General features: G+C 35.3%; 4 protein-coding genes, 1 long non-coding RNA gene, 1 other non-coding gene and 1 pseudogene across 35 annotated transcripts; 4 read left to right on the top strand and 3 right to left on the bottom strand.

The window, feature by feature from the left end:
- Window positions 1-7,847: 7,847 nt before the first annotated feature.
- On the bottom strand, window positions 7,848-14,567 carry LOC136206143 (phosphopantetheine adenylyltransferase). Of its 3 annotated transcripts, XM_065997078.1 has the most exons (8): window positions 14,278-14,566; window positions 13,680-13,929; window positions 11,186-11,336; window positions 10,974-11,045; window positions 10,381-10,440; window positions 9,852-9,946; window positions 8,282-8,351; window positions 7,848-8,189 (listed from the first exon to the last, which is right to left on the bottom strand). In XM_065997078.1, the coding sequence occupies exons 3-8, from the start codon at window positions 11,303-11,305 to the stop codon at window positions 8,055-8,057; spliced, it is 552 nt and encodes a 183-aa protein (XP_065853150.1). In that variant the 5' UTR covers window positions 11,306-11,336; window positions 13,680-13,929; window positions 14,278-14,566; the 3' UTR covers window positions 7,848-8,054. The 3 variants fall into 3 exon arrangements, with proteins under 3 accessions (XP_065853150.1, XP_065853149.1, XP_065853151.1); XM_065997077.1 differs by lacking the exon at window positions 13,680-13,929 and having other exon boundaries at window positions 14,278-14,563; XM_065997079.1 differs by lacking the exons at window positions 10,381-10,440; window positions 13,680-13,929 and having other exon boundaries at window positions 14,278-14,567.
- Window positions 14,568-22,941: 8,374 nt separating this feature from the next.
- On the bottom strand, window positions 22,942-23,048 carry LOC136207691 (small nucleolar RNA R71). The gene has a single exon (XR_010676820.1). It is a non-coding gene; the product is annotated as a small nucleolar RNA R71 (small nucleolar RNA).
- A 12,260-nt stretch (window positions 23,049-35,308) lies between these two features.
- LOC136207001 (uncharacterized) lies at window positions 35,309-38,541 on the bottom strand. 25 transcript variants are annotated; one of them, XR_010676509.1, is made up of 5 exons: window positions 37,360-38,541; window positions 37,159-37,249; window positions 36,703-36,828; window positions 36,082-36,176; window positions 35,309-35,496 (listed from the first exon to the last, which is right to left on the bottom strand). It is a non-coding gene; the product is annotated as an uncharacterized lncRNA (long non-coding RNA). The 25 variants fall into 25 exon arrangements; XR_010676517.1 differs by having other exon boundaries at window positions 37,364-38,541; XR_010676525.1 differs by having other exon boundaries at window positions 36,703-38,060; window positions 38,182-38,231; window positions 38,332-38,541.
- Window positions 38,542-45,078: 6,537 nt separating this feature from the next.
- LOC136206528 (probable histone H2AXb) lies at window positions 45,079-46,207 on the top strand. The gene is made up of 2 exons (XM_065997613.1): window positions 45,079-45,370; window positions 45,769-46,207. The coding sequence occupies exons 1-2, from the start codon at window positions 45,170-45,172 to the stop codon at window positions 45,988-45,990; spliced, it is 423 nt and encodes a 140-aa protein (XP_065853685.1). The 5' UTR covers window positions 45,079-45,169; the 3' UTR covers window positions 45,991-46,207.
- Window positions 46,208-46,700: 493 nt separating this feature from the next.
- LOC136206527 (uncharacterized) lies at window positions 46,701-49,155 on the top strand. The gene is made up of 6 exons (XM_065997612.1): window positions 46,701-47,388; window positions 47,474-47,560; window positions 48,149-48,295; window positions 48,502-48,528; window positions 48,620-48,715; window positions 48,812-49,155. The coding sequence occupies exons 1-6, from the start codon at window positions 46,939-46,941 to the stop codon at window positions 49,010-49,012; spliced, it is 1,008 nt and encodes a 335-aa protein (XP_065853684.1). The 5' UTR covers window positions 46,701-46,938; the 3' UTR covers window positions 49,013-49,155.
- Window positions 49,156-54,663: 5,508 nt separating this feature from the next.
- On the top strand, window positions 54,664-57,650 carry LOC136205103 (uncharacterized). Of its 4 annotated transcripts, none has more exons than XM_065995584.1 (7): window positions 54,664-54,788; window positions 55,125-55,551; window positions 55,637-55,723; window positions 56,368-56,514; window positions 56,718-56,744; window positions 56,836-56,931; window positions 57,043-57,650. In XM_065995584.1, the coding sequence occupies exons 1-7, from the start codon at window positions 54,679-54,681 to the stop codon at window positions 57,241-57,243; spliced, it is 1,095 nt and encodes a 364-aa protein (XP_065851656.1). In that variant the 5' UTR covers window positions 54,664-54,678; the 3' UTR covers window positions 57,244-57,650. The 4 variants fall into 4 exon arrangements, with proteins under 4 accessions (XP_065851656.1, XP_065851659.1, XP_065851658.1 ...); XM_065995587.1 differs by having other exon boundaries at window positions 56,847-56,931; window positions 57,043-57,179; XM_065995586.1 differs by lacking the exon at window positions 54,664-54,788 and adding an exon at window positions 54,826-54,996 and having other exon boundaries at window positions 57,043-57,648.
- Window positions 57,651-68,455: 10,805 nt separating this feature from the next.
- LOC136207287 (disease resistance protein RPS2-like) overlaps window positions 68,456-71,729 on the top strand; it is a 15,636-nt pseudogene continuing 12,362 nt past the window's right edge.

The raw sequence follows: 71,729 nt of genomic DNA, 5'->3' as shown, positions 1-71,729 counted from the left end.
AATAGTTTGGGGAAAAGGAAAAGATAATAAAAAAGGCCTAGAAGATCAAAACAAAAAGCATAGTTTAAAATCAGGATCCATTATCTTTCACAGGCTCAGTAAGAGGTACAAAGGAAAATGGTTTTAACATAAAGGAAGCTTCCACCGATGACACCAGGTGGGATATGGGAATGTTATCCTCATCAATTGAATCTTAAATTTCCATAGAGAAAGGAGCACTTGATAGTTTAGGCTCTGTATGATCAGTAACAGAAACAACTTGCTTAGAGACTCTCACTACTTGTCCCAAAGGTTGGAGAGAGGGAAAAGCCACCTCAACATGTACCTGCTAAAAGGGGAAGGAACATCAATTAGTACTCTAGAGGCCTTAGGAGGTTAAGGAATGTGTTCTACAACTATGGAAACTCGTCATTATCTTTATCTCACTATCATTTAAGCACGAGCACCAATATTAGAAGCCATTCTTGCATCCAAAAAGGCAGAAAAATAAATTCACAATAAAGAATTCACCTTCACGGATATCGTAATAACGACCTTCACCTTCTAAATGGAAGGATCTCTCCCCATCAAGTATAATAGGGAGGGTATTAGAGTGAATCAAACTCAGCATCTTTGTAACCATCAAGTAGCTAGCAAAGGACAATATAACTTTCACGGATCTCTCCTCCTATTCAGTCAAAAAGCGAGGTTCTGTCCAAGTTTTTTCTTTCCCGAGATACGAGTTTCAGTTAGTTTTGAAGTTAAATCCATTAGGATAGAAGTAGTTGGGAGACTTCGAGTTTGGCCCCAACTAGAACCATTTATCCTTGAAACCTTTAATGTTGTCTGACTTCCTAGTGAGAAGAGCAGACCTCCTATAACTTGAAGCTTGACATTTTAGGCCTCGGTAGCAAAACTCTTCATGCTTCTGGATAATGGGCCTCCAGAATTAGCTGCAAATATCCCCATTTAAAGCAAGACCTCAGTTCGAGTAGAATTTATGAAGGGCCAATAGCTCCAGCCAAGCATTTGGTGACAGTTAGCAAGGACTAAGATGAAATTCCCTTATCACTAACATAATAGGTTCGGGAAAAGGGAAGACCATCCTGTAAGATAGTTGCTAAGTGTAAATACCAACAAAATCCCCATCATCCTTGTGCAAACTATCATTGATATCTTACTCGGGGCTATGAAGATTCTTGCTAAAGCCCCAAGGAACGGATACTCCTTCAATACATTCTATAATTGGGTCACCGTCAAAATCGAGCTTTGGTGCTTCCTTTTATTGGATCCTCCTTTACCGTGCTTTTGAGGAACCATTTTCTTGGATTCACTTGAAGAAGAAGAAGAAGAAGAAGAGTCATATTTCCACGAGGATGAAGGTTTATGAGAATTTTTCCGCCTCAAAGATTCCATGAAATAAAAAAAGAAATAGAAGAGGAAAATTACTTACTGTTGCTAGAAGTTCTTGGAGCTCTTGGCTTAAAAAGGAATGGTAAAGATCTTAAAAAGGAAGAATGAACACCTATAAAAAAACCTTTAACATTTGGACAAATAAAAGGTTGCCACTAATAAAGGTAATTACTTTCGGTGGCGCGCCTTGGGAATCGCTAAATCCTTCCACCTACTCTGAAGCGTTGTAATTACGTGTGTCAAACTTCAAGTTGAGTTAAGAGGGCAATCATAATGATCCATACCAAGGAGGTGGTTGCACGCCTGCCTACAACTGTGACATCATCTTGTGTAATGATCCACTATTAGAAATTTATGGATCACACACAAACACAAAAATCATTTTCATTTCTCTCATCCAAGATAACTGGATGGGTCTTGCGGACCCTTCCAAAATAAACGAAGCCCTAAGAGAGCTTTTAAGGTCCAAAGGAAGGATATATGATAACATGGAAAATAGTATCAATACATGTGTCACCATCCTAGGTAGTTAGGAACGTCCAAATTATTGAAATCATCAAATTTAACTAAATATGGATACCACATTTTCTTTGACACATGGGCCAATAGGACATCCAACTCCTACTCGGACTACATTTTGCCAGAATCGCCTAGAATCAAAGAAGTCTAGAACAAGTAGGATACGACTTGCCTTAATCGTAAGTCGTGTCCAACTGTCTTTCATGGAATCTAAAGACATTCCCTATAAATACGCATAGAAATCGCACAATATACACACATTCTCTATAACAACTCTCAATTGCTTAATACATCATCTTATACATCGTTAACTTAGGCATCGAGTGAGATCATCAGTTAATGATTTCACCTTGACCATCTTTCTATCTTATTTCAAACACCAGAAAGATCTCTGCAGTCATCAGGCTTTTATATCCCAGAATCACGAGTATCGCATATTATGGCTCTTGAACTTGTATTTTATTAGCACAATGAATTTTTTACTATTGATTAGGATGATTACTTCAATAGTAGGTAATCATTCATTTAATAGTCGATGAATTATATTCTAAATAATTTTAACCCTTGAACTTTTTGGTTTCAGTATCATTAATGTGTTGTTCGGTTAAAAGATAAAATGTTTGTTGAAGGAGATAAACTCTAAAAATAATGATTTGGAAATAAAAAAATTATTATTCTATGAGAAATGTGGTTTTAAACAACTTTATATTTTATAATTTTTTATTTTGAGACATTTTTATTTTACTAAATACGTAAAAGTTGTTAAAAAAAATGTTGTAATTTTTTAACAACCACGAATAAAGTTCAGAAACTATAATGTTCGGTTTTTAACCTTAGACTTGGGACATAATAGAAGTAAAAACAAAGTTGAGAAAGCATAATTGAATTGAATTTATCCAGCTAACAAAAACAAGTAGTAGCATTAAATAAATAAAAAAGATGTACATATTTGGGTGGAAAAGGGCAAGTCACAATCAAAGAACATCACTGTCAAAGGGACAGAAAAATGGAGGAAATGGAGTAATGTTATGGTCAAACAATTAGGAACACTTTTTGTATTATTAAATAAATAGCTTCTTCTTTTTTCTTGTTCCCAATATAATTAAATATAGTAGTAATTAAATGGCTTCTTTTATAGCTTATAGGGTATGCTGCCCTAATTTGGAGTCATCTGTATATTATATGTGTCTTTAATGTATGCTCCAAAATTAAACACCACATCATCCTCTTTACTTTTCCCTCTTTTCTTCTTTCTTTGTCTTTTTCTCTATTTTTGACTCTTCTCTCTTCTCTCTTCTCTTCTCTTGTGTCAATTAGGGTTTCCTTTTTAATAGGAAAAAGCTTATGAAATCAGACTCATCATTTCCATTTTGTTGCCTCCATCTTCTCATATTTTATATAAATAAACCGTAATGACCCGGTTTGAAGTGGGTGATATCAGAATAAAAGGGTTGAGCAATGAGTGACCTAAGAGATAATAGTAAGGATATGAATGAACTAAATCTCGCATCCGAAATTGAAAGAGAGAAAAAGTGACTGAAGCTTATTAGTAAGATTAGAATCCAATACATGCAGATATGTTTTAAAACCGTGAGGCTTAATGTGTTGAATTTAAACCAAAGCGCATAATATTTAAATGGTATCGAGACAGGATGTTATATAAAATTGATTGGTTTTGTGTATCTTGACAACTTTTTTATGATTGTGTTAATAGCATAGTAAATATTTTAAAGAGTTTTTTGTGATTAATTATCACGATATCAGACGTAGTTTTTTATATTTTGATAGATTATTTATAATTGTATTACTACAATAAATATTTTGGACATAATTTTATTATATATAAGGGGATAATGGTTTTGTCAAGTTTGTATTTAAATTTGGTGAAAGTTTATCAAATGGAATAGTTTAGAATAAATGATAAAATTTTGAATAGGTCATGGACTTAATAACATCTTAAGCCTATATAATATTACAAATATATATACATTATTTAAGTAAAATTGTATATATCAAAATTATTGTTGGTATAATTAATCTAATAAATAAATAAATATATAATAATACATCCCAATCACATACTAAATCAAACATAATTATTAAATTTGATTTTTTAAATGGTAATTTTGATTTTGGTTTTCTATTATTTTTATTCTAATTCCAATTTCGATTTCAAAATTTAAACTCAACGCTTTTAAATATATTGAAAATTCACGATGCAGGATACTATTTATTTTTGCTCTTATTATCCTCTTTAAGTCATTTTTCTCAAATCTTTTATCTTAACATCATCATTTTGGAACCGACACTGTGGCTAGAGGAATGAAAGATGAATATAGTGAAAAATAAACTTTGAAATAGAATGGAAGATGAATATCTTTTATATCCAGATTTTGGGTTTTCTTCTACCTTTTGGTAGGAATGTAAACCTTTTTTTTTTTTGTTTTATTTTTTCTTTATTTAATATTTTTTTATTAATTTACTACTGTAGATTTGGTAATTTCTTTTTTATTTCTAGTTTTTTTTATTTGACTCCCTACATAGTGTTTGTCACATGCCTCCCTGTATGGGTGTTATTATGGAAAAAACAGAAAGATTTTGTATCATTACATAGATCTGATTTATTGAAAAATCATGAAGTCATTCGGAAAAGAAAAAAAAAACTAAATTGACATTTTTGTGGGTCTTAGGTGAAAAAAGAGGTAAGCAACTCTTAATAAAAAAAATGTACATAAAAGTTTAAAATAGAAATTTTGGCATTTTTTAATCTAAAATATCACATTATTTAGTCATTTTCTAGGTATGAATGAGTACTAAAACTACATTTTAAAAAAAAAATATATACAATAAAAAATAATTTGGGTCTCTTTTGGCTCATATCCTAGGCGATCGCACTCCTAACCTATGTTCAAGGTCGGTCATGGCCTTGATAACTCCCATGCTCTAGTTTTTATAAATTTAAATATAATATATATGAAATATAATTAATTTTTTACTCAATAAAAAGAACCAATCAACTATCAAACTTTTTGGCAATTTGCAAATAGTGAAACAATTAATTGATATATTATTGTTAGATTATGTGCAAAATTATCTATATGGTTATTAAGTGAAAATTGATCTAACCCTTATGTACAAAACAATCTAGATGATTTTTTGTTTCATGTGCAATTTTATGTTCTGGCTATCCTACAACCTCTAGCATTCTGACAACCTAATAAGGTATTTCTGTTACCGAAAAGAACTCATCCTCCGTTAATGACACTGAAATAGTATTGTCTCATGAATCTTGGCTATAAATTATATTATTTTATAAGCAGGTGTTGAATTTGCTTTCGCCAATAACTATATGTAGCTAAATTTGTAATGCATCCCTATTAATATTAAGAGAAAAGTTATAAAATAAAGTTTGAAGACCCTTGTTACGCTATTGTTGTTAAGAGATGATGACTAACCAAAAGAAGACAATTTGTATTATTATATTATAATTGAAATCAATTTTGAATTTCATAAATAAAAAATTAAATTTTATTTTGGATCAGAGACCCTTCTAATCTGGAGGCCTAGGTGGCTGCTTATGCAACTCCCGAAAGTCAAAATGAAAATTGTACTGATAAAAAAAAACAAAAGTATTCCTCGTATTCTTCTAATCTTCTTGAACATAGACCTAAAGTCAAAAGCCAAGACTCTAACATTCGAAAATCTTCTGATTTCCACTTCTTTGTTCTTCATTCTTCAGTTGGTCTCTTCAAATCAATTTACGATTTTCTTCTCCAATTTACGTACAAAAAATTTTTATATAAAAAAGAGTAATTAATTTATTAGTCCTTATATTTTGATAAAACACACTGTTTAGTCCCTATATATTAAAAAACACATAGTAAGGTCCTTAACCTTTTTCTTGATGAACTGTTTAGTCCCTAACGTTTTTCTCGGTGAACTGTTTAATCCCTAACATGAATCGAGAATATGGAGGAAATTAAACTCACCATTGAGGGTAAGAGGATTTCCACCTTCAATTCGAATAGGAAGAGTAAGCGAGAGAGATTTGAGTCGATTTCTACATTCAATTCAAACAGGAAGAGTGAGCATGAGTGATTCGATTATGGGGTAGAGATTCAATCATTTCTCCATTTTTTTTGTGAGCGCGAGTTGTGAGAGAAAGACATGGATGTGTGAATTGCTTTTGACTGATGAATAGTAAAAGATAATTTAGTCATTTTCGAATTCATAAACGGTAAAAAATCTAACAAACAGACGGAATGACTAAACAGTTCACCGAGAAAAATGTTAGGGACCTTACCGTGTGTTTTTGAAAATATAGGAACTAAACAGTGTGTTTTGTCAAAATATAAGGACTAATAAATTAATTACCCTATAAAAAAAGCTCTTATTTCTTATTTCGTCTAAAACTTATAAATTATAAGAACCGATCATGTATATAATTTACCGTATTTAACGTATACACCTTTCATTTCACAATATTAACTGAGAAAGGAGTAAATATTTACTTAACCGGACCTATTTGACAACCACTTTAGAAGATAATGATTAAATGATATATATGTAATGTATGCATATATGCATTGAAACTAAACGTGTGGGGTATGCATTATTATGTAATAAATAACAACTCTTATATATATATAAATGCATTACTAGTTGGCAATTCAATCAATTATTATTATTTGTTTTTTCTTCTTTAATTTTATTTTCCTTTTCAAAACCCACACGCTTTTGTCTTAATCTATATGCTCTAAATTAACTCATAATTATTGATCAAAAAAAAAATTAACTCATAATTCAATATTTGCATATTTTTCTTTTTCTTTAATTCAATTCCAAGGTGAATATACAGAAGAAATACAGAAGAAAATTGTTGAAACTAAATTGAATTATGCTATTTGGTAGTAACTTTTATTTTTATTTTTTTTGGAAGAAAGGTAATTTTAACATACTGTATATTATAATATGTATTTACTTTTAATTTTTGGTACACACTATGACATTCATTAGTTTTTAAGCATAGAAGGCACCTTACGCATAATATTGAAGCGGTACATCATTGGTGCAATTTAAAATAATTGCAAAACGTTTCAATTCATTTACACTTTTTTTTTTTTTTTTGGAGAGAAAGTCCTATTTTGTCAGATAAAAAATAATATTAATATGAGAAAATTATATATATTGGGGGGAGAGGGGTTTTAATTTATTTAACACCCCTTGTTATCTTTAGAAGAATTTTCCTGCCATTCTTATGGGCACAAGGCCCCTAGGGAACGAAGATATAGTCCATTTCACATTTGGGCTTTCAGTTTAAGGGGAATATTACCAAAAATATTCTGATTGACAAATTGAAAATATTACCAGAAATATTCTGATTTACAACTTTATTTTAGGGTTAATTACACAATAGATTAAATATCCAATATTAAAAGAAATATTCTAATTATGCCACTCATCTAAAATTATTAAACTTTACCAAATTTTTAAAAATCGGTAATTGAATTTGATAAAACTAGTTGTTAAAGAAAAACATCGGATGACAAAAATAAAAATACGAAGTTAGTTAAATATAAAATAAACTTCAAAGTTGAGCTTTGTTATGTAATTTCCTCTATTGTATAGTCCATTTTACATTTGAGCTTTAATTTTATAAAAATATTACCAAAAATGTCCTGATTTATAATTTTATTATACACAAGGTTACTACCATTAAATGTGATGGTATATTTTTATAACACCAAGTCAAAAAAAAATTCTCATTTAAATTGAGACGTCTTCGGTACTTACTTTGTTTTTGATAAAATAAACCTTACTTTGTTTATTTAATACTTAATCAAAAATAAAGTATGCATAGCTTCTACCATAAATTCAACTGATAAATTAGGGTAAATCAAGCCAAAAACAACAAGTCATATACAGTGCAAGACAGAAACCAGCAAATCTAACACTTGCAACGAAAGATTTACATTTTCCACAATGACTTCATTCAGAGTTTACAAAGGAAATTATTGCATCCATAGTATTATTATTCTGATTACACTTCACCTGTAAAGATCTCTTCTACAATGCTGGTATTATTAATCCAAAAGAGTTGTGGTAGATTTACGTGTTCTCAGAAACAGTTTTGTTCGTGAAGATTAGATCATAATAGCTCCCTCATGATCAGAGATTGATTCATTTCTCTTGGCCTTCTCGGCCTCGAGCCTCCTTAAAGTGGTGGAACTGAGCTTCTCTACACCGGATTCTTCGGGAAGTAGATCTACAACTTCAATCTGCACAATATTTTGAAACAACTATTGGTTCTATGAACACTCCCATATTGGAAGAGCAGTAAAAATAACACATAAAGAGTGGAAATTCAAACCTTTAGCAATGTTAAGCCTTTCTCAGCCCTCTTCCTATTAACTGATAGCCCACCTTGTACTGTCTCTTTGCTGCCCAAAAATCAACATTGGACAAAAATGATTTTGCCACAACTCTTAAGGTGAGTTAATAACCTATGAAGCACGGACTCTTCCCCGGGGTCGCCGTGGCCGTGTCGGACTCGCCGGACATGGGGACTCGGCGGGGACACGGCGGCGATATCGGACACGGCAGGGACACGGATCGGACACGGCGAGACACGGCAATATGTAAAAGTTTAGGGTTTTTTCCCAATTCCATCTCTTCTTCTACGATTTAGGAATCGTTATTCTATGTTTTCCAATTCCATCTCCTTCTGCGATTCTCTGTTTTCAAATTCCATCTTCTTCTGCGATTTAGGAATAGCGATTCTTCTGTGATACTTTGCCGGCAAGGAGATTGATAGAGGAATCTGGCCAGAGATCGAACAAGAAAGTCATTCCTAGCCCGGTTGAAGCAAAGTCATATAAGTCGGCTACTGCAGGGTATGGAAAACTACCTTACAAAGCTGCTACCTACCGGAAGCGAAAAAAGTAGATGGAAGAGTTCAAAGCCGATAACACGCTGGGGGACAAGCTTACCTAAATAAGAGGGAGGCATTGGGGACGTTCACTAACTAATTGAATTCTTGAATCTCTGGGCTAGGGCTTGTTGAACCTATTTTATATATTTTATATCTAATATATATATATATATAATTAATTATAAAAAAATTGTCGTGTCCCGCCGCACCCGTGTCTCATATTTTCTAAAAATGCCGTTTGCCGTGTCCACACCCGAGTCCGTGCTTCATAGTTAATAACTAAAGGGCAATTACACCCATGGACTATCAACTTTGGCCTTACTTTCTTCATGGCCCCTGAACTTCAAAACCGGATATAAAATTTACTGAACTCTAAAATGACCATTGACAATCTCAAAATAGAGAAGTCCAAGAAATAAAGTTATTTCTCCTAACGAAACAATACCTAAATGACATCAAAACCAAAAAGTTCAAGGATTAAAGTTGCTAAGAATATCATTTTCATCACCTTTAAAATGGAGGATTACATGCTATTGGACTGGTCAAAGGTTAAGAAATTTTTATGTTAGCAAAGGGCAAAGTGTAGAGACTTTTATATCCGGTTTTGAAGTTCAGGGGCCATAAAGAAAATATGCCACAGTTGAGGGCCATGGGTGTAATTTACCCCATAACTGAACTGTAAGGTAAATTGTGTAATGACTGCTTTCTTCTTTCATTTTACTTAGATTTGATAAATCACCTATTGCATTACAACATCAGACAACAAAATCAGCACTGTAAACGGTTGTAATGGGATTACTGCGAAACTGACTTTTTAAGCAACAATGAAGAGTAATTCAAAAGCAAAACATAAGCATTAATAGTGCCAAACTTTGATATGACTAGTATTCTCATATTACCTAGTAACAGGGGTCATATTTCATCCAGAAAAAAAGAGGGAAATGGAGTTAATTAAGAAGATGAAGACAACTTGAAGGTGAGTTATATTAATGATGAGAGTGTTACTTACCTAACAACTATAGCCTCCAAATTTTCATCAACAATTGACGGTCCGTATGGATCAATAATAGGTTCAACTTGCACTACAAGTTCTGGTTTAGTAGACTGCACAAAGAATTTGAAAGAACACAGATAATCGCCCATCATATATCAAACCCGAGAATAAATATGTATAACGATTGAATAATTCTAAAATAAACCACTTGGACCACTAGGACATACTAGTTTAGTTATCCAATAGATTATTGATACCTTTTATGTTTTTATTATCTGGTCAAGAGCCAATATTTACATTTAGAAATGAAACACTGGCAAATCATTTTGTGTTCATCATGAAATCATGCAAAGTTTATCTGAATACAATGCAGAGAATCATCAAGGTGAAAACTGAGACTCAGTGTATCATTGTTGTTGGAAATTGATTCCTGTCAAACTTTTGACACTTCTCCAAACTGAAAGAACATTTCGAACAGAAAGCACTCTATCTCAAGTCGAAGTTTGGAACAGCAAATAAAAACAATCCTTATTTGATTATATACCTTAATGTAATTTTCAACATTAGACATCCTTTCCTCAACGGGTTGTATCAGATCAGCAAACTGCAGAAGCAGAAATTTCTAATCACTAAATGTCTCTACTGCACAACAATGAAGGCACATTTCAGTCATTTACAAGAAACAGATTCATAGCCAATGTAGCACAAAAAAAATTAATAGCACCTGCAAGTTCTCTTAATGTACCATATAACTGCAATGCCAAAAGGCCAACTATTTCCCATAACAATTTGGGTTGTTATTTAAAATGAAGTCAGAGTAAGACAATTTAAAATGTCCTGGAAAATTAACTTTGCAACAATTTGAGATATGCTCCAGTGTCAGCTATACTATTATGATTTATTAGCTCATATTACCTAATTAGAGCAGATTTCTGGAATTCTGCATTATAAGGTGATGATGATGGATACAACTTGCTCAATGGGTCGTTATGTATATTTTCATTATTCATGAATCTCGCATCCTCAAGAGATAGTACCACAAAAACTACTTACTGATGTAGTTATCCAGGCAAAAAATGTACTATTTAATATTTATACTAATATCATACTCAGAATAATAACAACAAATTAACTAACCTGCTTCTTAGTCAACATAGGACCATCACAAACTCCAACTACAATTCTATCCCTGGCCAGCTCCGCAGATGCCTACTATTGTAGAAATTATCAAAACAAGGTTTTCCACCATGAGAAAAAACAGTAAAAAATAAGAAAAACAACTGCACTTCTATAATTGAATTCTGCTCTATTGAGTTGATTTTGAAGCCTCTATAAGGAGCACGAGATACCTTGAGGAAAAGACGATGGCCATCATGTAATCGATCAAACGTGCCACCAAGAACCACAGCACCATACGCATTTGGTGGTGATATGTTCGGAACAATCATTGATTCCAATGATATTCCCATCTTTCTTGATTTCTTATCGTAATTACAAACTCTGATGATTAACACCGATCATAAGTAAGAAACAGCTTTGAATTTGAAGAACAAAGGTAATAACATATATTTTTAATAAATGTTAGTTAAAAAGGATATCTAGTATTATCTCTGAATTATCATTAGATAATTAGTAACTTAAAATTAGGATCTTAGAATTAGAGGCATCCATGTGGATTCCAATTCTGCTTGGAGTGAGCCAGATGTGTCCATGCACACTAGTGTTTGTGCTCAACCAAACACTGTTTTTGCGATGGAAAATCGTAGTTCCGAGTTATTCTTCCCCTTAGTATGGTTTTTGTTTTAGCATTTGCAAATGTCAGTTTAATTGTCTGCTATCTATCTTTTTGTTTTGACTTTCTGCTTTCTTCTGCTCTCAGGAAAATGATCAGGAAGCTCTGAAGAAATTGGCGAGTGGATTTAAGAGCCATGTAGATGTCGTATAAATTAAATTTGTGATGCTATAAAATATGTTCAACACCCCTGAAAAAGTGGATAAGCTAAGAACCATCACAAAAAAAGACGATCACAATTGGTATGGTAACTAGTGTTGGGGCTTTCATGTCTAACTCAGAGAAAGCATGACTTAAGAACTATGAAGCACCGACTCGAGTGCGGGTGCGGCAAACAGCATTTTTAGAAAATATGAGACACGGGTGCGGCGGGACACGGCAAATTTTATATAATTAATTATATATATATATATATTACATATAAAAATATATAAAAAACTTGATAAATCACAAATAAGCCCTTTTATTAAGAGGAGATGAAAGGCAGATGACTTCACAGCACGAAAAACGCACAGACAAGCAGCAAATATATCGCACAGGAGAAGAGGAAGACTACAGCAAGAAAAAAGCACAGACAAACCGCAAATATATCACACAGGAGAAGAAAAAGTCACACAGGAGAAGAAAAAGTCGCGAATGTTGAGAGAAAGCAACGGTTACATATTAGGTTTTTTATCAAAATTTTATAATTAAACCATCTCTTTTTAAAAAAAAAATTAAGAAAAAGCCCTAAACTTTTACAATTTTTTCCCTGCAGCCGTCCCAAGTCACAAAAAAAAACGCAGGGACACGTTTTTGCCGTGTCGAACACGTGTCCAACCGTGTCCCCGGCGAGTCCGACACCGCCACGCCGACCTCAGGGAAGACTCCGTGCTTCATAGCTTAAGAATAGAATAATTCTAATGCTAAAACTTATGCCTCGAATTATTTACAACTGAAGTTTTAAATAAGATGCTCAAGTCTTAAACTCTTAATGCATCATAGCATCATCATGACTGGCTTGGGTTTTGCTTATTTAAGTTCCTAGTTTTTTTAGCACATTGGATGTTAAGAAAGGGAAAAAAACGAAACCAAAGGCTTTGCTCTTATATAGTGGAAAGGTGCTGCTAAATTGTATGTCTATACTCTTTTTATGAGGATTGGCTCTTAACTACTGTTACTAGATATCCACAGATTGCTTTTTGTTTTTTCTAAAAAAAAAAATCATGATAGTTTTATTGGTTTTAGATTTGAGAATTGAGTAGGTAATGGGTTTGAACCTTGCATTACAAAGTGCACAATGAAAAACTAGAAAGTTTAAGCTATTGACTAGGTATTCTAGAAATCTAGTCTGATATTGACCAATGAGATAAGGCTTCTTGATTCTAAGGAAACACTCAGCTGGTTGTAGAAGTCTTTCTAATTTTTCATGAATAAATGAGAAGTTTGTTACATACTATTTATTGCGCATCTCATATCATAAAGGGTACTAAATTATGCATAGTGTGGGAATTAGCGATGTTATTGTCTGTAAATTATGAATCAGTCTCCTAATTTTGACATGGCTAGCTGTATAGTATATGTTTGAACATACTAACTTCTAATAATAGAAAATAGGTTGCAATCCCAGCAGCAAATTAGGGAGCAATTACAGCAGCACATTAGGACGCAATTGTAGGAAAATATCAAGAATTAGTCATGCTCTAATATTAATATAGGTAATTCTTTTGAATTGATACCTATGAAGCACGGACTCTTCCCCGGGGTCGGAGTGGTGGTGTCTGATTCGCCGGACACGGCGACTCGCCCTATGAATCACCGATTCGGGTGCGGACACGGTGTGCGATGGGACGCAAATTTTGTATAATTAATTATATACATATTACATACAAAATATATTTTAAAACTCGATAAATCACAAATAATTCATTTTATAAACCATAAAAAAAACATCCATAAACCTAATTAATAACTTGTATCATGAACCTAATTATACCTACTTTGGAGTCTGTATGTATCATAAACCTAATTTACAATTTGTATTATAAACATAAACCTAAGAAAAGACTTACACGGATGAAGAGGAGAAAAGTAATCGAGCACAGATGAAACGCAGAGGAGGAAGACTTCACAGAACAAAATCGCACAGACAGGAGCAGCAACAAAACGCACAAGTGAAGCAGACACAGACAAAATAGCAGACGGAGAGAGTAATAAGAGATATGTTTAGGTTTTTTTTGTCTAAATTTTGTAATTAAACCCTATCTTTCAAAAATTTAGAAAACCCCTAAACTTTACATTATTTTCCCTGCAGCCGTGTCCCTGCCGTGTCGGAATTCACAAACAAAAAAAACCATTCAGAAAATTGAAAATTGCAGAGTTATATTCATTCAGATTTGTGTGAAGCTCTGTGAACTTTCAGAGCTTTACATTCATCAACCTGATTAACTACCCATTCAAAAAATTGCAGATTGCAGAGTTATGTTCTTTTTTAGCAGAAGAAAGATAGGCAAAAAAAAAAACTCAAATTACAGAATATCCCTCCCAAGGATACAATCCAAACACACAGAATCATTCAAACAGAGAATCCCATAACTAAAATAGATCATATATAGCTTCCACGGTTAGCACAAAACGAAAGAGCATCCAGAGAAAGAAAAAAAAACTAACCTTGAAAATCTTAAGAGAACACGAGAGTAACTGAGATGCGAGTTCGACAAGCGGAGGTTCGAAATACTCAGAGAGAGAAGATAAGTGATTGAGAGCCGAAAATTGAAAGGAAGGAAGCTTTTCGACACCGCTGAGATCGGTTTCAATGGAGGTGTCGATTCCGATAGTGGCGTCCGACGAGCGAAGATGGTGATCCGACCAGAAGGCTTTGAGGCGGTAGAGGAATTTGAATTTCAGTGAAAACTTTTCAGAATGAAGAAGTTAATTGGATGGGTAGTAGGGTTTACTGTTTTTTTTCGGTGGGTTGGTGGGTTAACTGACTGGGTTATTATAACCGAGCCCATATAAATTAAATAAGTTTTTTGGGTTTTGTATATTAATGGTATGTCATATTACTAAAATTAATTTTAAATATATTACTAATTTTTTTACATAATAAATAAAATATATTTTTATACTCTAATTAAAAAATTGTAAATCCCAATTCATAAATTTTTAACCGTAAAAAATATATCAGATCTTTAATTCATAAACTATAATCATTAAAACATATTAAAAATAATAATTTTACTAACATAATTGAAAGACATGATATCCATTTGGTTCCCTAAACTAAAACTTTAAAGTCAATTAGAATTTTAAATTATCAAAATCATCAATCAGGTTACTAAACTAACAAAAAATCATCAATTGAGTCCTCATTTTAAATAAAAATCATCAATTGAAACATCATCGAAAATCATTTGGTTGAACAGTTTCAGACTTTCTTCCCCAAACTCATTTTAAACCAATATAGAGATTATTGCACTCTATATCAAATAGACACGGTTTCTGATTTTAGGATATGATTGAGACTTAATTAATGATTTTTTGCTTAGTTTAGGGACCTGAATGATTTTGATAGTTTATTGTCCTAATTAACTTTGAAGCTTTAGGTTGAGGACTAAAATTGGTGTAATGCCTAATTGAAAATATTACTTGACATAGTTATAAATAAGTATTTAAAAGTAAATTTTCATGTAGATTTTAATAAAAAACTTTTTTTAACTCATCCAACCCATAGAACCCACATATAACCCATTTATACATGTTCCATGGGTTGGATGTGTGGAGAATGGATGGGTTATAATAACCCATCCATTTTTTAACACCCTTAGCGCATGATGTCTAAATGAGTCAACTATAGATATGTGATAAGTTTTTAAAGTCAACTATAAGTATGTGATAGATTTTTAAAGCCAATTATAAGTGTGTAATAAGTTATTTTAAAAGTTCAGATGCCAATAGACAAAACGTTCCAAGTTTAAAGATGTAAATATGCATTAAGCCGAAAAAATAAATGTCATCTTATTACTCGATAATGTTACTTACATATGGTAATACTGTATGATTGATACCATTCCATTGATGATAAGTAATAAATTGAAGTCAAAACTAAATAAATTTCCAAAATAAAGGAAGATCGTAACACAACTCAATAACTCGGGCTAAGAAACTAACCTAACGAGGTTGTGAGGTATGAGTCGAGTCTGTGGACAAGCACGGGTGGCTGGTGTTGTGAGTTGTGAGAAAGGGACTCGGTGGCTGATAAGTTGTGAGCAAAGAGGGATATCAGTTGTAAAGAGACGGCAACAGAAATGTCCCGTGGTGGTTGTGAGGCAATTAATTGTGGGTTTTAACTTTGGAACCCAAATGGTTGTGGAATTCAAAACTTGCTCTTTAATTTAAAAAGGGTTATTAACTGAATTTAGGGTAAGCCACTTAATTTTGTTCATTTTCTTAGTATGTCTACAACTTTAAAAATGTAACATAACAAAAATGGATTGGAGAGGTGAATAGTGATAGAAAGAAGAAAGGAAGGAGAAAGATGTTTATATAAAGTGGAGTCAATGGTAATAATGGCTGGTCAAAGGTTATAACGATTTTTATATTAAAAAATGTAAATTCAGTGATCACATGTGCAATTTACCTTCTGAATTTATCAAAAAAAAAATTGATTGGTTGTTGAACTTTTAAATTATTTTTATAGCTCCTTCAATTTGCTTAAAATATTATGATAGCCCTTCAACCCTTCCTCCTAATATATTGGACTATTCACACATAGCCAAAAGTAAGCAATGTTATTACATAATTAATAAAGTTAGGGCATTTTTAGTGAATAATAATAATAATTGATGAGAGTTGGGATACAAACGTCCTTTCGAGTTCATTTGATGTATCTACACCGGGAGCGGTTCCTCATATACACTTCGACCATCAAGTTAGTGCCAAGTGATAGGAATATAATAATAGAGAAAGAGTGAGTGAGGGAGTGAGGGAGTATAAAGAGAAAGTGTGGATCCTTTATAGTGTTGTGGGGTCCATTTATTTATAGGGTTAGCCCTTGGGATAGTACAATGTCTTTATTGTCCATGCCTTGGGTCAAGGCTCATTCATAGCCCTGGCTGTGTGCAACAACGAAGGAAGTTCAAGTTGTGTTGATGGGCCTAATTCCCCGTTGTGGTGTTGTTTATGTGCCTTCGAGGCCTAGATGCTTCGTTAGAAGTCCCTATCTCTAATACAATTGAGACGAGCCACTAGGTACGAGCTAGTTTGGGGGCGATGGACTTTCCTAGCGATCGGTGTCTTTGTGTCGGTTGAGGTTAATGATTGCTAGGTGTTTTTATTTGGATTAGCCAAGTGTTGCACGAGTGCACGTTTGGTGGAAAAGATGGTTGCTCTTAATGGTACCTTGTGGACATGTGTCATGTATGTGCATGATGTAATAATGGCTTTTTATCTAATGTTTTCACCATAAAGTCCAACAGCGGTTGGACTTTCGTAGCCATTTATAAATATGCCTTTTTATCTGAATTTTGTTTGTTATTCCTTTTATTCTTTTTTGTGTCTCCATTCCTCCCCCACCATCAGGTTTCTGTTTTCCATATTTAGGGTTAGTGCAATTTGGGCTTTTCTGGTTGGTGTTTTAGAACGGTGGTGCACTTTGCTCGTGGTCTTGATGTCAGCCTCTCTTCTCTGTTTTGATTGATTATGTAAACCTTTTCTTATTTTTCATGGTGTTGAGTGCTCCTTTTTTGTTGTTCCAATAACAATTTAGAGTGTTTGTGTGTTGACTTAGTATGTCTGATAGAGAATCGTATGTTTCGTTGAGTACTCGAGTTGAGGTGGAGGCAGAGACGCAGGTTGAGGAGGAGTTGGAGCAGGTTAGGTCAGCTTCTGGTGTGGAGGTAGACTTTAGGATTTCGTGAACCTCTGAGGTGATTATAAAGAATAAGAAGAATAATAAGAAAAAGAAGTCGAATCTGCCTCCCACCCTTCCCAATCCTAATAGGGGGATGGTCCGTGTTAATAGATTTGTTGTGACCGTGACTTTGTCTGAAGTCTATAGGGAGTCTGAATTTGGTATCGAGGCGATATATAGGGGTTTGAGGGAAAATATGTGGTCACAAGGGCCTTGGAGGAACAACCAATGTGTTGGGCTTAGGTTCAACCATTTGTCAGGCCTTTTGTGCCGAAGTCGAAGAGGTGGAGAATGTTTATAGCATTATCATCAATAAAGATCTTGGAGCAATCGTGATGACTTACTCCCATTTAGGGTTACCTTTTGCTTCATTGTAATTCTTAGGCTCATGTTCTTTATGTATCTCTACTAAAGTAAGCAGAATGATATGAGCTTAGTAATAATGAGCTTTGTCCATCATGTGAGACACTGTTAACCATAAAATCCTTCATCCACATAGGTTGAGAATGCCTCGACAGTATTTGATCCTGTAAAACAGTCAATGACACTTGTTGATGATTATCAGGATTTGCTGGAGATGTATCTGCTGTCATGTTCTGTAGAACAACTTCTGAGTGTTGTATATCCTCCATCAATTCTGGCTCATGTGCATGTGTCTTAATTGCATCTCTCTAATGCTTATGGGTGACTGATTGAGAAAAGGAACTTGGCTCATCATTGAAGGAGATGGCTGCTAGGAAAGTAGTGAGATTGGGGAAAAATTTTGAATATGAAATGAAATGTGATAAAGGAACCAAATTAGTTGAAGGATAAGGTGGAAGTGTATTGGTCTCTACACGAGTAAGAGAGGCATGCAAAGTATAATGGTAGCATGGCAAAGAATGTGACACTTATTGTTGCCATTTTCTCGGAATTGATTCAATTTGTTGATTCTCTATCATGAGATTTCCTGAATCTGACTTAGAATTATCAACTTCGACACTCAATAAAAATTTGTTTTTCCCACCTCGGTTCTGCTCAACATATGAGAAGATGCCATGAATTCTTCCAGCTGCCCGAGAGAGGCTTGGCATTCGGTTGTCCACTAGAAGTCCATCACCCATTTCAAGCTCTTATAGAATGGTAAGCTTTTAGGAAGTAGAACATACTTAGGCACAATGAAAAACAAATTTTTTTCTATTTCCATATTCTGTATGATCTGTTAATCGTTATTTCTTATCATAAAAGATTAAACGTAAATACCTTATTTGAAGAACTATCTACTATTGCAAACGAAGTGTCCACGTAAATCTATCAATCTTCTCAACGAACTTGATCAACCTTGTATATCAATCACGTATAAATTGCTTCCAATGGTACCCACACGAACTAAGAAACGAATAAACGAATGAAGTGATTATTTTGTGTTGAAAATTAGAGAGAGATTGCCCCAAAAATCAAGTATATAGGTAGAAATACTACATGTAGTATTTATAGAGTTTTATTTCTTAATTACACTCCTAAAAATTCTAATTATTTTTTAAAATGCAAAGGGATTTGATTAAAGAATATCCGCATCAATAGCGTTACATAAAAACAGGGGAGGATGAATAAATCAGGCCCCTTGATCAGACTCATAATTGGCCGCTCTAGCTAGGACATGAGCAACATTATTCGCTGACCTATGAATGAAACTGATTATACAGCTTCCAATATCGTTTATTAACGACTTACAATCTCCTACAATTAAACCAAAGAGAGAAGAGGGACAGGAACTATTAATAATAGCCGAGACAAGCAAATGCGAGTCCGACTCAATCTGCACCTCTGACCAGCCCTGCTCTTTAATCCATTGTAACACGACACGACATGCAGTTGCCTCCGTAAGCAGTGGGTCCCGTGGCTCGCTTACTGCACCGTTGTACGCAGCTATAAAATTGCCCAGGCCTTCTCTTGCCACCATGCCGACGCCCAACAGGTTCCCATTTCTGAGCAGTGCAACATCAAAATTCACTTTGATGGAGTCCATTTGTGGAGGGGACTGATGCTCATAAAATATATAGCATTTAATAGGACAAGTGTATCCTATCGCAACAAGTAATATTGTGCTAAGCACGAGATTGAACCACAAAGACTATTTGTTATAATTAGTAAATCTACCTAGAGTGATCTAATTGTTTAGAGGGTTGAATAAAGGTTTGGGTTTTTAATAATTAACTAAATGAATTGAAAGCAATAACATAACAAAATAAAGTGAACAATTGACAGGGTAGAAAGTGAATCAATGGATGGCACAATCTAGGCTGAGGAATACTTTGATTAAATCCTATGTATGGGTTTTGAGAGTTCAGATTTATGTTTTACCAGTGATTGACGGTAATTGCCCTAATAAGAAAGACAAATGTGATCAAGATTTATCTAACCTATTCACATTCATTCGGGTGACGGCTTGATTAGGCATATACCCTAGGTCATGCAAAGCATTAGGTTCTTTGGCAACTAAGGCTAAAGCCGTAGCCCAGCCACGAAGCCGCACTCCTAGTGGTCTCTAGCGAGGCCAGGTTTACACAGATTCAGCATAGATAATTCCATGGTCAAGTTCTTATCTATCTATAATCCTATCTTTGTCAGGTTTATAGGCATTAGGCACAGTATATACATAAAGCAGGCTAGTTGATCGTCATCGAGTCTCATTCTAGCAATAATCCTATTCCTGACAATTTCAAGGCATTAAGCATGCATAAACTGATCAATCAAAGGCCCTAGATCCCTAATCATACATATTCATACAATCAATTTCATCCCCATCCCAAATTGGATAGGGATCAATTCATAGACAAACCAATCATGGCAATGGGACAATAGGAATAATGGAAAAGAGCTTCAATAGATTATAAAAGTAAAAGATAAAAGGGCAAGAGAGAAGAAATCTAGAACCCGTTTGTCGATTCCAATTACAAAAGTAGAAGATCAAGCGCTTCTCCCATCAATCGTTCTTGAAAGAAATAAAAACTGGAAATAAACCTAATCTAGAAAGCTGGAAAGCCTAAACTAAAAGCTAAATATAAATCTACATTATGACGACTCTTAATGAATCCATCTCCCGAATAATGAAGATTAGCTCCCTATTTATAGAGTTAGGGAGAAACCCTAATGTCTCCGGGGGCGAAATAGGCATTTACAAAGTATTTTAGTGGGTCTGGAGTTCAAATTCATGAATTTCAACAAAGGAGCGCCTTCCCCCACCTCGTCTCGTTCATAGACAAGACCTGCTTTGCCTCATAAATCTACATTATGAGCACGTGTTAAGCCCAAAATATACCTAAAATATCATCAATAATTACATCAGTTTTGCTTCGAATTCATACTATTTATACCTGTTTAGAATACTTTTACTTTCGAATATGTTTCTTTCTTATAAGGTACCTAAATATTTGGTAAAATCCAAATAGGAACGAAAAGAGATTAAAAACAGAAGAAAAACCCTACAAAAGGAGTCAAAGACGACGAATATCAAACACGCCAAAACGAGGACGAGGACAAGGTCGAAGAAACGGAAAATACTCCGTGTCGCGACCGAGAATCCTCCATTCTCGGTCGTGACACGCGTCACCAGCTTATTCACTTGACGATTTCGAAGACCAAATATTTGCTCCCCCATTCTCGGCCGAGAATTTGCATTCTCGGCAAGTTCAGAAATTCTTGGAGAGCCATTCGCACACATTCGTTTTCGACAAAACGCGTTCGTTCGGGTGGATAAAAACATCCCTTCATAGAGGATACAACCATTCACAACGGACACGACACTTCAATCACGACTCTTCAACATCTATAAATAAAGAGTTGATGGAGAGTTGGAGATATAGAAAAAAAAGAAGATTAGTATAGAATTAATGCAGGAATTCTGAGTCAAGCGATTCAGAGTTTAGAGTTCGTTTCTGTAAAAAGCAATATGATGTACACACATTGTTTATTCAATAATTACAAACACAGTAGCATTTAGATTTGTTCATATTAGTTTACATTTTGGTAGTAGCCGACCGTATCTCTATTACGAAGTTACAGCGAGAAGATTTAGTAGAGGATCCGCCCCTGAGCCTGACAAACTCTAACGAAACCCAAGGAAAGGATTGACAACCCGTTCACTTGCAAGCCGTCGAAAGTTTCCATGCTTCATGTTCTCTGTAAACTTGTATCAAATTCATATTTCATCTAATAAAGTTCATTCTATTCGATAGATTTTTATGTAGCACTTTGGTAAATGATCCGAAGTGAGTTCTGGTGTTTTCATTAAAACGTAGTTGAATTCAAAATCTTTACAAGGAAACTTTGTTGAACACTTAGGCAAATTGATATCATTAGTAGAGTATCAATTTGGTTAAGGTAGCGATCTAACCCGACCGTAGGAGGATTGACTGCAGTTCAAAGCCCTAAAATTAGAGGAATCGACGTTTATTTCATTGTTATAATTTATACAAAGTTTAAAGTTGTTTTCTTTGCTTAATGCAAACAAATACATTTGTTACTTTTCTAAAGAACTAAACGTTTCTGTTTTGTAAATTTATCCCTAAATCAGAAGTGATTTCTAACATTTGTTATACTCTAATCTAATTCTTATTCTAGCAATTTCAAAACCAAATCCAATTAAACGATTTTCCATATTATAAACCTTAAAAGTAAATTTAACCAATCCAAAATAAGTTTTTGTTAAAAAATGTTCATTGTGGGATCGCTCAACAAGTTTTTGGCGCCGTTGCCGGGGAACGCCAAAATTTTTGACAAAAATTTAGATTTTTCATGTTTTATTTCGAATCTAGGTTTATTTATACTTATTCAAAATTTTATATTTTTACTTATTTCAAATTACTAACATATTTATTTTTCAAATTCTGTTTTGAAGGTAGTTTCGGTTCGTGCGAAATTTCAAGTTCATGCGCAGTTCTCTAAGTTCAGGCATTCCACCAAAACCGCTAAACCCAGAAATTGAAAAAATGGTTAAAAGGAACAAGAAAGACAAGAAAAACAAAAACAAAAACAAGACTCCAATAAAAACTAGAGTTACTGAGCCAGAAATTATGGCTACACTTATGGATTACGCTAGGTCAGGAGTGGCCGGTGTAACAAACAGCATAGTTAGACCCCAAATAAATGCAAACCAATTTGAAATTAAGCCAGCATTGCTTAATATGTTGCAAAATAATGTAACATTTTACGGGTTACCTAACGAAAATCCTAACACCCATTTGACAAATTTCTTAGAAATTTGCGACACTTTTAAGGTTGCAGATGTTACTGCGGAAGCAATCAAACTTCGCCTTTTTCCTTTTACTTTGAGGGATCGAGCCAAAGAATGGTTAACTTCTATGTCAGCCGCAACATTTGAAACTTGGGAGCAATTAGCCCAAGCGTTTTTATCAAAATATTTTCCTTTAGCAAAAACCGCAAGAGTCATAAAAGAGTTAACATCTTTTTCTCAAAATGATAATGAAACTCTTTATGAGGCTTGGAAACGTTTTAAAGAACTTCAACGTTTATGCCCACACCACCAACTACCCGCTGAACTTTTAATGCAAACATTTTATAATGGATTGAATCCTACAACTAGAGGTTCATTAGATGCTATGTCTGGAGGGTTATTCATGAAGAAAACGCCGGCCCAAGCAAGAGAACTTTTGGAGGAAATGGCAATCAACAGTAGTATGTGGCCCGTGGAGCGTGGACACGTACCAGTGGCGAAACCATCATCCTCAACTACATCGTCAGTTAAAGGTATAGTGAATCTTGATCCAGTTGCGATGTTGCAAGCCCAATTTTCTGCCTTATCGCACAAAATTGATAGGTTTATGGCGCCGTGTGATCCTGATAGTAATCCAATCCAAACGGATGTGGATTATGAAGGTATGAGCGAAATTGAACAGGTAAATTTTGTCCAAGGGCAAAACCAAACTAATAACCCTTATTCCAATACATATAATCCTGGATGGAGAAATCATCCTAACTTTAACTGGAGAGATAATAATAATAATGCTAATGCTAATCAAAATCGTATCACTAATTATCAAAATCAATCAAGAGATACGATTAGCACTTTATCTTCTAAGATCGACAAATTTATTGATGCTATGAGCGAAAAAATAAGTAATCACGACGATGGTTTTAAACGGATCGAGAATAAATTCGACCAGCTTATTAAAAACCAATCATCTAGCATCTATAATTTGGAGGTTCAAATTGGACAACTTGCTAAATCAATTCCATCCCGCAAAGAGGGAAGTCTTCCCAGCCATATGGAAGAAAATCCGAAAGAGCATGTAAAGGCTATCACTCTTCGCTCAGGGAAAAATTACTTAGGTCCGAAAATGCCCGGGAATTCAACTTTATCAGGAACTGATTTACCAAAATCCAAAGAAGATATATTAAACCAAAAAGATACACCAATTGACTCAAGTACAAAAACTTTTGTACCCAAACCACATTTTCCACACAAAGTCCGAAATAAGGACTATGACAAACAACTTTTAACATTTTTAGACAAACTTAAAAACCTGCATATTAATTTGACGTTTATGGATGCGATTACGCAAATTCCCAATTATGGTAAATTCCTAAAAGATTTAATTTCAAAGAAAATCAGTTGGGAAGGAATTTCATCCATTTCGCTAACTGAAGATTGCAGTTCAATTGTGTCAAGTAATTTGCCCACTAAACTCAAAGATCCCGGATGTTTTACCATTCCGTGTAAGTTGGGAGATATTGAATTCCCAAGTTGTCTTTGTGATTTAGGAGCAAGCATAAACTTGATGCCATTATCTATTTTTAATAAGTTAGGCTTAGAAGAAGATATCAAACATACCAATATGGTTTTGCAATTAGCGGACCAAACCACTAAAAGACCATATGGTATTATCGAGGATGTTTTAGTTAAAGTTGACAAATTTATTTTTCCTACCGATTTCGTTATATTAGATTTTGCATATGACGTTAACTGTCCGCTAATCTTTGGTAGACCGTTCATGAACACGGGACGTGCTCTAGTTGATGTGTCGGAAGGGAAAGTAGTTTTAAGAATAGGAGACGATAAGATCGAGTTTGATATGAAGCAAGCAATGAAATATCCTATGGAGGATTTCGCTTGTATGAAACTTGATTTAGTTGAAGAATGTGTAAATGACATTATTCAAAAAGAAGAAATAATAAAACCTATAATGAGTGAAGAATTAGAAGATAAGGACCCAGAGCCTTTGATTCGAGAAGATGGACCAGTTCCGCCTTCAATTATAATTCCACCTAAATTAGAACTTAAAGAATTACCAAACCATTTGAGGTACGCTTTCTTAGGCGAAGGCGATTCTCTACCTATAATTATCTCTAACAAACTAACACAGGTTCAAGAAGAAAAATTAAAAGAAGTTGTTAGAAATAGAATAGGAAGTATGGGATGGCAAATTTCAGACTTAAAAGGAATTAATCCTAGTATTGTAATGCACAGAATTCACTTAGAAGAAGATAAGCCACCTAAAGCGGATAGGCAAAGACGCTTAAATCCGAACATGAAAGAAGTAGTCAAAAATGAGATTACTAAACTTTTAGACAATGGAATCATTTATCCTATTTCAGATAGTGAATGGGTTAGTCCAATCCACTGTGTACCTAAAAAGGGAGGCATGACTGTTGTAAGGAATGATGAAGGTGAATTAATACCTACGCGAACCACCACCGGTTGGAGAGTTTGTATAGATTACAGGAACCTTAATAAAGCAACTAGGAAAGACCATTTTCCTCTACCTTTCATTGATCAAATGATCGAACGAATAGCTGGTCATGCTTTCTATTGTTTTCTAGATGGCTACTCCGGATTATTTCAAATATATATTTACCCGGATGACCAAGACAAAACAACCTTCACATGTCCTTATGGAACATTTGCATATAGGAGAATGCCCTTTGGCCTATGTAACGCACCAGCAACATTTCAACGGTGTATGACTGCGATCTTTAATGATTTCATTGAAGATATCATGGAAGTTTTTATGGATGATTTTTCCGTTTATGGAGATTCTTTCGATTCATGCTTACAGAACTTGGATAAAGTTTTGTCTAGGTGTGAAAAAACGAATTTAGTATTAAACTGGGAAAAATGTCATTTCATAGTTGACGAGGGAATTGTTTTAGGACATAAAATATCTAAAAAGGGATTAGAAGTGGATAGAGCAAAAACTTCAGTGATAGAAAAATTACCCCCTCCAACTACTGTTAAGGGAGTAAGGTCGTTTTTAGGACATGCAGGTTTTTATAGGAGATTCATTAAAAACTTCTCTGTAATTTCCAAACCACTTACTAATTTACTCATGAAAGATTCGACCTTTGATTTTAATGAAGATTGCGTTAAAGCTTTCGAAACATTGAAAACAGCTTTAGTCAGTACACCTATTATTGCTAAACCCGATTGGGATTTACCTTTTGAAATCATGTGTGATGCAAGTGACTTAGCCGTCGGATGTGTTTTAGGTCAAAGAAAGGATAAGAAACTTCATGTCATTTACTATGCAAGTCACACACTGTCCGGTGCACAATTAAACTACACCACAACCGAGAAGGAAATGTTAGCTGTAGTTTTTGCATGTGATAAGTTTAGGTCATACTTGTTAGGTTCGAAAGTTATTATTTATACCGATCACGCAGCTTTAAGATATTTATTTGCTAAGAAAGATGCAAAACCACGTCTAATTAGATGGGTTTTATTGTTACAATAATTTGATATAGAAATTGAAGACAAAAAGGGAGTAGAAAACCTTGTCGCCGATCATCTATCAAGACTCGAAGATGAAAACGGTCATATAGGTGAGACTATCGGTATACGAGATGATTTCCCTGATGAATATCTCTATCAAATAAAAAGTGTCATGTCGCCATGGTATGCAGATATTGCAAATTATCTTGCAGCCAACATTGTTCCGGAAGGATTAACTTTCCAACAAAAGAAGAAATTCTTCTTTGACATTAAACAGTATTTTTGGGAAGATCCTTTTTTATTCAGAACTTGTGGTGACGGGATAATTAGGAGATGCGTTAGTGAAAATGAATATGAGTCTATAATGTCGGAATGCCATTCTAGCTCGTATGGGGGACATAACGGCATTAGTAAGACAGTAGCCAGGATATTAGAATGTGGATTCTTTTGGCCTACATTGTTTAAAGACGTCCGTTCATTTATTATTCGTTGTGACAAGTGCCAAAGAACAGGAAATTTAGGCAGAAAAGATGAGATGCCCCTCACAAACATGTTAGAAGTTGAAGTCTTCGACATGTGGGGAATAGATTTCATGGGACCTTTTCCCCCTTCTAATGGTAAAACTTACATATTAATCGTCGTAGATTATGTTTCAAAGTGGGTTGAAGCAATTGCAACCCCGACGAACGATTCTAAAGTTGTTGTTGGTTTTCTTGAAGATATATTTTGTAGATTTGGTTGTCCTAGAGTCATTGTAAGTGATGGCGGTACCCATTTTGTAAACCGAAGTTTTGATATACTTATGAAAAAATATGGAGTACGCCATCGCGTGTCAACGCCATACCATCCTCAATCGAATGGTCAGACGGAGATATCAAATAGAGAACTCAAATGGATTCTAGAGAAAACAGTTTCATCTTCAAGAAAAGATTGGTCTTGTAAACTCAACAATGCGTTATGGGCATACCGTACTGCATTTAAAACACCAATAGGAATGACTCCATACCGATTAGTGTATGGGAAGGCATGCCATTTGCCAGTCGAATTAGAACACAAAGCCTATTGGGCTATTAGGGAACTTAACTTTAATTTGCAACAAGCAGGTAAGAAACGTTTGCTCAACTTAAATGAGTTAGACGAGTTACGTCATCTATCTTACGAAAATGCGAAAATATATAAAGAAAAAGTGAAAAAATGGCATGACGCCAAGATTAAAGTCAAAAGCTTTAACATTGGGGACAAGGTGCTGTTATTTAATTCACGAGTCCGTTTATTTCCAGGTAAACTTAAGTCCAGATGGACAGGACCATATCTAGTCATTAAAGTATTTGACTATGGCTCTTTAGAACTTGAAGGACCTAACGGAGTTCGTTTCAAAGTTAACGGTAATAGATGCAAAATCTATTACGAAAATGCTTCAAACAAAAAAATTGCGTTCGTAACGCATTTTTCTGAAGATTAATTCATTTAAATTTAATGTACTTTATTTTTATTTTTATTTTATTTTATTTTGTTTTGTTTTGTTAGTTTTAATTTAGTTTAATGATTTTTGATTTAGTTTAAAAATTTTTACACGCCAATTTTATGATTTTTAATTATTAATAGACTTTATATTAAGATTTAGATGCATAAAAATATGTTTAAGTCATGCTTTTATTTTAATTTTAGGTCTTTAGTTCGAATTAGGAGAAATTTGGTGATTCTCAGCCGAGAATTTGGAATTCTCAGTTGAGAATTCACATTTTCAGAATTGTCCAAACAGGTAAGGAATTTTCTCAATTTACCGAGAATTTATATTCTCGGCCGAGAATCAGAAATATAGGGTTTCGACGCCTGATCTCCGCGAGGAAATCAGCGTGTCGCGACCGAGAATTGGGATTCTCGGTCGCGACACGGGAGTTTTTTTTGCACCATCAGACCTGTTTCTTCTTCATCCTGCAGACATGGCCTTTCAAACTCGAAAAATTGAGTTTCTTCAACTTTCAGAGGTATGATTTTATGCCTTTTCGCATCAACATAACACCTCTTTTCGTCCTATTTTCCTATAAATAAATCCTAGAGGATCAAAGTTCTGTTACATTATTTTCTTTTCATCTCTGTCAGAACAAGATTCTGATTTTCTCAAAACACCATTATTAACTAAGTTACAGACACATTTGTTTCTTTAGTTCCTCACAAAACCATGACTACTAAACACAAATCCCTTAGGAAAAATGCTGCTTCAAGCAATAAACGTCCGGCTTATCCAAACGATATGGTGCGCCATTTCCTATCTTCAATCATGATGAAGGTAGGCGCTACTGGAGGCTTCGTTACAAGTTCTTCGTTGGAATGTTATATATGGACGAGTTTTTGAATAAACAACTCGGCATAAGCGATGACATGAGTCGCTATTTGGAACGATTGGGATGGACAAAATTCGCCAACATGCGATTTCCTATAATTGGCGATTGGATTCTCGAGTTTTTCTGTACCATTCGATTTGTTAACAAACGACGGGTGCGACTCAGTTTTCGTCGAGATGGCAAAATATCTACTTTCAGATATCCCGAGTTGCATGCCTGGTTTGGTTTTCCCCCGAGGGATACAATCAAACGTCATCCTGGCAAAGATATGACATCCACAGACATATGGAGAATGCTCACTAGATTCTGGTGTTTCAATCCTCGACTCGCCTACAATCAATCCTTTCACTCCAATTCAATGTTGTATCTACACAAGTTTCTGGGTCACAGTCTGTTCGGTCGCACATTTAGCAGTGTGGTCTGAGACACCGACTTATACGTCCTTGGAGATATATTCCAATGGAATACAGTTGATTCTTCAAAAATTCTGATGGAGGGTCTTGTTGCCGCTTCTCGATCCAAGGATAAAAAGATTGGATTCAGGAATATAATTTGCGGAATAATTCTCGATACCAAGGGTACTATTATTGTTCCTTGGAGTGAGGATGAATCTTTTCTGACACTAGACTATGAGTTTTTAGAATATGAAGGTCTAGTGAAACGTGTTTTTCGAGCAAGCCCGCATTTTCTTTCTACACCAGAACGTCAAGCTTTCGTGCAATTGAAAATTGAACGCTATAGGGCTAGAGAAATCCCGATTGATAGGGATGAGTATATAGAATAGTTCGAGTTTATAAGTTTTTCTTTTAATATTTTGTAAATATTTATGTATTTTGTGTGATTTCATTTCATTCTTTGTTTTTATGTTTTGTCTCCATTTTTGTACATATATGTTGATTCAATAAAAATTTCTACTTATTTTTGTTGATTTCTTGTTTTGACTATAGTTAATATACATTTGCTCCATTTCCTATGTGATCATGGATCAATCTATACTAAATCTCTTCATATTAACCAATTCTAGTCATTCTTACTCAAATGGAAATAAAAATGGTTATAATACACTAATATGGCTTTTATTAATTAACAAATATGTTCATACTTTTCTCACATTATACATGTAACCCATTTTAACTTTAGGTTTAAATTAATTAATTTATACATGAACTTGTATTTATTTCACTTAACATGATTCATTTAACTTATATGCATAAATGTACATTAATGTTTCATTAAATCTTAATATGATATTTATTTCTCTTTATTTTTACAATTAATAAGGATAAACCTTTGGTTTTCCTTGTATTTAATGTTTTTCATTTAAGTTTTTAAGTGCAGGTAGAGTTTTAATTCAATTCAGGACACAATTAATCAAAAAATTGCACAAACCAAGTCAAAATACACTTATAACAGCTAAATGGACCGATTCTCGACCGAGAATTATATATTCTCGGTAAGTCCAGCAAAAACAGGCCGATTTTAGAGCAAAATATTCTCTGAAATTCGCGTGCCGCGACCGCAGATCGGCATTCTCGGTCGTGACACGCGACCTGTATGGCGATTCATTCCGGATTTTTGACATATTTTTAGCCTATTCCTATTCCTACTCTACCTATACATCTCCCTATTTCACCCTATATAAACCTACTCCTTACACAAACCTCACATCACCTCACTTTTTACCCAATCCCCTACTCTAAACTCTTCCCCATACATTACTTTTACTCTTCCCAATTTATTCTTTACCCTCTCTAATCACTTATCAATTCAATTACTCATTACAACTCCCACTTCATCTTCAACCTTTGATTTTCTCCCTTTTCATCTCTTCTTCTTCTTCTTTGCAAACCCTAAATACCATTAACATGCCTAGAACAAAGCGTGTTGGTCACAAGCCTCAAGTTACGGAAGCTAATCGCCTTCGTATACGTTGCGGAGCCTATTTTGACCTTGAAACGGAGGAGGAAGCCGCTCGATTCATTCACTTTTCCAATTCCAAGCGGGAGTTTGTGGATATGCACTTCCTCGACTTCGATTCGGTAAGAGCATTGGATTTCTCTACTAGAATTGATGCTTTCATTGAAACTTTGGGTTGGCAAGCTTTTGTTTCTATGCGTTTTCCCCGTATTACGGAATATGTCGTAGAATTTTTGGTCACTTTGACCATGAATAAGAAGAATACATCAATTTCCTTTAGAAATAATGGTGTAACTTATACCATTGATTATGAGGCTATGGGGAATATGTTTGGTTTCCCTACCAGTGCTTTCTATGACAAGCCTAAGGATTTTGATAACGACTCTATTTGGCAAACTCTTTCGGATCAGGAATATTTTAACTCCAAAAATACCTCAAGCAAGTTGATTAAGGACAATTGTGTGTTCTTCTTTCATAAATATCAGAGTTTTTCATTATTTGGTCGTGTTGAGAGCTCCAAAATTCAAGTTCGGGATTTGTTCGTTTTGGATTGTTTGTTTAAGGGTTTGAGGGTTGATAGCATCGGTATGCTATTTGATAATTTATATCATGCTTCGAGGGCTCATACCATTCAAGTCCCTCTCAGTAATTTTATCACTGCAATTGTCTTGGGAGCACGGGGTGAATTAGCCGATTATGACATGTCCACCTACCATGGGTATGTTCCGATTTTGGACATTTCGGCGCTTGAGTTGAGCGGGCTCACTTATTGCTTACTTCGGTTCCTCCCGTTTTTATTTCATATGCTTCCCGTATTGCCCATCTTCGTGGCACTATGGGTGGAGGGGCTTCAAGTTCCCAATTTGTAGGTACCGACGAAGGAGGCGCGGCGGAGGAAGAGGAAGATGCACCGCAAGCTCAACCACAACCCTAAACACCTCAAGATGATGATCCGGTGGATTTAAGGCGGATTTTGGACCAAATCAATTCCAATAATCGCCAAATGAATTTAAGAATTGATGATTTGGTGGAGAATAATATGGTGATGAATGACAACCTCAATACCTTGAGGCGCGAGCACAGGTCAACACGGCATCGGATGGTTTCATTCTTCCGTCGCCGAAATGTGGAAACTTCACCAACCCCTCCGGATTCCCCGCCTAATGCTTATGTTTTATCTTTTCTTTTATTCACCTCTCTTATTTTGTTGTTTTTCAATTTCAGTTTGGTACAATATTTTTATTTTATAATGTTTCGTACAATTTTCATTTTATGTTGAATGCTTTTTTTTTTTTTGCTAAATTTCTATTTTATTTCGTATGCTTTATTTCGTGCTTATTTTTCGTGTTATATCAATATTTGCACCAATGAAGACATGGTCCAATTTAAGTGTGGGAGGAGATATACATATATCATTTATACATATACGAATAAGAATAATTTTTAAAGCAACATTTACAAATGCAATATATATTGCAACACAATTTATTTAACATTATATTTCATAACATTACATTTTCGTCTGTTTATAAAAAGAATATATTTAACTTATGATTATTTTTAGGTTATCATTATCGATAGAAATACTATTTCTATACGGGTAATATTTTTCAAATTTTTCACAAATCTCCGATACGATTTTAAGTAAAATTGTCTCGAGTGAATGTTTTTAAAGTTAATAAATTCTTTATATTCAATCTCTATTTTATATCATGCGAAATTCATGATACAATAAATCTTATTTTTAAATTTTCAATTAGGTTTATAGGCATTAAATTGAACTAACAATTTTAGCTCGGTTTGATTTCATCTTACATTAACACCAATTGAAGTTTTTAAGGAAACTTTAGCCATAATACATGTTGAATTTTAAGTCAATATAGAATGAATGTGCTATCTTTCTTTTTTCCAAGTTACAATTTTATAATTCATATTAATTAATCAATTAGTTGAATTCTTAACTTTTGGCCACGATTGAGACCAACCTTATCACAATCGATGTATGAAAGGGAAGAAAATTAAGTACCGTCTACTTTTGGTCACGATTGCGACCACCCTTATCACAATCGAGGTATGGAAGGAACGTTTAAACAAAAATAAGCGTGTTTAAGTTTAAAGTAACGATTGCGTCCACCCATGACATGGTCGGTACCTCTTAAGCGAACACTAAGTAATAAAATACGCATATAAGGTTACGATCAAGACCACCCTTATCTCGGGCGTAACTAAGCAAATAAGATTAACCCAAGTACTTATTTAAATTTAATATATCTCATATATTAGTTTAGGTTTGGGAAAGAAAATTTTGTGCTTTGAAATACCTTGAGACGAAAGACTCAATAACATGCGTACTTATATCGTCCCGAATACTTCAATTCGAAATTAAAAATACAAGACGAATGATATATCGCCTTTATACTAGTTAGTTTGATATTTTGCGTATAAATTTGCCATGCGAAGTTAGTCTTTTCGGCTTAACTAATTTAAAAAGTAATACAGAGATATATGTTTTATTTTCATAAAGAGATTAGTTAAAGAATAAATTCAGTGAAATTTTGCTCGGGACTAGCAAAAGATTAAGTGTGGAGATTTGTTAAGCCCGAAATATACCTAAAATATCATCAATAATTACATCAGTTTTGCTTCGAATTCATACTATTTATACCTGTTTAGAATACTTTTACTTTCGAATATGTTTCTTTCTTATAAGGTACCTAAATATTTGGTAAAATCCAAATAGGAACGAAAAGAGATTAAAAACAGAAGAAAAACCCTACAAAAGGAGTCAAAGACGACGAAGATCAAACACGCCAAAACGAGGACGAGGACAAGGTCGAAGAAACGGAAAATACTCCGTGTCGCGACCAAGAATCCTCCATTCTCGGTCGCGACACGCGTCACCAGCTTATTCCCTTGACGATTTCGAAGACCAAATATTTGCTCCCCCATTCTCGGTCGAGAATTTGCATTCTCGGCAAGTTCAGAAATTCCTGGAGAGCCATTCGCACACATTCGTTTTCGACGAAACGCGTTCGTTCGGGTGGATAAAAACATCCCTTCGCAGAGGATACGACCCTTCACAACGGACACGACACTTCAATCACGACTCTTCAACATATATAAATAAAGAGTTGATGGAGAGTTGGAGATATAGAAAAAGAAGAAGATTAGTATAGAATTAATGCAGGAATTCTGAGTCAAGCGATTCAGAGTTTAGAGTTCGTTTCTATAAAAAGCAATATGATGTACACACATTGTTTATTCAATAATTACAAACACAGTAGCATTTAGATTTGTTCATATTAGTTTACATTTTGGTAGTAGCCGACCGTATCTCTATTACGAAGTTACAACGAGAAGATTTAGTAGAGGATCCGCCCTTGAGCCTGACAAACTCTAACGAAACCCAAGGAAAGGATTGACAACCCGTTCACTTGCAAGCCGTCGAAAGTTTCCATGCTTCATGTTCTCTGTAAACTTGTATCAAATTCATATTTCATCTAATAAAGTTCATTCTATTCGATAGATTTTTATGTAGCACTTTGGTAAATGATCCGAAGTGAGTTCTGGTGTTTTCATTAAAACGTAGTTGAATTCAAAATCTTTACAAGGAAACTTTGTTGAACACTTAGGCAAATTGATATCATCAGTAGAGTATCAATTTGGTTAAGGTAGCGATCTAACCCGACCTTATGAGGATTGACTGCAGTTCAAAACCCTAAAATTAGAGGAATCGACGTTTATTTCATTGTTATAATTTATATAAAGTTTAAAGTTGTTTTATTTGCTTAATGCAAACAAATACATTTGTTACTTTTCTAAAGAACTAAACGTTTCTGTTTTGTAAATTTATCCCTAAATCAGAAGTGATTTCTAACATTTGTTATACTCTAATCTAATTCTTATTCTAGCAATTTCAAAACCAAATCCAATTAAACGATTTTCCATATTATAAACCTTAAAAGTAAATTTAACCAATCCAAAATAAGTTTTTGTTAAAAAAACGTTCCCTGTGGGATCGATATCTTTTATTACTACAAGCGTATACCGTGCACTTGCGGAAATCGCTCAACAGCACGCCATAAAAGGTTTTTCACTTTAGGGGGGACCGCGAGGCTCCACACCGACTGCCACAGCTCGGTTGTTTGCAGATTATTAGGTTGAGGTCCGTCCAAACTCAGCCGTGCATATCCAGACTTCACACTGTAGTTCCCGGAACGCTCACCCAACCAGTACCACTCGTCCTCACACTACAACAAATCATCACTTGTGCCACAGTTAAAATTGTGGCCCAAGTGTGATATTTCTGTGGCTATGATATTTAGCCACGAAAATTCAAGGTGGGTACTCCCGTGGCGCAGGTGAGCGTGGCTAGGTAGTTGCCACGGGTTGGTTTTTATGCCACGAAAAAATTTGTGGCTAATTATATCCCTTTGCCACGGGCAAAATCGTGGCAAGAGTAAAATACTCGTGGCGACATATAGTGGCCCATAGCAACCAATCCCACTTAACCACGAGCATAACCGTGGTAAAAAATAAAACACTCATGACTAGACTCCTTATTTAGCTACGAGTATACTCGTGACAAATTTGATCAAATTTTAGTAATTTATTTTTAATTAGCTTTTACTTTTTTTACTATTATCAATATTATTATTATTATATGAACTTTTGATTGAAATGAGCTACATTAAAATCAATCCGAATAAAAGAATAAAAAAAACAAAGTTAAAATTTTAACCATTCTTAACCAAAAAAAAATATTAAATAAATATCAATCATTTTATCCTCCAATAAAAAAACTATTGAAAACACACAAAAAAAAAAATTGCCAATTACAATATATATATATATATTAATAAAACTCCAAGTTTAAATCTAAGATACACAAAGATTATATTCCTTGTTAGTGTACCACTTATACAAATAATAGTGACAGAAAACGTAAAATTGAATATAATCCGCTTTTCAAAATTGCACCTCATTTATCAGCTCCTTGATGATTTCTGCAAGTCTCAAACAATCATATATTAAGAGAAAAAAAAGTTATAATCAAAAAAATTGCATGTGACAATAGGAATATAGCACTAAATATATATATAGGAGTAGCTTAAAGCATTTTAGAGTCTCAAAGCTATATACTTGCAAATCACGAGTTCAAAATAAACTATAGCATTCTCTCAAAAATATATTTTCACATAAACAACTACCTTACGGTCAAAAATACAAGTTAAAAGAATGACAATGCAACAAAATATGTCAATTCAACTAATCAATTTGTGCTCTGTTTTGTTGAATAATTAGTAGTTGTTTTGCAAAATCAGTGTCAACAATGTCAGTCATTTGCATTAGGGATAAGGGACCAAAATAGGCATATGGTTTTTGGGAAGTATCAATTTAGGCTCCGCGTACAAAATAACACCAATATAGGCTTAACGTTTAAAAAAGGCATCAATTTATGCCTTGATAACGGAACGAGATACGTCATTGATATTGCCCCGTTAAGTTCTGTAAACCAGTTTCAAGTATGAATTTGAGTTCGGTACCATAAGAGAGAAGAATATTTATAGTGATTGTTGGCAGAAACTCACCTCGATAGTTTTGCAGAAGTTTATAGGATCTTCATGATCTTCAAAAGGGTATGCTCCCACCAACATTACATATAGTATCACCAAACATCTGCAATCTAAAACCGATGAACCATTACATAACTAAGTTAAGATAAGAGGAGGATTTTATTTCTTGAAAGGAAATCATTAGTGTATTTTCCAATACTTGTTCATGTTGTCTGATGATTTAAGTGCATTCTTAGTTCAAGCAAACAGTTTGCATACCAACTAAATAATTATCTTTCGAGGCTGAATAAGGAAGAAATCTCACGCTAGATAAAAAAAAATAAAATAAAACAACCCTTGGAGTATCCAAAATCACATATTTAAGTCGTGGTGTAGGGCTTCCATCTAAAAGTGTGTTTTAAATTTGAGATCTATGTGAATTTTCCTACAACAAAAGCAAGGGATGTTGTAAGTCAAAGCAATTGTATATTAATGTAAAACTAAGACATCGCACATGTTGCAACATGCCATGGTATGGCAATAGCTGACTCCTGATATCAGTTGTTGGAAGAAAAACCTCGCATGTAACGAAACAAAATGAAGCTCATATAGAAATAATCAGTGCATAAAAAAATCCAAGCCTGAGAAAATATATACCTTTGAGTTGCATCTTCTTCCAACTTCTTGCAGTACTCTAATAGACAAGTGAGATGTTCAATTTCACAGCTTTAATTTGAAGTTCTCTGCTATTGGATGAGACAGGATTCTGAGAAGTGCCAACCTCTACAAAATATTTCAATCAACAATTTAACCATTGTCAAATAAAAGGTAATTCTTTTTAAAGTCGGTATAAACTGATATTAAAGGACTTCACATAAGGATTAGCAAGGTGCTCTAGAATATGAAAGAAACAGAGTCACCAATTATAATTATTCATAATGAAAAGTAAATAATTATTAAATAAATATCAATAATTCTATCATTCAACAAAGAAACTCTAAGCAACATAAAAAAAATCTCCCAATTAGAAAACAAAATATTGAAAAATTTCTAAGTCTAAAGTAACAGTATCCAATATAAAAAAAATTGATTCACTGGCAGTAGAATGCATACAAATAACAATGGAAAAAAAGTTCCAAAGTGCAATATAATCAGCTGTTAAAAGTTGTAATGTACTCCTGATTCACCGGCTCCTTGTTGATTTCTGCAGATCCCAAAGAAAAAAAAAGTTAATTTTGTACTGATATGACTAGAATTAATATGTTAATGTATCAAATTTCATTGACAAATTGTATTGTGAGGCAAGCTGAATACCAACATGACCAGTGCAGGTCACTTTTTCTCCAAGAGCAGTACCTAATATGAAAACTTTAAATAAAATTAGAAAAGAAGAGAAAGTATTATCATAGAAAGAAGAGAAAGTATTATCATGGTCTTGCAAACATAAAATTAGATGTTCGGATGTTCCATTTCAGTGATGCCCGGATTCTCAACAACAAAGTAAGGAAATGTAACAAAGGAGGATATGATAATAACAAACTCTAAGCCTAACCAATGGAACAGATGTTCGGATGTTCCATATCAGTGATGCCCCTTTTCAGTAATGGAGAGGAACTCTCCAGCCGCTCTCATATCCCAACATATCCCTGTGCAACCATTTATTAACAAATGAAAATATTACCCGTTCCCTCCTAAATTCCACAAAAAAACCAGGAGAATGGAATAACCTTATCAACCTGGTGCCTTGGTAGTAGATTAAAGTGTTCAACCACAAAGGTCAGCAACAACCCAACTAATCTCCAATCTTTTTCTTCTACTATTAACTTTCAAACTTATATACATATACTCAAAGAGATATTGACAGAATTATAAAGAAAAAATCTTCATCACAGACCAAGACATAAACGATACTAGTACCTACAATCTCATACCTCTATCAACATCATCAGCAGTATCCCAATAAGGCGATGAAGTTGATGGGGATCCATTTTCCACCAGCTCAGAAGACCACCATCCTGCGAATACTTCACCTGATTATATATATTATGTCCATAAAGAAGCACTAAAACTCCAATCGAAGGATTATCCACTGAAATTCCTAATGCAAGCAAATGGAAAGAAAATGGAGACCCATACCAAACTAAGATGCAGGCCGATAAGAAACTAAAATTGAGCTCTCTGCTGAACTAAAATTAAACAATGTTCAGCTATTACTAAACAATTAAATGTCAGGCTTTTCAATTTCAAAAGGCAAAACAAGTAACAAATAACAGAGAGAGAGAGTACCGCACATTGAGTTGGTGGCGAGGTTGTTGCCCAGAAATAAGGCAAGAGTAAGAATCAATATGCGGCAAAGAACCTTAGTATTGGATTTTTAGAGTCGATTGAGACAGGACAGTCAGTGAACCTTTTGGCGCAAAGGAATTTCAACGATACCAAGAATAAAGAGAAAGGGGGTTAGGGTTCTAAAATTTGGGCGCAAAAAAAAATCGTATTCTCCCACCTTATTTTCTATTTTAAGTATTTTTATTTTATTTCCCTAATAATTTTAATCTCTCCATGTTAATTGATTTATTGATTTTTATATAATTATCAAAATTTTATTTTATTGGTATGTTTCATTAGAAAAATGAATGAGAAATATTCTAAATATTATAAAATTAGGTATAGATCTATATAAAATTGTAACTATTAACTTTTTTTTTTTTTGTATCTCTAATAAAATCTATGAACAAGATGAAGAAAAAAGTAAGATTTTGTAAAATTATAAAAATCATATTAATTTTTATTATTAGTTTAAAAATATTAAATTAAATAATAATAAAGAATAAATTTTAAGAGAATAATAATAGAATATTTTGCATATATTAAGTATAAAATAATGGTGTACGTATATTATGTAAAATTTTCATCATAAATATATTAATTAAATTTAAAACTAAAAATATAAGTTTTTATTTATACAACTTAGAGAAATTTTGTACTTTAACATGCAAAAATGTATGGAGGGACTAAAGAGTCTATTAAAACCAAACTTAATGATCTTCAAATATAAGTATCGAATAGTTAGTATAATAGTTTAAAACACATGACTAATAAATTAATTATCTTAAAATTAGAAGAGGATCTATCTAAAGAGTGTTTTTCGAGTCTCGAACCAAAAAATCGGACAAAATATATGTAAAAAAATCATTTACCCTAAAATTAATTAATTTTCTTGCCACAAAATAAATTATTCATGGCATAAGTAATTTTATGCCACGGGTAAATTTTTCGTGGCAAAAAGCGTGGCATAAGTATATTTTTTCCACGGAAAACAACTACCCGTGACATAAATATATAAAGTAATCTAAAGGTTCTACTCGAGTCTCTTTTTCCCATAGCTAATGAAAATATGCCACAAATTTTAAATTCTCGTGGCATGATTCGTGGCGCAAGTGATGTTTTGTTGTAGTGTCAACATTTCGGAAAGTAACCGGCATCTGCTTAATAAGTTTGCTGTCCCGTTCAATAAATATATCCGCTAGTACTTCTTCATCCCAGCCAATTAGCTCAGTAGAACGAAGGCTCGCTACCTTTGCTTCAGCCAACTGTTCGACTTTAGGCATTTCAATATACGAATTTGTCTCGTTTGGGAGCCATGGATCTGCCCAGATGTTTGTAGCCGCCCCGTCGCCAATCAGCCGTCTAGTTCCAGATATGACCAAATGGTTTGCGACCATTACGATACGCCAGATGTAACTTGGGTTATTACAAACTGAAGCATCCCTGAAGTTCGAGTGAGGATAGTACCGAGCTTTAAATACTTGAGCTACAAGTGACGTGGGTTTGGTCAGAAGTTGCCAACCCTGTTTAGCTAACAATGCAAGGTTGAACTGGTGCAGCTTTTTGAATCCCATACCGCCAAACTTCTTTGGCACACACAGCCTGTCCCAAGACTTCTAGTGAATACCCTTACTGTCAGTGCTGGACGTGCCCCACCAGAAGGAGTTCATCATCTTTTCCAAATCTGAACACAACATCTCAGGGATTAGAAACAGACTCATAGCATACGATGGCAAGGCTTGTAAGACAGACTTGATTATGACCTCCTTGACCGCTCTGGAGAGAAATTTGGCCTTCCAACTATTCACCCATTTACTGAACTTGTCAGACAGAAAGTTAAAAACTTGGATTTTGCTTCTACCAATCAGCGAGGGGAGACCTAAGTATTTCCCAAGCATAGGCAGCTGTGAAACCCCCAGAACTAAACTCAGAGACTGACAAAGAGGCATTGAATGAGATGGAGGATTTTGTAAAATTTACCTTTTGACCCGAAGCCGTCTCATATTATGCAAGGCAACGCTTCACCGCTTCACACTCAGCCAGATTAGCCTTGAAAAGCAAGTAGCAGTCATCCACAAAAAAGAGATGTGAGATCTCAGGAGCAGACCGAGCTATCTGACACCCATGAATGACACCACGGCCCTGTAAGTGAGATAACATTGCTGATGGCCCTTCAGCGTAGATCAAGAATAAGTATGGTGAGATGGGGTCACCCTGACGGAGGCCTCTTTGAGGTAGGATAGGACCTACGGTGTGCGAGCCATTCATAATATGGTACCGTGCTTTACACACACACTGTAAGACAAGCTGTACCCATCTGTCATCAAACCCCATTTTCAGCATCATCTTTTGTAAAAAATCCCACTCAACTCTATCATAAGCATTGGCCATATCCAACTTCAGCGATACATATCCCGTACGGCCATGTGTTTTCCTGTGTAGGTAATGGTTTACTTCAAACGTGATCATAACATTATCAAAGATTAGTCTGCCAGGCACAAACGCACTCTGATATGGGGAAATGATTAGTGGTAGGACCTGTTTGAACCTGTTTGCAATGGCCTTAGAGAGAATTTTGTAAATAACATTACATAAGGCGATTAGCCTGAGTTCTGACACCGTCTCAGGTTTGGATACCTTCGGGATAAGGACCAGCGTTGTGTCGTGAATTTCATCTGTGAGGGAACCCGAGTTAAGCCAATTTAGACAGGTCTTTGTAACCTGATCGCCCATAATATGCCAGAACTTCTGATAAAATCCGGGGTTGAACCCATTCGGCCCTGGACTCTTATCAGGATGCATACTAAACACTGCTGAACGTATTTCTTCTTTGACAAAAGGCCTCAGTAAATCCTCATTACACGACTGTGGAACCACTGGCTTGACATGAGCGAGAACCTCCCCTGCGCTTGTCTGACCTGAGGAAAACAGTGAAGTAAAGTGATTATATAAGTGTGAGTCAAGCCCTGAAAGCCAATCAACCCAATTTCCAGAGTCGTCTCGTAGGCGGTGAATAAGGTTCTTCTTCCGTCTGGCAGTATCAGATGTATGGAAAAATCGAGAATTCATGTCCTCGGCCTGTAACCACAGCTGTTTCACATGCTGACGCCAAAATACCTCCTTCTGAAGCAATAGAGCGTCCAATTACTCCCTGGTTCTGATAAAATGATCTTGAGAGACCCGGTCCTATCAACGCCGCAAGACTCACAGTTCATCTCTACAGGCGCGGATTTTATTAGTAAACTTCCCGTGGACTGTTTCTCCCCAACCAAACAACTTTGCAGCACATTGGGACTGTCGGGTTAACAGATCTCTCGAGTGGGACAGATTCCAAGCAATCTCAACTTGCTCTCGACAATTCGGTTCCCATAACCAGGCGTTTTCAAAGCGAAAACGTCTTTGTGGCCGATCTGTTATAGTCGATAACCAGAGGCAGAGAGCGGAATGATCGTTCGAGTGTGCGTCCTCATTATAGACCAAAGTAGACGTGAATAGGTTGAGCCAAATAGAGTCTGCAAACACCCAATCTAATTTCTCCTCCATACATTTGTTTGAACCCTTTCCTCTCTCCCATGTGTATCTATAGCCAATCATAGTAACTTCAAATAAGTCACTTTGGGTTAACGTGTTACAGAAGCCTTGTAAAAGTGAAGTAGGATGCCTATTACCACCCCGTTTATCTGCGTGAGAGCACATATCATTAAAGTCGCCCATTATTATCCAGGGCAAGGGAGTCAAAGAGCGAAGATCTCTAATCAATTGCCATGATTCCCTTCGCCTAGACCGCTCAGGGTACCCATAAAATCCGGTTAATCGATACTCCGGCAAACCTGGTAACGTCACTTGTGTGTCAATATAATTATTAGAGAAGCCCATCAGCCTAACAGAACCACGAGTTTTCCATAACAAGGCCAAACCACCTCCTTGATTAATAGGATTCACAACAAAGAGACCATCATAAGAAAGCTTTATTTTTATTGCATCAATCTTAGCATGGCTACATTTGACTTCCGAAAGAAAAATAAATTCAGGCCTGAACTTGGACACAAGCTCGCAAAGCATATGGACTGTACGAGGGTTGCCCATCCCCCGACAATTCCAACTAATTGTACTCATTCCTCCTGGCGGGGCTGAACACCAGCTCCCGTAAAAGTAGTAGATTAGTTCATGTGCTGTCCCTGCATTGTTGTAACCCCCTCACAATCCTTAGTACCTGCCTGGTCCCCGTATCTCTGTGTTCCTTAGCCTCATGGCGTCGATGCTTCGCTTCTGATATCACAACCCCCTCATCAGCTTCATCCTCCATCAGTAACTAATCACCCTGGTTCATATGAGTGTTGGAGGTTGAGGGTGGCCTAGAGGCCGCGCCCGTCCCGGTTTGCTGCGGAGTTCCCGGAGGTGGCAGCGGTGGCGGGGTAGTGAGGAGAAATTTTGACTGTGGAGGGGCTGCATTCTTTTTAGTTGGTGCACGTAGCTAAGTCCCGTATACCATCTCCGCTGCATAAGGGTCTGACAGTTCTAAGAGGTCAGTACATAACTTGTCGGCGTGTCCTATACGACCACAATAAAAGCAAAAGGTTGGGACCCTCTCATATTTGAAATGAATCCAGGAGAAGGAGCCACCCGTTTTACTGATCTTCATCTTTCTTTTCAGCGGTTTGGTGACATCCATCATAATTCTGAGGCTCATATATTGGCGTCCTGTACCAGAGAAATTATTCGCATCCGATTCCACAAACTTACCCAGGGAATTACCAACACTGATAGCAACCTTCTCAGACATGAAACCCACAGGTAGCTCGTACACCTGTATCCAAAATTCTGTCGAATTTAATTCTAGACCATGAGGGATCGTATCTTCGTCTATTTTATTGATCACAAGCAGATGTTGGTCGAAGGTCCACGGACCACCATTGACAACTCGTTCTCTCTCTAGAGCATGAAAGAAATCAAACCTAAATAGGTTAGGGCTAAGGTCCACAATACACATTCCTTTTGCCAGTCTCTAGAGGTCGGCGAAGGTGTTTTTCATTATAGGAACGCGGAACGGGCGCTCTGTGAGCAGGCTGCCTATCAATCTCCATTTCGGTGGTTTCTGCGGCTCTGCAATATCATCCAGCTGCAGGGTGAGGCTAGCGGATTCTTCCTCTACTAAAGTCACTTATTGTTGAAACGCTACTTCGAGGTCCATGATAGAACATGGCGTGTTGGGAAGGAAGGAAGGGAGATAGGGGAAGTTTCTGAGCTGAGGGAGGTAATCTAGGGCTCGTCAAAAGTGAGAGGCGGCAGCGACTCGTCAATAGCGAGAAAACAGCTCGTCAAAAGCGAGTTATATAGTTAAAATTTAGTTTCCTAATAATTCTAATTATAATCACACTAGAATTTATATTTCCTTTTAGAACTATAATTAGTTTAATTAATTAATTTATAATTATAATCTAATTACGATTACACTAGTATAAATCAATTAAATGATTTATCATATACCATATATAAATTTCGGCCCCCTCTAATTTTCCTCCTCAAAATTGTAACAATTTGAAATTACTATTTCATCATTCGGTCTTAATTCTTAGTGTGTGACCTATTAGGTTCTTACTGCAACTAGCCGTACACGTCTATTGCAATTAACTTAAGCAAATTAATTCAATCAAAACATATAACAGAATGAGTGCACATATATTTTGTCAGAATCGTCACATTCTTCTAGAGCCATAAGAAGTCATATTGATTTTGACCTTTTACCTTTCAATATTAGATACAGTACAATATAATCTTTCATCAATTATATCCTTAACCGAATCGTAATTTGTCAAGTTACATATACAAAAACGTTTGTTTCACTTGTATAGGTAGAATTAACCCTGGATAGATGAGTTAAGTGAAATCTCAATTTCATCTTTTAACCTTATCACATTGCAAAGATTCAAGTCAATTCACTACAAGAGGCCATAAATATATCTCGTATCTATGAGAGTGATGAATGCTCAATCTATCATTAACTACTATGTAGTTACTTCATTTAATGCCCAATTTCTATTCGAGACACAATAGGTATGCTGAATCGTATTAGATAACAGAGTCAAAACATCACACCACATAATTCAGAATCACTTTTAATGATTGTTTGAGTCCGAAGATTAGTTATACCTACTAACCATTGAGATAAGACACGTGACACTAGAAAGATCCATCAATCCTGTTATCTCATGTCGGATCCCAAGCCTAATAAACTCATTCAACGGATCCATGTAACTGTGTTAGAATTGAATATAATGATAGATTGAAATACTAAATATATAAACCCAACATTATTTAAAGGTTTAGTCAAAGTTAAAATTTAGTGAGTATAACATTAGAAAGTGTAAAATTGAGCATGTTACGTTTTAAAAGTTAGTTATCATACCGTAAAAATAAATAAAGTCGGTGTAATTAAAAAAAAAACCGTGTGTTTGACAAAATTACTTGATAGTATTTTAATTAAATTGAAACTTTTTGTCTTTAAAATTCCACCCAGCTTATACGACATCGTTTCAGTCACTGCAATCGCAAAACTCAAGCGCGAAGCAAAAGAAAAGTGCAATTTTCCCGCGCCGCGATCTTAAGTTGATGCCACGTTGGCAATCCGTGCATTGCCTCAACCCTCCAATCAGATTGAGTCTCCACCTCCTATATATAGCATACGCTTGCTTTTAACAATTCATTCACTCAAGCGCAAAGCATAAAGCATTCTCGTACCCTTCGTTGTCTGTTCGCTGTTCCAGAAATTTCAACTAGGGTTAACGTTTCTAATCGTTAAATGGCTTCTACCGGCGGATCTACTAAAGGAGGAAGAGGCAAGCCTAAGGCGACGAAATCGGTGTCCCGTTCTTCGAAGGCTGGTTTGCAGTTTCCCGTCGGAAGGATCGCCAGGTTTCTTAAGGCTGGAAAGTATGCCGAGCGTGTCGGCGCTGGAGCTCCCGTTTATCTATCTGCTGTCCTCGAGTATCTTGCTGCCGAGGTATATTTGTATGCATTTTTTTTCAATGTTGTTAGGGTTTTGACATTAATCCTCTTAGGGTTTTTCTTAATTTTGTTGCGATTTCCCCTCTTTATGAAGGGGTTTTGTCAATGTGTAATTATTTGACTTGTGATTAGTTCGTACTGTGTATGTCGTTCAGTTAATTCCTTGATAATTCCGCTCTGTATAGTCATACTTATTTGATTCTTGACTTCGTCTTAATTTCTCTTTTGACCGAGTGGTGTCACTTTAACTGGTGTTTGTTTGTGTTATTTGTAGGGGTTAGATTATGTACTTATTCAGCTGCTGTATTGTTTGTATTTCAAATTGATTAGTCACAGAATGAAACTTATTGGGGTTTTGTTTTTCTGATGGTTGAAATGTTGTTTCTTTTTTAGGTTTTGGAGCTTGCAGGGAATGCAGCCAGGGATAACAAGAAGAATAGAATAGTGCCGAGGCATATTCAGCTTGCTGTGAGAAATGATGAAGAGCTAAGCAAACTTCTCGGCTCCGTTACAATTGCAAACGGTGGTGTTTTGCCCAACATTCATCAGACCCTCCTGCCGAAGAAAGCCGGTGCAAGCAAAGGCGATATTGGTTCTGCTTCTCAAGAATTCTAGGCGGTGTTTTTGTTTTTTAGGACTTCACAGTTGTAATATATCACCCTTTTTTGTTTCTCATGCTGCATTTGGAATTTTGGTTGCGCGTTTGATTTAAGCAGCCTAGGAATGGAAACCGGTTGAAAATTTTCAGTCTGTTCATGGATCTAATGCTGCTTCAAATTTTGATCTTTTATGATACTTTTAATTTAGTTAATGACACATGGTGTTTCGTTTCTCCCTTTTTTTATTACTGCTTACTCTAAAATATAGAATGATTTGACAAAAATTTCACTTTCAATTCAAGTGATCAAACTTAAAACAGAATCTCGGATATATTATCAAAAAACTATTGTGCATCTGGTGCTGACTATTTTCCTTGGCTCTTTGAGCAGTTACAGTAGTAAACGATTTATTGTCCTTATAACCTGATTAATTGTTTATTAGCCATTAAAATGTTCTTACATTGCTCTTGGAATCTGAAATGGTATGATGTTCATTAATTCCAAAAACTACCCAAAATCAATGAAAATTTCAACTTCAAATAACATTTAACTGGATAATCTGATTCAAACAAAATGATTATGCCAATGAGCAAAAGTTTTGATATGTTAGCCCTAACAAAAGTTTAAGTCTTGCTCATAGTTAGGAGGAGGAGAATGAATGCCACAGTATTCTTCCTTCTGAGAAATAACTAGAATCCCCAAAACCCCTGCCCTCAATTCCTCTATGGATGGTATTTTATGCTTTTGGATGGCTTCCAAAGCTACCGTCATTTACTCATCAATCGTCAATTGAAACTGCAATTCGCTCCATTACATAGAGAGAAATGCTGTTGTTATGCTGTTATCCTTCTTGTGTGGTTGGTGATTCAAGTCCAATAAACGATTTTTGTTTCTTAAGAACACGCGATTAATCTAATTGGGTTTTTCGTTGTTTCTTGTTAAATATTCAAAGTTTCCCTTTTGAATGGGCACATTGATCTGTTACAGGGCCCTAATTTCTCCTCCAGAAACCAGATCCTTCTCTTTGAAAATAGTGAGTTCATCTTCATCTTCATCTGTTGGGGTTTCGAGGCAGCATGGGTTGGAGCAGGTAGACAAGGAGCTAAGCAAAGGAGATGAAAGAGCAGCGCTGACTCTTATCAAAGATTTGCAGGGGAAGCCCGGTGGTCTTCGATGTTTCGGTGCTGCAAGGCAAGTTCCTCAACGGCTTTATACAATGGATGAATTGAAGCTAAATGGAATAGAAACTGCTTCTCTTTTATCTCCTGTTGATACTACACTTGGTTCTATTGAAAGAAACCTGCAATTTGCTGCTCTTGCCGGTGGAATCGCTGCTTCTAATGCTTTTGAGTTTAGTCCACAACAGATCTTCTATTTTTCTGTGGGATTATTGTTCTTATGGACATTAGACTCTGTAAGTTATTACTTCAATCTCCATTCTGCTATTGTTGCGTTACTTATGGTTGACAAGCGTTGCAGTCTCATATATCAATTCTTAGGTCTCTTTTAATGGAGGAATTGGGAGCTTGGTTCTTGACACAATTGGTCATACATTTAGTCAGAAGTACCACAATAGAGTTGTTCAAGTATTGATACCCATCTCTCTTATTTTACTTTTGGCTTAATATATCAGGGTCTCTGTACTTGTCCGTTTGGCCCTATGAACTTCGTAGATGCTCATTATCCTCTTGAAATTGCTTACAATGACATATTGCTCCCTAAACTTGTTTAAAGTGGCCAATTACAATGATCTATTCGTCTCTTAAACTTGGTTAAAGTGATACACCTTTTAACTTGTCAAAAAAATTCTCTTTTTGTTCTGCCATGTGTATTTAGGAGGCTAAAGAGACATTTTCAACAACTCCAGGGGCTATTGGAACAACTCCGAAGTTCAAGAGGCTGACCGTATAATCTGGACAAGTACAAGGGGCCCATGATGTATTAAGCCCTTAATTTTATTTGAAATTAGACATGTTACTAGGGACGGATCCAAGATTCATTGCCAATGGTGCTTAATTGATTTTTTTTGGTATCTCTACCCTAAAAATTAAAGCTCCATAGACAGGTTTAATGGTTCTCCCAGAACCAGTGGCTGCTCAAGCCCCTCACGAACCCCTGGATCCGTCCCTGTATGTTACCCAATTTCATTTCCATTTTATTTTTCTTGACTGCAGCATGAAGCTGGCCATTTTTTGATTGCCTATTTGATGGGAATTCTTCCAAAGGGGTATACATTATCTAGTTTTGAAGCTTTACAGAAAGAGGGATCTCTTAATGTTCAAGCAGGAACAGCCTTCGTGGACTTTGAGTTTCTTGAAGAAGTAATTTGTGATCCATTCCATTCCACTCCACCTTTCCTTTAATCTGAACTTGTTAATGTTGGATAATGGTGGAATTCTGCCATGAATCTAGGCATTTGATGTTTTGTAGCTAAATAAAATAGCTGAGCTTGCAGCTTTATGTTCTATACATTGTTATGATTGCAACTACATTGATTCTTGGTGTTTCTTCTTTCCATGCCATACAGGTCAAAACAGGAAAATTATCTGCTTCGGTACGTTTCCAACTTCTTAAATTGAACACAGAAACAATGATCATCCTTGTCATTGAGATAAATTTCTTATGTTGAGACTGTATTTTGTTAGACATTGAACAGATTCTCGTGCATCGCGCTAGCAGGACTGGCAACTGAGTGCCTTCTGTATGGATATGCTGAGGGAGGCCTTGCTGATATAAAGCAGGTTCAAATGATTTTTTCTCTGCTTGATGAAGTTTGATGGTTTTTGCAAGAAGAATTCATTCATGGATTATGGTTTTGGTTGTACTTAATTTCACAGTTGGATATGCTGCTGAATGGCTTAGGATTTACACAGAAGAAGGCAGATTCTCAAGTCAGATGGTCTGTATTGAACACTGTGTTGATTTTGCGTAGGCATGAAAGAGCTAGAGCTAAACTTGCAGAGGCCATGACCATGAGGGAATCAGTAGGATCTTGCATTGCCATTATAGAGGATAGCATAGATGTTGCAGATATCTGATTCCAACTGGGATTTTACTAATTCCTTGAAATTAATTCTTCAATTTCTTCTTCCTCTTTTTTTTTTTTTTTGAATTACAGTCATAAACCGACTTGTATACCCCCACAAGTAGTTGGGTAAATTACACTCATGCCCTCTCAACTTTGATCTTACTTTTTTTTTTGGCCCTTGAACTTTAAAAGTGGACATAAAAGTCCCTTAATTTTACCCTTCACTAATATAAAAGTTCCAATTAACATGTTTTTATAAAGGCAAAAAGGCGTTTTCTGTTTTAGTGGAATGTTTGTTGAGTATTAGATTGATTAAATGGTGACACTAAAGTTTAGGTATTAAAATGCGAAACACCCTTAAATTCAGGAATATAAATGTAGTTGTGAATAGACAGCCATTGATGCCACTTCATACACTTCAACTGTTAGTAGTAGAGATCAAAATGCTGCTTTCACTTCTTACTTCATTATTACAACACACAAAGGTAGGACTTTTCATATGCCTTTTCCGAGAAGTGAGTATTTTGGTAGGCTTTAATAAGAAAAGACATTTCACGAAAATATATTGACATCATAAAGGACATGTATAAGGGAGTATGCACGAGCCTGCGTACCAGTATTGGGAAAACTAAAGAGTTCCATATTACGATTAGAGTGCATCAAGGTTTCACACTTAGCCCATTCCTTTTTGCCATCATTCTGGACGAATCAACACGTTCACTTCAAGACGACATACCATGGTGCATCTTGTTTGCAGATGATATTGTGTTGGTTGATGAGACGAAAGAAAGCGCGGAGAGTAAGTTGGAATCATAGAGACAAACTTTGGAATCTAGAGGCTTTAAATTGAGCAGAAGTAAGACGGAATATTTAGAGTGTAAGTTTAGCAGCGACAAAAGTAGGAAGGCAGGGACGATCACCTTGGATGGGAAGGTTGTCCAGGGCTCGAATTGCTTCCGTTATTTAAGGTCTATTATTCAAACGGATGGAGAATTGGATGGAGATGTTGCTCATAGGATTAAATCTGATTGGTCGAAGTGGAAGAGTGTTACGGGTTTCCTTTGCGATTCCGGCATGCCTAATAGATTGAAGCGAGAATTCTACTGCATGGTAATTAGACCTGCATTGTTATATGGTACGAAATGTTGGGCAGTAAAAACTGTCACATTCATAAGATGTCGGTGGCAGAGAGGCGTATGTTGCGATGGATGTGGGCATACGAGAAAGGATCAAGTGAGGAATGAAATAATTAGGACGAGGGTAGGAGTTACATCTATTGAGAATAAAATGAGAGAAAATCGACTAAGGTGGTTTGGCCATGTAAGACGAAGAGCGTTTGATGCGCCGGTTAGAAAGATTGAAGAGTGACAAAAGCCTAAGCAGACTTGGAAGCATGGTTATCAAAACCGGACCGGTCAAAGAACCGGAAAGGATAAAGGGTTAAGGGTTAGAGGTTCAATCGGGGTTTAACCGAGGTTCAACCGGTATTAAAAAAATTATGTAAAAAATAATATTTTATCCATATTTTAACTTATAAAAATTATATAAATAAAATTAAAAATATTAAATTTATAAATCCAATCATGAATTAAAAATATAATAAAAATTCAATTTATAAAAAGACTAAAAAATATAAATTACATATTTTTTAAAACTAAATAATTAGTATTATTATTAACATAACATATAAGTATAATAAAATAGTTATTATACCATTTTTTAGAGTTTTAAATTTTATTTTATGAAATATTTAAATATTAATAAAATATTATGAGTATTGAAATGATAAAATAATGTTTATATAATATTTATAAAAATATAAAAAATTTGATAAAAAAAAGAAATATAAAAAATAATAAAAAATAAATAATATTTTAAATATTTACTTTTTATAATGATTATATATATCTATATTGTTAAGATTAAACACAAGTTAATAAGTGGTCTAGTGGTTAAAAAAAGCAAATTTGGTTTTCAAGCATTTAAAAATCGAACCACCTCCGGTCTGGAATGATGAGCGGTTCTGGTCGAATCGGGTTGAACCAGCCGGTTCGGTTCGGTTCTCAAAACCATGTTTGGAAGATGATGATTGGGAGTGACATGAGTTTATTGGAATTGAGGAAAATATGATAGTGGATAGAATGGAGTGGAGGGAGAGAATCTATGTTGCTAACACAACTTAATTTTACGGTTCTGTATGACGGTTCATGTTAGCCGACCCCGAATCATTTCGAGACTAAGGCTTTGTTGTTATTTTATTCAATTTTTCTTTGAGACTGATTTTTGTTGAATATTGAGGACTTAAATGAACAATCTTTATTTTATTAAATTGAAACTAAAACTTTTGCAATTATTCTCACAACCCTCACATTACATACCACAACTCACTCTTTATACTCTCTTTTGAGCTTTATGTTTTTGATGCTCTCAATACAAAACCTAAGCCCCTATTTATACTAGTTGTGAATCATTTTGGTTCACAAAATCATGTTGAAATAAAGACCACATCTTAAAGATTTTTATGACTAATTCTAGATATTTCAAATAGATTAATCTAGAACTTAGAAAAGTCTAATTTGCTAGATCCTTCCACGTAAAAATCAATGTTGATATTTCAATACTCTCATTCATCATTGATTTTTAATACTTCGTACTTCGGTGCTATTCCAAGCTGCCTTCTGAACTGTTCGAATTTTGCACCGTTCAGTCCTTTTGTAAATATGTCGGCAACTTGATTGCCAGTCTTCACATACTGCATCTTGATGTCTCCTCGTAAGACCTTCTCTCGTACAAAGTGATAATGAACCTCAACATGTTTGGTTTAACGTAGAACATTGGATTTTCAATCAAGTGTATCGCTGACTGATTATCACAATATAACTGTACCGAGTAATCAATTGGCTGATGAAGATCCTTCATGAGCTGTATTAGCCAGGTACATTATTGAGCTGTTGCTGCTGCTGCCATGTACTCTGCCTCGGTACTTGATAAGGACACCATAGGTTGTCTTTTGCTGCACCAAGGTATAGGTCCCGATTCGAGACTAAACACATAACCTGTAGTTGAACGTCTTGTGTCATGATCCCAACATAATCAGCATCACAGTATCCACATACCTCACCCTTTCCTCCTTTCTTGTATAAGATACCATAGTTTATGGTACCTCGAACATATCAAAGAATTCTCCAGATAACTTCTAAATGAGCTTCTTCGGATTCTGCATAAATCGACTTACCATACTTACTACATAGGATATGTCTGGCCTCGTTAGAGTGAGATAGATCAGGCTTCCAACTAGTTGTCTGTGAAGGAAAATAGGCAAACGTTTGGCAGCGGAAATATAAAATTTTAACCTATTTCCTTTAACCAAGATCCGTTAATCGTTATTTCATAAAAAAAAAAGAAGGAAATACCTTTTGATGAACTATCTGCTGTTGCAAGCAAAGTGCCCTCAACTCTTAATCCGAGTTCACGAGCACAAAACAAAACACAAATCAAACGAAGTTAGAACTCAACCGTATAATAGCAATCAAGATAGATTGCCTCTAATTAATCAACACAAGATCAAGGAGTAAAAGGAAAGAGATGAAATCAATTGATTCGGAAGCAAGCGGTGAAAGATGATCCACTACAGTAGGGGGTCGAAATTCTCTCACTTCGGGATAGCAAGGGTCGCCGAAATTTACAACTAAGGGGGGTTAATATAGTCTCTTCCATCTAAACACTAGTTAGATAGAATTAGGTTACTGAATAAGAATTTAATTCGGAATAAAACTCTTATTGTTATTATCTATAATTATATCTAAATATAAAGATAATAATAACTTATTAATATGATAATAATTAGAAGCAATTTAATCTCAATAAACCTCCTAACTTATTTATCCTATAATTAATTTAAGCCATAATCATAATCTAACTATAATTGTTTAAATTAAATTAATTCCTTTATGTGACATAGCACATAAAATCGCCCCCCTTGTTACTGGGCCTTAGTGGACTCAGTTGGGCTTCCGTCAATTAATTAACATCTGTTTCTCTTTTGGGTTCCAAGTCTTATGTGTGACCCATTAGGTTCTTATTGCTTCTAGCCGTATACAACTATTAAATTAATTTCTCAAAATTATATTCAATCTTTGTATAACGGAATGAGTACGCGAACTGTGATTGGCAGATCCGAAACATTCCCCCAGAGCTATAAGAAGACAGGTTGATTCCGTCGTTGACCTTTCCGTATTAGTTACAGTATAATTCGACCTTTATCAACTACATCATTGAACAGAATCTTATGACTATGGATAATGTCAAGTCACATATAGCGAGACGTTCGTTTTACTTGTACAAGCCGAGTTAACTCCAATTAGATAGGTTAAGTGAAATCTGCATTTCAAGTCTTAAGCTATCACCTTGCAAGGATTTAGAGTCAAGTCTTCCACAAGCGATCCTTGGACGTATCTCCCATTTATCATGAGTGACAAATGCTACCGTCATTTACTCATCAATCGTCAATTGAAACTGAAATTCGCTCCATTACATAGAGTGAAACGCTGTCATTTTCCTGTTATCCTGCATGTGTGGTTGATGATTCAATTCTTACTTCTCTGAGAAATAATTAGAATCCCCAAAACCCCTGCCTCAATTCCTCTACAGATGGTATTTTATATGCTTTTGGATGGCTTCCAAAGCTACCGTCATTTACTCATCAATCGTCAATTGAAACTGAAATTCGCTCCATTACATAGAGTGAAACGCTGTCGTTTTCCTGTTATCCTGCATGCGTGGTTGGTGATTCAATTCTTACTTCTCTGAGAAATAATTAGAATCCCCAAAACCCCTGCCTCAATTCCTCTACAGATGGTATTTTATATGCTTTTGGATGGCTTCCAAAGCTACCGTCATTTACTCATCAATCGTCAATTGAAACTGAAATTCGCTCCATTACATAGAGTGAAACACTGTCGTTTTCCTGTTATCCTGCATGTGTGGTTGGTGATTCAATTCTTAATTCTCTGAGAAATAATTAGAATCCCCAAAACCCCTGCCTCAATTCCTCTACAGATGGTATTTTATATGCTTTTGGATGGCTTCCAAAGCTACCGTCATTTACTCATCAATCGTCAATTGAAACTGAAATTCGCTCCATTACATAGAGTGAAACGTTGTCGTTTTCCTGTTATCCTGCATGTGTGGTTGGTGATTCAATTCTTACTTCTCTGAGAAATAATTAGAATCCCCAAAACCCCTGCCTCAATTCCTCTACAGATGGTATTTTATATGCTTTTGGATGGCTTCCAAAGCTACCGTCATTTACTCATCAATCGTCAATTGAAACTGAAATTCGCTCCATTACATAGAGTGAAACGCTGTCGTTTTCCTGTTATCCTGCATGCGTGGTTGGTGATTCAATTCTTACTTCTCTGAGAAATAATTAGAATCCCCAAAACCCCTGCCTCAATTCCTCTACAGATGGTATTTTATATGCTTTTGGATGGCTTCCAAAGCTACCGTCATTTACTCATCAATCGTCAATTGAAACTCAAATTCGCTCCATTTGTCGTTTTCCTATTATCCTGCATGTGTGGTTGGTGATTCAATTCTTACTTCTCTGAGAAATAATTAGAATCCCCAAAACCCCTACCTCAATTCCTTTACAAATGGTATTTTATATGCTTTTGGATGGTTTCCAAAGCTACCGATCATTTACTCATCAATCGTCAATTGAAACTGAAATTCGTTCCATTACATAGAGTGAAACGCTGTCGTTTTCATGTTATCCTGCATGTGTGGTTGGTGATTCAATTCTTACTTTTCTGAGAAATAATTAGAATCCCCAAAACCCCTGCCTCAATTCCTCTACAGATGATATTTTATATGCTTTTGGATAGCTTCCAAAGCTACCGCCATTTACTCATCAATCGTCGATTGAAACTGAAATTCGCTCCATTACATAGAGTGAAAGGCTGTCGTTTTCCGGTTATCCTACATGTGTAGTTGGTGATTCAAGTCCAATAAAAGATTTTTGTTTCTTAAGAACACGCTATTAATCTAATTGGGTTTTTTTCGTTGTTTCTTGTTAAATATTCAAAGTTCTCCTTTTGAATGGGCACATTGATCTGTTACAGGGCCCTAATTTCTCCTCCAGAAACCAGATCCTTCTCTTTGAAAATAGTGAGTTCATCTTCATCTTCATCTATTGGTGTTTCGAGGCAGCATGGGTTGGAGCAGGTAGACAAGGAGCTAAGCAAAGGAGATGAAAGAGCAGCGCTGACTCTTATCAAAGATTTGCAGGGGAAGCCCGGTGGTCTTCGATGTTTCGGTGCTGCAAGGCAAGTTCCTCAACGGCTTTATACAATGGATGAATTGAAGCTAAATGGAATAGAAACTGCTTCTCTTTTATCTCCTGTTGATACTACACTTGGTTCTATTGAAAGAAACCTGCAATTTGCTGCTCTTGCCGGTGGAATTGCTGCTTCTAATGCTTTTGAGTTTAATCCACAACAGATCTTCTATTTTTCTGTGGGATTATTGTTCTTATGGACATTAGACTCTGTAAGTTATTACTTCAATCTCCATTCTGCTATTGTTGTGTTATTTATGGCTGACAAGAGTTGCAGTCTCATATATCAATCCTTAGGTCTCTTTTAATGGAGGAATTGGGAGCTTGGTTCTTGACACAATTGGTCATACATTTAGTCAGAAGTACCACAATAGAGTTGTTCAAGTAAGATATCCATCTCTCTTATTTTACTTATCTAGGTCTTTGTACTTGTCCAGAACTTTGTAGATGTACATTAGGTCTGCTTGTTTTGGGGTTAGAGGAGTTTAATTAAAGGGAGGTTATTTTCCTAACCTTGCTTGGGAAGAAGTTTAAATGGAGGTGAGAGTTAAATGAAGGTTAGAAAACGTTGAAATAACCCCATTTTCAGTCCCCTCCAAATTGGTGGGATCTAGAGGTTCACTGAATAACCTTCCATCTCATCTCTTTAATGAACCTTGTCAAAACTTCATCAAAGCAGACTCTTAGACTCTTGAACTTCCTTACAATATTGACCTCTAAACTTGTTTAAAATGACCAATTAATCTTTCAAAGTTGTTAGAATGATCTTTAGCCCCCTAAACTTGGTTAAAGTGATGCATTTTAAGTTGTCAAAATATCTCTTGTTTTGTCTAGTGTATTTAGGGGGCTAATGAGACATTTTCAACAAGTTCAGGAGCTAATTAGACATCTCCAAAGTTCAAGAGGCTAATCAGTTAACCTGGACAAGTACAAGGGGCCCATGATGTATTAATCAATTGCTTTTATTTGAAATTAGGCATGTTAGTATGTTACCAATTTCATTTCCATTTTATTTTTATTGACTGCAGCATGAAGCTGGCCATTTTTTGATTGCCTATTTGATGGGAATTCTTCCAAAGGGGTATACATTATCTAGTTTTGAAGCTTTACAGAAAGAAGGATCTTTTAATGTTCAAGCAGGAACAGCCTTCGTGGACTTTGAGTTTCTTGAAGAAGTAATCTGTGTTCCACTCCACTCCACCTTTCCTTTAATCTGAACTTGTTAATGTTGGATAATGGTGGAATTTTGCTATAAATATAGGCATTGGATGTTTTGTATAGCTAAATGAAATAGCTGAGCTTGCAGCTTTATGTTCTATACATTGTTATGATTGGAACTACATTGATTCTTGGTGTTTCTGCTTTCCATGCCATACAGGTCAAAACAGGAAAATTATCTGCTTCGGTATGTTTCCAACTTCTTAAATTGAACACAGAAACAATGAACATACTTGTCATTGAGATAAATTTCTTATGTTGAGACTTTATTTTGTTAGACATTGAACAGATTCTCGTGCATCGCGCTAGCAGGACTGGCAACTGAGTACCTTCTGTATGGATATGCTGAGGGAGGCCTTGCTGATATAAAGCAGGTTCAAATGATTTTTTCTCTGCTTGATTATTGATCCTTAAAGTTTGTTTGATGCTTTTTGCAAGAAGTATTCATTCATGGATTATGGTTTTGGTTGTACTTAATTTCACAGTTGGATATGCTGCTGAATGGCTTAGGATTTACACAGAAGAAGGCAGATTCTCAAGTCAGATGGTCTGTATTGAACACTGTGTTGATTTTGCGTAGGCATGAAAGAGCTAGAGCTAAACTTGCAGAGGCCATGACCATGAGGGAATCAGTAGGATCTTGCATTGCCATTATAGAGGATAGCATAGATGTTGCAGATATCTGATTCCAAACTGGGGTTTTACTAATTCCTTGAAATATAAGTCTTCAATTTCTTGGTTTTTCTTTTCTTTTTTGAATTACAGTCACCTGATAAACAAACTTGTATAGTATACCTCACAAGTAGCTGGGGTAAATTACACTCATGCCCTCTCAACTTCGGTCTTACTTTTTTTTATGGCCTTGAACTTTAAAACTAGACATAAAAGTCGCTTAATTTTACCCGTCACTGATATAAAAGTCCCAATTACCATTGACCAAGGTTTTTACAAAGGCAAAAAGGCGTTTTCTGTTTCAGTGGAATGTACGTTGAGTATTAGATTGATTAAAGGGTGACATGGTGCGTTTAAGGTAATTTTCCTGTAAAATTGAAGTTTAGATACTAAAATGTGAAACACTCTTAAATTCAGGAATATAAATGTAATTTACCCTTAATTATTCTTTTCTTTTATTTTTGCCTTTATCTGATGTGTGGCTCTTGTTCTCTCTTTATGTCCTTTCAAAATTATTTTTTGCTTTTATCATTGTGAATTAGACATCCATTGACGCCACTTCAACTGTTAGTAGAGATCAAAATGCTGCTTTCAGTTCTTACTACTTCATTTTAAGAAACAAAGGTAGGCCTTTTCAGATTCTTCTTAAATTTACTTTATTATTCAATTTTGATGCTGGTGAGCGAGTCTTTGCGTAATGATAAAAAGTTGTTATTGTGTGACCGAGAGAGATCACTGGTTCGAGTCGTAGGAGCGGCCTCTTGTTAAAAAATTGGCAGGAGAAGGCTTGCCCCAATTATCTTGCAGCCCTTATTCATTTCATCTTTGTCTGAAACTACTCTATAATCAAACATAAATACTCTAGAATGGTTAACATTCAAATTTGAAATGCAGGTGGAAAGAATAACAATATATTAATCGAGTTTAATGTGTAATTTCCAAATTAATTGGGGCCATCCTATGTTAGTTTTAGTATTACTCTTTTTTTTCTCCAAACTTTTATTTAATTTCCAAAACTATAAATTTTAAATAATTCAAATAAAAACGATAAATTTAAGCCAATTAAGATAATAAAAAAATGTTTCATATAATTGAATTCTCTTTGGAGATTCTATTGAGTTTCTTTTTGATTTCAGATTCATTAATCGTGCTAAAATTGTTTTTCCATCTAGCTGTTGTATTTTCTAAGTTATGTTGATGATATGCAAAATATCATTTAAGAAAAAAAGTTTAATTTCTTAATATCACAAAACTAGAAGCACATGATCTATCTAATATTTAATACACACACGAAAGTAGCAATTTTTTGGTTAAGTGATTAATATTTTTATGTTCATTATTAATATAGTAGGATGTGTTAGAGATAATAGTATTTCATAGAGATAATATGAGCATTTATCTTCAGGATAATTATAGCTACACCTAGTCTAAGTAATGTATTAGGATTATATTTACTGTGGTATATATACCTGTGATTAATGGAAACCCTAATTAAGGGAAATTACATTCATTCAAACTCTCTCTCTCTACCTACTCGATCTCTCTCTCTCTCTCTCTCTCTCTCCCTCTCTTCCACAACTATTCCGCAATATCAACATGGTATCACGAGCAAGTTCCGGTCCGGCAATATCGGGTTCTCTTCCCCACCAGCCATTGATCAGCATGTCCGTCGAATCCCAATTCGTGGCTTCTGTTGCTGCGTCGCAATTTGACAGGGCAGCGTCTCTGTCCGCGGCTCCGCCGCTGTCTGCCGTAGCTCCTCCGCCACTTGCAGCTGCGATTCCTTCGTCATCGGTCGTTGGATCCGAGTACACAATCGCAACAGCCTCAGCATCTTCACTATAGCCATCATCTAGATGGCGATTTGAGTCACCATTCACCACTCCTGAAAAATCAACAGTAACGCCAAGTTACTTATTTGACAATAGAGATTCTGGGCCAATCCCTCGAACCAGACAAATACAAACAGTTCCTCAACTGTTTCCTCCACCAGGTAATAATTCTCAACCAATTATCCGATCTAACTTTGGCCCACCACCCTGATATCACAGTTCTCAATTACCTTCCTCCCTTCATTCACATAATTCTGATTCTTTTATCTCTTATCCTAACCAAAATCTTCAATCTCATCCCAATCATGAACAACCTTCCTCATCCTTACAGCCTGTTTATTCCAATTCCACAACAAATTCTGTCCATGTAATCGTCCTGCTCCTCCTCACACAGCTACTCACATTAAATTAACCCCTCATAATTACAAAGCATGGAGAATGGCAATTGTGTCTACGCTAAAATCTCATCATTACTTTGATCATATCATTAGTAATAAGCCACCACCTCCAAAGTTTTATGTCTGATCATGATAACATGCTGCTTAATCCTGCATTTACTGCTTGGGATGATCTTGAGAATACTGTTATGTCTCTTCTGCTACATTCTCTCACTGAGGAAATTTACCCTTTAATCACTTGTTTTCATTATTCTCATGATATTTGGGTAGCTTTAGAACAAGCTTATGGGATTATCACTGATTCTAGGCAATTTCAATTGAGTCTGAAACTTCAAGAACTTGAACAGAATGATATGTTTATAAGTGAATATATGCAGAAACTAAAAACCATTCTGGATGATCTTGCTGCCTTTGGCAATCCATATCCTATGCATTTTCTACCTTCTCTGCTATATGGTGAAGCATTCAAATCTTCCATTCAAAACCTAATCACTCAGAAAGGCATGCATATTGGTTTTTATGAATTGTTGAGTAATTTGAAAATGGTTGAAGGTCTGGTTCAGTCAACTAAGAAATCTGAGTTTCTCCTACCCACACCTAGTACCAATTCACTTGAGGCAAATGTGTCTACTGTTCTGCCTAATAATGCTATCAAAAGAAATAAAAAACGGAGGGATGGAAAATGCTTCAATTGTGGTGAACTTGATCACTGGGCAGACAAATGCAAACGCCCGAAGGGCTATGCGACACAGACAAGGAATGGTCCACAGACATATGCGGCATGGCATGCTCCTTCAGATCCATTCAGTGGCCCTATTCAGCCATGGTATCCAGACACAGGTGCTACTAATCACATGACTGCCAACCCTCATTAGCTTCAGCGCATGTTACCATATCCGGGATATGATACGGTTCAGTTTGGCATTGGGCAAGGTTTGCAAATTTCTCACTCTGGGCAATCTAAAATCAATAATCTCAATATTACTGATGCTTTACTTGTACCTAAACTCACTAAATCTTTTATCTGTTTAACAATTCTCCCGTGATAATTCATGTTTCTTTGAGTTTTGGCCTAACCATTTTCTTGTGAAGGATCAAACAACTGGGGAAATCCTATTACGAGGTCCGAGTAAGGATGGGCTCTATGTCCTTCCATCCACTTGAAAGAGGCGCTAGTTGGAGAGAAGGTGTCTTTTGAACGGTGGCATGCATGCTTGGGACACTGTCAGAATCAAAAGGATAATCAAAATTTTGAAGGATATCATCTATCTTCCGCATATACAAGGCACGCCTTCAATACACAATCGCACCTTGCTTTAAGCTACCTTATCATTCTTTTCCAGAAGCTTGTTAAGTAACCGCAACCTTAACAGTGAAATTTGTTCACCTTTGAAGTTCCAAAGGAAAATGGAAAGAGGGAGAGAGAGATCACGGAAGAGGATTCTCACTTGGTAGTTATCCGTGAGCTTTCAGTTACATTGTGCCATGTGTAGTGTGACATTACAATACCACAAAAGAAAATTGTTAGAATTCCGCTGAGATTTAAAAGCTGCAAGAGGAAAGAAAATTCACATTTTCAGCAAATGATGCTTTGGAAGTGGAATAATATTTTACTGAAGTGACACATCTTCCATATCCTTTTTTTCTGTCAGAAATTTCATTTCTAAAATAAGGAATTTAAACTTGTTATACATGTATGATCAAGTAGAGGCCAAGTCTTGGCGCAATCATAAACGTTGTTGTTGTGTTCGAGTCTTAGGAGCGGCCTCTTGCCAAATAAATTGGCAGGGGAAGGCTTGCACCCAGTACACCCTTGTGGTGGGACCCCTCCTCGGTCCCTCGCTCAGCGGCGACGCGTAGTACATCGAGCTACCCTTTTTATACATGTATGATCAAGTTAAATTTGTTTTCGCCTACACCACGAACACTTCTAGTTAGTAGCATTTCTGCGTTTTGTTTCCGTATTGTTTCGTATAAAAGGAAATAAGGTGGGAATAGGAAATTATTTATTTATTTTACTAGTTTTTGTTACTGACCTCAACTCTTTTAGTTGCTATATAAAGGTCATTCTATGTACTTTTCAAGGAAAGGAATGAATCAGTACAATTCCTATCTTCTAAATTCTCTCTTCTTCTATCTCTCTTCTCTCTCCTTCTAAAATTCTACCAGTTCAGAAATTAGGTCGTAACATTGTATCAGAGTCCTCTGGTTGTGAATGTTTAATAAACAATACCAGAAAACCAAGCAGCAACTATACAGGCAATAGCGGCAATGGATCAACTAGAAACTCAACTCAAGGAATTAACAACTAAATTCTTGGAGAAGTCGGAAGGCACGATGGAGAAACTGGAGAACTTACAGGCTCAACTCCATAAATTCCAGGATTACTTGGCCTGGATCTGTAGAGGAATTGGCTAAACAATTTCCTGATATTACAATTTAGGATGCGGTGGAGCAGTTAACACAACTTAGGCAAACTAAAACTGAAGACGCCTTTCAAAATAAACTGAAGAAGTTAAGTTTCGATTGGAGAAGTTATATCCAACGATCAACGATGTGTTTTACAGAAATAGTTTCATTGCTGGACTTAAGCCAAAATTAAGTTTTGCGGTAAGATATTTTCAACCTGATGATCTTTATACTGCTATTAGACAAGCTAAGTTCCAGGAGAATCACTTTAATGCTATGTTAGAAGCTATTAATGTCACACCCAACCCTAAACGACCTCAATCGGCATCGGGCGTGAAATAGAAAGATCATAATCAATACTTAGGAGTCTCCAATTTAACCAAATATCATTATATTACAATTGAAATACCAAAGTTCTAACCACAATTCTAACAATAAGCAGCCAACTTTCAAACCTCGCCTAACGGTCGGTAACCTTCTCTATATCCTGTACTTTCTCACCTAATAAAAATCACACACCCAATAATTATAATATGTATTAATGTCTAGGTATAAATTCTAGAAATTTAGACCCAGACGTGACAATTAAACCTAAGCCTGCTTTTCGGTCTCCTTTAATCACCAAAGCATGGAATTCTCCCACTACTAAACCATGTACCAATCCTTATAACAAAAAACAACCTGATTCTCATCCACATACCAGTACTCAACCTGTTAAGCCAGAAGTTTGTTGGAAGTGTAATGACAAGTATTTTTTTGGTCATGTGTGTACTACTAAGAAACTGAATATGATCAACACCGAGGACAGTTTGGAAGAAGAGCCGGCGGAGTCAAGATAAGAATGTGAGGAAGCTATTCAGGAGTGTGAGGAAGGAGAGCAAATTCAACCTGAATAAATATCGTTGTCAATTCATGCTCTAGAAGAGGGAGTCACTAGTGGCACTCTTAAGTTGAAGGGAATTATGCAGAAAAGGCCAATTCAGATCTTGATTGATAGTGGCAATTTCCACAGTTTTGTGGATTCTAATTTTGCAACTGCTACCACTATTCGAAACGAAGGCCGCCTGGACCGCTAGGTACTGCCTAGGCACTCGAAATCGAGAATCCACCCCGATTTACTATAATTAGTCCCTCTAGGCGTTTTATTGATTCCTAGGCGATTTTCAATCGCCTGGGCTCCGCCTAGACCGCCTAAACGACAATGAACAAAAGCATTTTTAATTGTGAATTTTTTTTTGCTTTATTATAATTCATTTTTAAGTTGTTTTAATGATATTGTTGTTAAAATGTTGATGTTTGCACAATTTTAAAGATATATGTTACAAATATATGTGTTTTCTATATTAAATAATTTTATATTATTATTTTTAGATAGTATAATATATATTTTAATTGAATTTATATAATAATTTGTTGATTAATAAATAAAAAATACAAAAATACAAAATCCGATTAATCCCTGATTAATCTCCGACTAATCCCCGATTAATCCTCAAGGGCCCTGTCCGCCCGACTACTGCCTAGCGCTTTTTACAACCTTGACTGCTATTATAAGCTTCCATTTGTAAGAGTTAAGCCTGCAACAGTCACAGTGGAATAATTTTGTGGATTCTTAATTGGCCTATTCCTTCTACCTTGAAAGGGTTGAGGGGATTTCTTGGGTTGACACACTATTATAGGCGATTCATCAAAGGTTATGGACCTCTTAGTAAGCCTCTTAATGAACTATTGAAGAAAGACAAGTTCTGCTGGAATAATGAAGCTCATGCTGCATTTTTACAACTTAAGCAGGTTATGACACATGCACCAGTTTTGGCTATGCCAGATTTTTCTCAGCCTTTTATTTTGGAGTGTGATGCTAGTGGTTCAGGCATTGGTGTTGTTCTTATGCAAGGTGGCACCTATTTGTTTCTTATCTAAGAGCCTCAATCCAAGGAATGAGAGAGTTATTGGACATATTACATGCATGTACGGTATGGAGGCATTATTTAGAGGGCACTTCTTTCATCATCAAAACTGATCATGAAGGTATTAAACATTTATTAGAACAGAGGCTTCACACAAATTTGCAACATAAGGGTATTTCTAAGTTACTTGGCCTTGAATATACTATTAAGTATAAGAAGGGTATGAAAAATAGAGTGGTTGATGCTTTATCAAGGCAAATGGAAGATTCTATAGAGCTTAAAGCTATATCTGTGGTCATTCCTACTTGGTTGGAAGAGGTTACTCTTTCTTATGACGGAGATACAGTAGCTGCTGCTCTCATACAACAGCTTTCCATTCAACCTGCTAGTGATTCAAGATATACTCTGCAACATGGTATACTACATTTCAAATAGCGAATTTATATTGGCACTAGTACAGACCTCAGAATAAGGCTTGTAGCTATGTGTCATAGTTCTTCTATTGTTGGACATTCGGGTGTTAAGGGGACTTTTACTATACTACAACAACATTTTTACTGGCCTAAGATGAAAGTGGATGTCATTGTTTTTGTGGGTGCTTGTGATACTTGTTTGAGGTGCAAACCAGACCATTCAACCTATCCAGACCTTCTCCAGCCTTTATCTATTCCTCAAGGGGCTTGTCAAGATATTTCAATGGATTTTATGGAGAAGTTACCAAAGTCTTGAGGTTTTGACACAATTTGGGTGGTGGTGGACAGATTTACTAAGTCTGGTCATTTATTCCTCTCAATCATCCTTCCAATGCTGCTATTGTTGCAAAAGCTTTCCTAGATTATCTCTTCAAGCTATATGGAATGCCTAATTCCATAGTTTCTGATCGGGATAAGGCTTTCACAGGTGCCTTTTGGAAAGAACTTATGAAACTGCTGGGAATTCAGCTCAAGTTTAGCAGTGCTTACCATCCTCAAACTGATGGCCAGACTGAACATTTGAATCAATGCCTTGAGCATTATCTTCGTAGTATGTGCTTTATTACTCCTTAGAAATGGCATGTACTGGTATAATTCCAGTTATCACAATTCTATCAAGACGACTCCTCATCATGCCTTGTATGGTAGTGTGCCTCAACTTCCGGTGGTTCCTAATACCAATTCCCCTGTTGCTGTTATTGAAGATTTTCTCCAAGCTAGGGAATATATGAGTTCCTTCCTTAAGGAACGTTTGACTTCTTCTCAGAATCGCATGAAGCAAATTGCCGGACTGACAGGGAGTTCAATGTGGGAGATATGGGTTTTCTTAAGCTTCAACCTTATCGCTAAACTACAATTGCTCTAAGAACCTCCCTTAAACTTTCACCTAAATAATATGGTCCCTTTTTTGTATTGGAACGCATTACTTTCATTGCTTATAAACTGCAACTGCCCCCAAACAGCAAAATTCATCCTATTTTCCATGTCTCTCTGTTAAAGAAGCGTTTGGACCCTACAATTCCTACTTTTACTACTCTGCCTCCGATTTCAGATGTTGAGTGGGATATTCAGCCTGCTAAGGTCTTAAACACTAGGAACGCTATAGTTGGTGCAACTTTAGTTCCGCAGCTACTAATTCTTTGGTCTGGGTTTTCTGCAGTGGATCCCACATGGGAGGATGAATCCACTATCTGCACTCAGTTTCCTGAGTTTTACCATTTTTGAGGACAAGAATGTTCTAAAGGAGGGAGTAGTGTTACATAACAAAGGAAATAAGGCAGGAAAAGGAAATTAATTATTTTTGTAGTAGCGTTTGTTACTGCCCTCAACTCTTTTAGTTTCTATGTAAAGGTCGTTCCATGTACTTTTCAAGAAAGGAATGAATCATTACAATTCATATCTTTTATATTCTCTCTTCTTCTATCTCTCTCCTCTCTCCCTCTAAAATTATATCAATTCAGAAATTAGGTCATAACACGTATCCATGTCCATTTCGTGTCTGTCTATTTTTGTTTGTAGGCTTTTTTATGAAGGTTATGTTTTAGAAATAACGTTTCCTGTGTCCATGTCTGTTTCCTTGTCCGTGTTACATAGGCTCCAAGAAACTGTCTAAGCTAAACAAATTCATGAATTCACTAGGACACAAGCCAAAGGTGCAACAACAATTATTAATTTGATTTATTATTTACCAAATGTAATTCCATTAATTTGTGAATTAATTAATTATATCATGCAAACTAATTACTCAATTAAATACTAAACTCCTAAATCCATTAATTTGATTACCTTGATACAAAGTAACAACTAACCAATTAATTTACCACTAATTAATTACTTTGACATTTTACTGTCAATCAATTAATTAATTTCATCTCTCTAATGTACTGTTCTATAAGTTCCAACTCATATGTTCTATGTGCACGATCTTATGTGTTTGTCCTTAGTTAGCAGTGGGCTCACGACCCACAGACTGTAAGTGGGTTCTAGCAAACCATTACAGTCCCCAACTAAGACAAAGTATCAGCAGTCTAAAGATGCAAAGACCGTCTAGATATCTCTTACTCCCTCCATTCCAAAATATAAGTCATTCTAGGTTGTTTCACACAAATTAAGAAATGCAATTAATATAAAGTGAAATTAATGAATTTACATTGATTAACTAAAAAAAATTTCTCTCTCATGTAATGGTTGGTGAATAAGTCTTGTAATTTTGAGAAACACATGGATCAAGACAAAAAATTCAATACTTGGACCGAAAAACTATACTAAAAGTTCTGGAAAAGCTAGAAAGACTTATATTTTGGAAAAAATTTCAATTGCTAGAATGACTTATAAAAAGGAATGGAGGGAGTACTATCTTTTACCATTTGATATTGATATGATAAACAAAAGGCATAGTGGTTGTCATCATCTCTACTGTTATATTTCTTGATCTTAAATAGATTGATGAAACAGATAAGTAAACTACTTATCAGGGTATTGCCATACATTTATCAATCTCACTTATTAAGTGGTGTGTGGTATTATCTCACTGTTACATAAGTGACAATCACATCACTTCACTATCAATCTCAATATGTTCACCTGTTCACCCATTCATGCCCGTATTTGGCATCCTATTATAGACCTATTAGACGTATGTTAAAGTGAACCGGATTCCACAATGATATTATAATGGAATCTGGTCTGAAGACAATTAGAGATCTACTTAAGAAAATTTATGACATGACCACCACGTAATTTTCTCAGGGGGATCGATCCAGTCACATGTTCACAACACACACCCATATTCAGAACTGATTATAAGTACTATGGCTGGTAAGTATACTACTATACAAGTCTATGGTTTTATTCATTCCCATGATTAGAATAGACTTGGGATAAGGTTTTACGATTGTCAATTAATGGATACTCTAATCATATTATAGCATAATATATAAACGAACTAGATTAATGCCTTTATTAATGTGACACAAATAGTATATGTATACAAGATAAATCAAAGTATAACACAATTTACAAGAACCAATGCCTATGAATTATGTCACACCGACACATTGTACGTAATCCGAATCAAAAGCTCGGAAGATATCCGTAACCGTGCCATTATCAAGGGGCGGAAAGGAATGCTCAGTAGCCAGGGGAGGTCGAATGTCAGTGTCCTTGCTGTACAGCTTGTGAAAAAACTCTCGAACCATCACTTGCAATTCCCTCTGGTTCGAATGCCAAATGCCATCCGCATCCCTAAGCCCCTCAATTTTATTCTGATGCCACTGAATCAAAGTGGACATGTGGAAATTTTTTGTGTTCCGATCTCTATAATTCAACCATTTAATGCGAGCCTTCTAACACCAAATAATATCTTCTAGTGCAAGGACTTCGTTCAGTTTCCCGCATAACCTATTCTCCAATCGAAGCAATCCCCTATTCACAGTGCGAGCAAGCGCAACATGCACCCCTTGAAGTCGACGTAGAGACGTTTTTTCTTAGACGTGATATGGCCAAAGGTGCTGACATTCCAATCTTTCATCGGCTGGGTGAATTGATGTAGATCCGCCGTCAAATCAGTACTCGCATGCCAAGTATGATAAAAAAAAAATTCTAAAAAGCGGGGATGCTCGAGCCAAGCAACATGGAATCTGAATGGGAATGGTCCGACCTATTCTGAAGGAGCTGTCGAATTGTCGCTTTCGAAAACACAAGGCGCCAGTCAGAGTTACAAAGAGTTCTCTCGAGTCTGCAAGCCACCCTAGTCCATGGGGACGAACCCTTGAACCAAATAAAAGGAGGACAAGTAAACCCGAGATCAATAAACTCATCCGAGATCCAATCCGATAACACAATACACCTATCTGAGACGTGCATCGAACCCCCCATTTTTTTTTACTAACATCACAATACACCTATGACTGTAGCTCTCACCCCATTCAGTGATGCTATAAATTCACACTCATAACGCTTTTAGGGCCGGACATTAACAAAAGAAGCCAAGAAGGAAGCATAAGAAGAAGAAGCTTAGAATAATACACAAAATAAATATATTTTATAATAATATCCTAAATTGACTTAACATACATTTCAAATGTTACGGTTAAATTCTACAAGCATTTAATAATACGAGATCAACTAATTAATTAATTTATATATATATATATATATATATATTTATTGGTTGATAAGGGATACAATGATTGGTTGATATACCCCAACATTCTATTCATTGACTCATTGACTGCTCTAGTACACTATAAGAAATGAAAATGGTGGTTGCGGTTCCCTTACTTGTGCTTCCTCGAAGAAAACACCAGACCCATTCTTTGATAGCTCAAAGGTAAAATTTAGTGTTTTCAATTCAGATTATTGTTTTACTTTACTATTCAATCTTTTCAGACTGAGATCTAATGAACACCTTTTACTAGATCCTTCAGCTCTTGTCGATCGCCGATGAGAACTCTTAGGGATCGACAGCTCAAAGAAAGAAAAGTAAGGTACCGTAGTGTTGCTTTTCTTTAATTTCTTTTAGATCTGAACTCTTCTTTAATTTCTTTTAGATCTGAGCTTTTATTATTCAAATCTGAGACTGATTTTTAGAAAAAACTGAACATCTCTACAAATTCTGAATTTTTGATATAAAGCTCAAACAAACAGAGCTAGACTTTTACAGTCCGCTCCTTTTATTTTATTTTGGATCTTCACTTTATTAGCTTCAGTTTTAGCCTTTACCTTTTCTTAAAATAAATAAATGAACTGAAGATCTTTACTCGATCCTTCTCAGTCAGCCATTCTCGATCAGCAGTTTGTACTCCTGTGTTATTTGATCGTCGAGGAAAATCAAAGACTCTGAAACCAGAATTAGTTAAGAGGTAAGCTTTCAAACCTTAAACTTAATCCATAAAATTATATTTAATCCCCTAAACTTTTAAGATTTTAAAGATTATATCAATGACCTTTTGATATTTTAAGGATTAACATGCGTTTATCATTTCATTAACAGTTTAGTTAACCAATTTGTTAGTGAGAACAGGGGCGGATAGAGGGGTCCGGCCGTCCGAACCACCATGACCACGAGTAGTTTCGGTCCCTATCTGCACAAATTTTGAGGCAGTGGTGGTTCCGGCCTCTGTCTCCAAGAGATTTAGCTCAGGGTGCTGAACTAGCGCTTCAAAATTGTTCCAGATCCAAAGTTCAAAGTTCAAATTTTTTTTGGCCTGTTTGGCCTCTATAAATCCAAAGTTCAATTTTTTTTTGACATGTTAGCCCACTCTAAATTCAAATTTCTAATTTTTTTTGGCATATTAGGTCATTCTTAAATTCTATTTGTTTGATTAGACACAAATTTTTTTACATGTTCAGAATCTTAAACACAATGTAACTTAATTTTGAGAAATTTTACATTGGTACTTAAACACCACTCTAAAAATTCATTTTCTCTCTTGAGTCCTCATTCTAAATAAAAAACTTCAATTGAGGCCTTATCGAAAATCATTCGGTTGAATAATTTCTTACCTTCTTTCTCAAACCCATTTTGCTTAGTTTAGGGACTTAATTGATGATTTTTGCTTAGTTTAGAAACTTAATTGATGATTTTGATAGTTTAGGGTCCTAATTGATTTTGAAACTTTAGTTTAGGAACCCAAATAAATGTAGTACCTTTTATTTTTTATGTGAAAATATTAATTATTGTATATGATTACCTAGAAAAACTAAACATCTTTTGAACTAAAAAAGGTATTAATTATACCTTATCCTATGCCATAAAGCATAGGTTAGCCGGACCGGATCAAGCCTCTGATACCTTATCCTATTATTTTATCGTAATAGCTTTTCAATTTCTCTTGATTGAAATCCAAATGTCATTGAGCTTAAGTAAATGATTATCACCAAACAATCTTGAACGCAAGTGTAGAGAGTTGACACAATCATATGATGTGTTAATTTTTCTTAGTGGCACTTTTAATTGTGTCATTTGATAAATATTGGGACTTTATAAAAAAAAAAAAATACTGAGACTTATTTTGGTATCTTTTTCTTGATTAAAATCCAAATATGTCATCGAACTTAAGCATTTTATCTTCAAATTTATTTTGGTACCTTTTTCTTGATTAACAACATTAGGCCTCAATTGTACTATTTATAACGTTAGGAGCAAAACTGCTTGGCAAATAGCTGTTAGTTGATTACATTAGCTGTTTTAACTAGCTGATTGTGTAAACTTGTTTGGTAAAACTTAGCTTTATTTGAGGCTAAAGGGTAGTAATTAAGGGTAAAAATATCCTTAAAAATAGATGGAGCAATAAGCTAATTGAAAGAGCTCCTAAAATCAATTTTTTCAAAATTAGCGTTTTGGACTCAATAAGCTCTTTCAAACATCTTTCACCAAACACCACTATTACAGGTTTGACTAGTCAAAACCTCTAAAGTGGCTCAAACCTCCAATTTAACATCAAAAAGTTATTTATCAAACAGAGCCATTATCTCTTTGTGAAAAATACAAGGAATGACTGATATAATAGCTAAAACTCTAGGGATTAAATAATTATTTACCCTTAAAAATAATAAAAACAATAATATATTAAGTAACTGATTTATTAGTCCATGAGTTTGTATGTTAGTTTTTCTCCTTTTAAAAACACATTATAAAGTCTATGGGTTTTGACATAACTAATTATTTGGTCACTCCATCTATAAATTTTATATAAATAACAAAGTTATCTTTCTACCATTAATTAATTTATATAGATGTTTTTTTATTAAGTTTTGTATAATTTTTTATTATATTAAAAGTAATATCAGTTACAATATTATATTATTATTTAGTATACTTTTAAGCGAAAGGTACAAACATAAATTCTCTGTGTCATTTTCAAACATAAACTACGTGGTTTAAAAGTTGACAAACATATATATTGAGGTTGATTCTGTTAATAAAGACCGTCCAGATTGATTAATGGTATTAAAAAAATCAAAAATGTTAAAGTAATATTTTTATCTTTGTATTTTTTTTATAATTTCTCTTTTCTATCCGATCACTATTTTATACTCCATTTCTCTGTTCTCAAATTCTCTCCCTTCTCAAGCTCTCTTTCTCCTCAAGCTCTCATGTCCATCTTCCATACAATCGAAGCTCAAATCTTCAATTCTAATAATTGAAAGTCCAAAATCCACATAACAAACATTGAAATTAAGTTTTTTTCTTCTAAATTAGTGGAGTATCTTATCCATAACAATGTTAATTATGAGAGAAATGTTTGGATAATATAATTAGAACTGAAAAAAGCTGTTTCATAGAAGAAACAGAACAAATGACATGAAAATGATTTATAAAGAAATCTTGATCACTAACTTTCTTCTTGCCAGAAGCCTCCTTCTTGGCCTTTGGCTTGGCCGCTGCCGGTGCTTTTGCATCATATAAGTAGACTTGGAAGGAATTCTTAATCTTAACAAGTTTTCCATTAGAGACGAGCCTTTTTAGTTGTACAAAC

Source organism: Euphorbia lathyris, chromosome 9 (genome assembly GCF_963576675.1).
Source record: "Euphorbia lathyris chromosome 9, ddEupLath1.1, whole genome shotgun sequence".
NCBI lineage: Eukaryota > Viridiplantae > Streptophyta > Magnoliopsida > Malpighiales > Euphorbiaceae > Euphorbia > Euphorbia lathyris.
This window is presented reverse-complemented; position numbering and strand designations above follow the sequence as displayed.

What these genes read in the sequence shown, in the direction of transcription:
- LOC136205103 (XM_065995584.1), top strand. Translation starts at nt 54,679, where the DNA reads ATGGTTTCCAAAGCTACCGATCATTTACTCATCAATCGTCAATTGAAA. An exon ending in CATGTTATCCTGCATGTGTG is followed by an intron (nt 54,789 to 55,124) that starts GTTGGTGATTCA and finishes GATCTGTTACAG; the next exon opens with GGCCCTAATTTCTCCTCCAG. An exon ending in GCCTTGCTGATATAAAGCAG is followed by an intron (nt 56,932 to 57,042) that starts GTTCAAATGATT and finishes TTAATTTCACAG; the next exon opens with TTGGATATGCTGCTGAATGG.
- LOC136206143 (XM_065997078.1), bottom strand. Translation starts at nt 11,305, where the DNA reads ATGGGAATATCATTGGAATCAATGATTGTTCCGAACATATCACCACCA. An exon ending in TTGGAGGCTATAGTTGTTAG is followed by an intron (nt 8,352 to 9,851) that starts GTAAGTAACACT and finishes ATTTTTGGGCAG; the next exon opens with CAAAGAGACAGTACAAGGTG. An exon ending in AAGGCTTAACATTGCTAAAG is followed by an intron (nt 8,190 to 8,281) that starts GTTTGAATTTCC and finishes AATATTGTGCAG; the next exon opens with ATTGAAGTTGTAGATCTACT.
- LOC136206528 (XM_065997613.1), top strand. Translation starts at nt 45,170, where the DNA reads ATGGCTTCTACCGGCGGATCTACTAAAGGAGGAAGAGGCAAGCCTAAG. An exon ending in TCGAGTATCTTGCTGCCGAG is followed by an intron (nt 45,371 to 45,768) that starts GTATATTTGTAT and finishes TTTCTTTTTTAG; the next exon opens with GTTTTGGAGCTTGCAGGGAA.
- LOC136206527 (XM_065997612.1), top strand. Translation starts at nt 46,939, where the DNA reads ATGGGCACATTGATCTGTTACAGGGCCCTAATTTCTCCTCCAGAAACC. An exon ending in TCTTATGGACATTAGACTCT is followed by an intron (nt 47,389 to 47,473) that starts GTAAGTTATTAC and finishes ATCAATTCTTAG; the next exon opens with GTCTCTTTTAATGGAGGAAT. An exon ending in GCCTTGCTGATATAAAGCAG is followed by an intron (nt 48,716 to 48,811) that starts GTTCAAATGATT and finishes TTAATTTCACAG; the next exon opens with TTGGATATGCTGCTGAATGG.